We start from the raw sequence: 72,089 nt of genomic DNA, 5'->3' as shown, positions 1-72,089 counted from the left end.
TTTCCTCATAATCCTCTAAGGATTCATCATGCCCCAAGGTAATTCTAAAAATTTCCTCTTTGGTGTCTTTGGACCTACAATAGTTTCTATACTTGTTGTTGAAATCTTGCTGCATTTGAACCCAGGTGGTCATACTATCCCTAGGAAAACCCATGAACCAGCGCAAAGTTACATCCTTGAGAGTGGATGGGAATAATTTCAACTTCTGATCATCAGTGATGTAATCATAAGTTCTACATATGAAAACAAATTCAAACAAGAAAGTATCTTGATCTTCTGAGGTCACGCCATGGAAGTGAGGAAGAGAAGAGGGGCTTATGTTTTTCATCTTGGCATCCCCATTGGTTTCTATGATGGGAAAAGAAACCTCAATTATTTCTTTATCTCCCCTTTCATTTCTATTTTCAATCATTATGTCAGTTGGAATGGGTTCTTCTTCTTCCCCTATAGGCTCTTCAAAAATATCTAGTTGTTCGCCTAAGGGGTCCTCTATATCACAGCCACCGAAGAAGAGGGAAGGTTGGTTGTTTGAAGTGGTGGGGGTATTTGGTAGAAATTTTCAGAAGTTATTCCTATTCCTATGAGGCATGAAATAAGTGGTTTGTTTTCTCTTTTCAAGCTTTAACACTAATTGCAGAATAAAAAAGACAAACTGAATTGAAACTAACTGTTGAATGAAATCACTTGCAGAATGGAAAGGAAGGCAAACCAACTTACAACTATCTTGCAAAAATGAAACTGATAGCATAATGAAAGAGATAAGAAATGGAAGAAAGAAATCAGAAATCACTTCTACTCAGACACCTCTACGGTAACGGCACCAAAAAGTGATGAGGACCAGTATTGCAACAAGAATGTTGCAACTCCTGGGGCTACCAACTTTACTTGATCAACCCGAGGTTCGTACAAACTTGGAGGTGACAGCGTTGTCTACAAAAATAGATGCAATGGGTCCACTCTTTGGCACTACTGAGCTGGGCGATAGAACACTAAGGTTTCTCAAACCAGCCTTATATTGATTTAGAATAGGTTTGATTACCAATTGAGAAAGGATAATTTTACCCTAATTGAGAGGATTGAAATGCTACCTAATGTAGTAATGAAAGACTCAAATAGATGCCTAGAACACACAACTCATCTATCTATTTGTTAAGATACCTTGCTTCAGAAGAATTCTAATTTAACACATGTGAAATCCTAACTAACCTAAGCATGAAATTTGATCTAATCAAACACTTTATTGTTGTGCACATGAATAAGAATAACGACCTTTTTATTTTTGTTATTTTTGTGAAAACATGAAGGCTAATCCTTCTTGATTGTATGGGAGGTGGGTTAGGTGTGGAGAGAGATGTTTGTGAAGGGTCAGATGGCTTGGGAGGCAAGCAGCGGTATTCTCCTATCTTTCGTGATGCATTTCTCAGAAATCGGGCTCAAAATAGGCCACTATAGGTCGTCCTACAAGATGTCTACAAGATGTTTATAGGATGTCCTAATTCACCTATAGGATCCCTTGTTTTCCTACAGGAACACGTTGAAAGCATAAGGAGTGATTTGGACAGTGGTACGTAGATTAGGCAAGGTGAGTGATGGAAGGAATAAGGCAAGGAAGTGGTTGGGACTCACTCAAAACACAAACCGAAGGTGTATGATGGTTGGATTTGATCAACAAGCATGGCAAGTGTCCTTGTGAAATGATAATTTAGATTGTGAACTTAGTGGACTTTGGCGATCATGGGTGAGTATGGTTTGGCTGAGGCTGATGATATGAGGTCTTCTTGCATTATTGAAACTCCTGCAATATACACATCATTTTTGGCATTTATCCATAAATCATTTCAAAAGAATAAAGGTTTACAACAACATAGGAAAACAAAATTTCCACATTTATTTGCCTAGTTCATGCATGGAAATGCTTGAAGCCTATTATGAAAGCACCATGAAACCTAATACAAAGCTTAAGATATCAAAAATGACAATTGCAAACTATCTTCTGAATCTGAAAGATGTTGACTTAATTAGCAGAAAAACCCTAAATTTCATAAGAAACCAGAATTTTGACTTTTTGGGCTGAATGGGAGTTTTTCCTCAAACCATGGTCCCTAGAGGGAGGAATGAGGTAAGATCCACCTATTATCAACCTTTTTTGATATTCCCTTAACTCTCTAATGCTACTGTTAAAGATATGCGCAAATGGAAGCAAACTAATCAAATTCACCAATACTTGCAAAATAACAATGCCACAATCAATTCAACAAGTAATCTATGAAATAACCTAAGCCTACAAGTATAGTAAGAGGAACCTCTACTGCTAGGGTTGTTCCCTAACCCAAGAGCTTCATCCCTCTGAGTCAACTCAGTGTTGGATCAAGGGGATGGTCATTTTCATTAACATATCAAAAAAATACATAACAATGTTTTGTCACAATCCTTTAACTGGAAAGTACTTAGCTATGTTGCATAAAAAATACGAATCCTAATCAGGTTGTAGGCGTCCTTATTTATACAACTGAAGTTGCCAACAACTTCCTTAAATCTAGGGAGGCTTAGCTCCCAGTCTCAATATTAATTGTTACTTAACTATCATTGGCTCGGCTGCCAATGATCCTCATGACTCAGCTGCCTGCAACTCCGAGTTGGTGTGATTTGATTGAGGGATCCTCGAATTAGTGAGGATTTAATGAGGAAGATCCATCTCCTATAATCTCTCCTTCTTGTCTCATTCGAGTTCCTACACCTTAATTAGCCATAATTTTCTCCCAAAAACCTACAATCAATGCACACTAGACCACTAGACATAACATCTTAATTTTACTCATCTCATTAAGGAAAATATAATTAAAACGTGTAAGGAATTATGAGAATAGTTGATTTTAGTAAGCTTGGAGGTGTATTAAAATCCATATATTTTACCCAATGGTGAGCCTCATTGTCACCCCCTACTGAAAGTGTTGCTCATCCTCTGAGCAAATCAGTCTATGTCTGTGACCTTCATTTATTTGGTGGCTTCCCTCACATCCCATGCTTCTGTTGTAGCCTCATCCTCCTGCGAATAAAACCCTGCCTTCTTCTCTATCTCTTCCCACTACTTTCTTTCTTCTTCTTATTTTCTTCCTTCCAACATTCCCAAAAGCAATTTTGGACTAAGCCTCAAGCCAATCCAATTGACTTTGAGTCTTTGTAGTGCATGCTTATACATTGGGGTTCTATTTAGTGCCTCTCTCATTCTGTTAGGAGAATGATATTCGTTGATTTTTAGGTTGTAAGGCAAGGTGTTCCTTTGGCAGGCTTGTTGGCTGTCATCTCCTAGCAATCTTAGCACGTCTTCAAAGTGTGTGACTACTTGTTCTTGTATAGAAAAGTACCTTGGTGCAAGCTTGGGATCATTTGCAATGAGGTTGTGGGTTCTGATGACAGCCATTGGGTTAGATTTTTCTGCCCTGATCATAAGGGGTTTTGCCTCTTCTTTTGCCATTACTTTTTTCACCTCTGTAGCTCTTGCCTCTTCATGATTCATCCATGATTCTAAGGCCATCAATTGCAAGTCCCCTAGCTTTGGATTTGTGTCCCACACATTTAAATCTATCAAGGCCAAAATGTGTAGGTAAAACCCATATATTTTTGCTCTATCTTCCAAGGTGCTTTGATCATAGAGATCAATGAATTGTATGTAGTCTCTGAAGGGCATAGTTCCTATTTGTGCTAGGGTATTTATTTGGAATTGTAACCATTATTCATTGAGGTACGAGGCATAAGACTTTGATGGCATCCTGAAGTGGATTGCCTCGATGGAAAAACTGGCCACAATTGCCAATTGGCTTTCCCCTTCTTGTAGTTGCTTCCTTAGCCATGTGTTCTCAGCCTCTAAATCAGATTTCATCATTGCTTCTTTGTCTCTTATGCTGCTCATGTCTCTGCCCATCTCTTACAATTTCTCCTCCATGTGGCCTACATCCTCTACCCCTTTTGATTTAGCAATTTTCATCCACCTGTGTGTCCTTTCCCTCTATTTTTCAAGTTCAAAGAATAGGAGAATGGAAAACTTCTATGGTATCACCCTACCTCCTTCAATGAACCAGTAGTAGGAGCTAAGGTTTGGATGTGGGCTAGGTTCTCTGAGTTCTTGGCCTTCTTCCTTTGTTTCTTGTTGACTAATTCCTTCCTGGTATATTTTCTGGGTTTCTTGTAGGTTTGACAAAGTTTCCTGTAGGATGGCCTCAGCTTCCTGTAGGTATGCCTTTGTCTCCTATAGGATACATTTTCCTTTGATGAGGTTGACCTTGTGATAGGCCTCCTAACATAGGTTATTGTAGACTTGGGAGAAGCTTATTTTGATGTTCCTTCTCCTTCATTTTTGTTTAGAGGGGTTTCCTTCTCTTATTTCTTTGGTGAATCCTCAATGACAATTGGAATTTTGGTGGGGGTTTGAGGTCTTCCTTGTCTAATACTAGTGTTCTTTCTTGTCTTGAAGTACAGTGGGGTTTTCCTTTGCCTCTTCCCCTTTGATTTGACGGGTGTACTTAGGGCAGTAAGATTAGTTTTTGGCTCTTTCTCTTAGTAGGCTATGGAGATACCCTTCGTGATTCTTCTTCCTCTCTGTCTTGAGCTACAACCCTCTATTCATCCTTCTGTCCTTTTTACTCTTTTCCATTTTCTTTCTCATCCTCTTCCTTGTCTCTTCCTTCCTCTTCTTTTTCTTCCTCTATTTCTTCACTATGCTCATATGTTTCTTCTTTTGTTGCCTCCTCTCTCTCTTCTTCATTTTCCTCCTCTATTTCTTGTTCATTTTCCTCCTCTGTTTCTTCTCCTTTTTCCTCCTATGTTTCTTCTTCTCCCTCACTAGTAGTAGGGCTTCTATCATATTCAATATCTTGAATTTCTCCTTCTGCCTACATGCCTGTAAATGTTTTCCATGCAATAGGGAATATTAAGTTTTGTAGAGCATCTTCAAGGATGGGTTTGATTAACCCATTATGGGCTAGTCGGTGATGTTTTTCCTCCTGCACTTTGATGCTCATATCTATCATGGATTGTAGAAGGAAGTAGGGTATACTCAATATGTTATGAGGAGGTGTGTTCTCTCCAAATCTCAGTTCTTGGAGGAGTCTGAAGTGGTATCCATACACTACACTGTATCTCCCTTCACATGAAATATATTTGATGAGGTGGTAACTGACTTCATTCCAAGGGTATGGAATGCTCTCCCTTCTAACCCCATTTTTGTCCTCTATTGGTTCTTCTCCTTCCAAAAAGAAGCTTTTCTTTGCAAGGGTGTTGTTACCCTTGTCTTATTTTCTCCATGGTAACCCTAGGGGGAGTGTAGTGATTCTACTTATAACCTCAGGGGTAATTGCTATTGATAAACCCTTCACCACAGCAATGGCATTGGTCCTAGTGAGGGGTATGAGTGAGAGGGAAAATTCTCTGGCCACATCATCATTGCATCCTATCATCCTCTCAAAGAACCCCATCCATTGATGCCTTGTCAAAATTTCCACTACAGGAGGATGCTAGTGGATCCTTGTTGTGTTTGTGGTTTCTCTCTTATTGAAACCTCCTGTCATATTTCCCTGGTAATTGTAAAGGCTTGTTTGGATATAGTTCAAGAATTCTGGTAGGTGAGGAAGTTTTTGAATTTTAACTTTTAGCGACATGCAATACAGTCCTTCTATCCTGAGATGCACTGAAAATTCCTAACCAAATTGAGGATTTCATTTTTTCAAATGGAAAATATGGGAGGTATGGCTCCTACCTTAGTTTGCTACATTCTGGTGAGGATAACCCTTGACTTGACCTCTCTTGATGCCCACTGATAGCTCTATAGGTTGATTCCTCTATATCCTGTAGGCTTCCTGTAGGTTTCATGCGTTGTAGATGCTGACTGTTTCTTACAGGTGCTATTTCAGGAAGGCCGAGAGCAACCTCTTCATTCGATGAATCCTCAAAGTTGCCTTTTCTTTCTTTGTATGGAAATCATTATTTTATTTCCATTTATGGATGATCATGTGGGGTGGTATGCTCGCTGGCTAAGTACGAGCACCTCCTTTTGGACTATTGGTCCCACCATCAGTCCATCATTCCACCTCACCTTGTAATTATCTCCCGCTCCTATCCTTTGTAACTCAACCATTTTTGGCTTTATTCCCTTTTTCTTTTGACTTGACTTTTCCACGTGTGGAGTGGTCTAACTCTTTTCTTCTCGTTGACTAGCCGAAGGTGGCCAAGTTAACTGGCCACCTTTACTTATAAAATCAACTCTCTTATAATCCTACAGTTTTGATCATATCTTACTAACGAGAGAGCATGAGTAAGATGGCATACCTGTGTGTAAAGTGCTTCGTTGATGATGCATGTTAGGGAGTGGTGCCTCTTTGCTATTCTTTTCAATCTGCATAGTTTCACTGTGTATTTGCCTCTTTTGATGCTTTGTTCCTTTATATGTGCAGGTGTTGGACCTTGTTGCTGGTGATATTCTTGTTGTTGCTTAGCTATGGAGGAGCTTCTTCATCCTTGTAGTTCATGTTCTGAAGATGGTTGCAATCTCTGTGGTTTCCTTTGTGGGATAGATTGCTACATGATTTCCTACAAGATGTCTACAAGATGTCCTATAGCTACCTCTCCCTTAAAATTTCATATATTTCCTCAACTCTGAAGAATAAGGGGTGTTGAAATGAGTGGAGAAGGGTGGTATGGAATGGTAGGTGAGGGATGTTGCCTTTGGGTATGGTTCCTCTTTCCCTCTTTTGTCTCTCTTCTATTTTTTTTTTGTTTTTGTAATCTATATTTTTTGAATTGATTTCTTTGATGGATGTAGGGGTGACATGGTGATGAAAGGAATGGCTATGGTGTGGTGAGGTAAATGGTTTTTCATCTGGACACATGCTTGTGTCATCACCTTGCTTCGGACTACCCTTCTTTTGGTTTTCAACGTCATTGTCATTCTAATTTGGATTTAAACAAGAACGCAACAAATTATAGAGATAACCATAAACACAGAGATGCAGTGGAAATAATACTTCATTTCATTAATGTAAAATACTGAAATATGATTATAGACAGAAATGGAAATAAACCAGCTAGGGCGATGGTAGCTTATCTCTGAGAAGAGATGTGGTGGCTACATGCCTCTGAACTGTGTTACAATGAGGCTTGAAGGCCTATTTATTGTTGAGAAATAATGGAAAACCCTTAACATCCCAAAACCTAACCCTAGAAGATGAAACACCAAATTGTGGGCCTCGTTTTGGGTAAGTTGGTACATCAACTTCCCAGGGTCATAACTTTGGCACCCGCTCTTCGTTTGATGAGTACAATAGCTTGTTAAAAGATCTATCTAAGCACTACAACTTAGGGTAGAGAAACATCAATCCATGGACCCATGTTGCTCCTATATTTCCCAAAAAACGTCTTTTAGGGCCTCAAAATGGCTCCAGAAGTTCAGGACCCGAATAACTGCTAAAAATAGTAAATTGTGCTACAATTACAGAAACTAAAAAACTGAAAGAGATAGTTGTGGGGGTCCAAGGGGTATAGGTGGGTGGCCACCAACATCCACCTGGATCATTCCTCCCCCCTTAGGAAGCAATGGTCCCCGTTGCATTGAGTTCCTCCATCTGCTGAGCTTGGTCCCTGGTGAGCTGTTTTGTAATCTCTGATGTGTCTAGTAATGGTGGGAAGCATGGTCGAGGGCATTCCACATTGAACACTCGATGCAAGAAAAGGAATGGAGGAATGTTGTGCTCCAATGCATTATTTCCCACAACCTTGGTAATGCTGTAAGGACCATGTCAGAATGGTCTGAGCTTCTGATGGCTCTTGTCAAGCATTCTTTCTGCAGATACAACCAGACTTTTTCGCCCACGTGAAACTTGTGTAGTACCCCTGTGGGTGAGGAGAAGTTGTTCCTGTGTTCTATCATGACCGTATCCCTTTGCTGCTGCTGCTGCTGCGTAGAGGAACCCTTCATGGGGGTCATGGATTTCCCCTTACTTTGGGAGCGAACTAGACAAAAAATGAATTTCCTAGTCTGGGAGACGATCTTGCTGCATTTCTTAGTAGAGATCAAAGAGGTGGCAGTAGGTGGGGATACCTTCGGTATCCTATATAATGAATTACCCAAAGTAATAATAACATCACAAGGCCTTGACTCATACACAACATGTCGCTTGCATAAGTATGGCTAGCCAAATAGTACATCACAAACATCCAGAGGTGCAACATCACACAATACCTCATCTGTGAAGGGCTTGATGCTATAGGGAAGGTGGCACTGCTGGCGAACTCGGAGATCTCGTCCTTGGTGAAGCCACTCGATACTGTACGGTTGCAGGTGTGGTGTAGTCAGTAGGCCCAACCACTTCACGACCTCTACTGAAATGAGGTTCTTTTGGCTGTCACTGTCGACAATGAATTGCAGCGACGAACCCTTCACCCACATATGCGAGTGGAAAAGATGCTCCCCCAACTCTGGATCTTTAGGCTCATTCTTCTGGATCTTGGCGGTGGCAACAATGATGTTGGGCTCTGCATCAATGATCTGCTTCCCTTTGCCATTCCCCTTGTTGGGTTCTAACTCAGGGTCGAAACATGCATCTGATTTGGAAGCCTTCAACTCGGCCACTAGCGATTTCTTGGTCCAACACTCACTTATGTTGTGAGTGGCGCTCTTATGGAAATCACACCACTTTCTTGTGTCCTTATTCAACTTCATGGTATTGTTCTTTTCTTTTAGCTTCGACGGGTTGTCTTGGGTCACCCCACCTTGGCTTTGTCCTTTGGTCTTCAGATTCGTAGATCCAAAGACTCGCTTCTTATGTTTAAACTTCTGCTCGATTTTGACAGCGTATCGGTACGTCGTGCCGAGCGAAGAGATGTTCAGGAACTCCATCTCTTCCTAGATGTATCTATGTAAGCAACCATGATATTTGAGTACCAGATGCAACTCAGAATCTTTGATACCCAACTGTGTGCGAAGGGTATGAAAAATGTTTGTGAACTCCGACACATCTTGGTCCCTTCCCTGCCGCAGCGTGGTCCAGTTTATGTATTTGTCCTTGTAGCTTTTGACAGGGTAGTACTACTCCTTGATGGCATCCCGGAAGGAATTCCAAGTGGGTGTGGCTGAAAATAGTGAGCCCGTACTTTCATCCTTCTGCTCACAGTAGGTTTCCCACCAATCCTTGACGTGGGGGGCTGCTTTGAGAAGAGCGAAAATAATCTTTTCTCGACTGGAAAAATCATGAACAGAAAAATACCCTTCTAGCATATTTAACCATTTATCTATGGCATCTGCATCTATTTGGCCCTCGAAGATGGGGATTTCAAGATTAACTTGTACCTTAAAGGGCATGGCATTTCCAGAGTAGCTGTTGGAAGCCGATGCCTCGCCAAGGGTAGCCGCTGAAGGATCTGGGCAAAGTTGTCCATCATCGCGTTCCTTTGTCACTTGAGGGCTTCTTCAAGAAAGATTTTGATAGGATCTCCTGTCCCCTTGTCTTTCTTTTCATCCACCATGGGAGGCCGTCAGGATTTGCGAGGTTGGTCTTGCAAAGTTTCGACCAGTTCATGCCCTAACTCCTTATATCCCGACCTCGTTGGGGACATGCAAAGAAAAATAGAGAAAAAGCAAACCGCTCTGATACCAATGATCTAGATTTAAACAGGAATGCAACAAATTATAGAGATAACCATAAACACAGAGATGCAGTGGAAATAATACTTCATTTCATTAATGTAAAACACTGAAATATGCTTACAGATAGAAATGGAAATAAACCAACTAGGGCGATGGTAGCTTATCTCTAAGAAGATATGTGGCGGCTACATGCCTCTGAACTGTGTTGCAATGAGGCTCGAAGGCCTATTTATTGTTGAGAAACAACAAAAAACCCTTAACATCCCAAAACATATCCCTAGAAGATGAAATGCCAAATTGTGGGCCTCGTTTTGGGTAAGTTGGTACATCAACTTCCTCGGGTCATAACTTTGGCACCCGATCTTCATTTGATGCATACAATAGCTCGTTAGAAAGATCTATCTGAGCACTACAAATTTGGGAAGAGAAACATCCGTCCATGGACCCATGTTGCTTCTAGATTTCCCAAAAAACGTCATTTAGGGCCTCAAAATGGCTCCGAAAGTTTAGGACCCCAAAAACTACTAAAAATAGTAAATTGTGCTACAATTACGGAAACTAAAAAACTGAAAGAGATAGTTGTGGGGGTCCAAGGGGCATAGGTGGGTGGCCACCAACATCCACCTAGATCATTCCTCCCCCCTTAGGAAGCAATGGTCCCCATTGCGTTGAGTTCCTCCATCTGCTAAGCTTGGTACCTAGTGAGCTGTTCTGCAATCTTTGATAAGTCTAGTAATTGTGGGAAGCATGGTCGAGGGCATTCCACATTGAACACTTGATGCAAGCGAAGGAATGGAGTAATGTTGTGCTCCAAAGCATTGTTTCCCACAACCTTGGTAATGCTGTAAGGACCATGTCAGAGTGGTCTGAGCTTCTGATGGGCTCTTGTCAGGCGTTCTTTCTGCAAATGCAACCAGACTTTGTCACCCACCTAAAACTTGTGTAGTACCCTTGCGAGTGAGGAGAAGTTGTTCCTGTGTTCTATCATGACCGTATCCCTTTGCTACTGCTACTACGTGGAGAAACCCTTCGCGGGGGTCATGGATGTGGCTACGATCTTCCCCTTCCTTTCGGAGCGAACCAGACAAAAAATGAATTTCCTAGTCTAGGAGATGATCTCGCTGCATCTCTTAGCAGAGATCAAAGAGGTAGCAGTAGGTGGGGCTACCTCCGGTATCCTATATAATGAATTACCCAAAGTAATAATAACATTGCGAGGCCTTGACTCATACACAACATGTCGCCTCCATAAGTATGGCTAGCCAAATAGTACATCAAAAACATCCAGAGGTGCAACATCACACAATACCTCGTGTGTGAAGGGCTTGATGCTATAGGGAAGGTGGCACTGCTGGCGAACTCGAAGATCTCGTCCTTGGTGAAGCCACCCGATACTGTACAGTTACGGGTGTGGTGTAGTCAGTAGGCCCAACCGCTTCACGACCTCTGCTGAAATGAGGTTCTTTTGGCTACCACTATGGACAATGAATTGTAGCGACGAATGCTTCACCCACATTTGTGAGTGGAAAAGACGCTCTCCCAACTCTGGATCTTTAGGCTCATTCTTTTGGATCTTAGCGGTGGCAACAGTGACATTAGGCTCTGCATCAATGATTTGCTTCCCTTTGCCATTCCCCTTGTTTGGTTCTGACTCAGGGTCGGAACATGCATCTGATTTGGAAGCCTTCAACTCGGCCACCAGTGACTGCTTGGTCCGACACTCACTTATGTTGTGATTGGGGCTCTTATGGAAATCACACCAATTTCTTGTGTCCTTCTTCGACTTCATGGTATTGTTCTTTTCTTGCAGCTTCAAGGGGTTGGCTTGGGTCACCCTGACTTGGCTTTGTCCTTTGGTCTTTAGATTCGTAGATCCAAAGTCTCGCTTCTTATGTTTAAAATTCTTCTCAATTTTGACAGCATATCGGTATGCCATGCCGAGTGAGGAGATGTTTAGGAACTCCATCTCTTCCTAGATGTATTTGTGTAGGTAGCCATGATATTTGAGTACCAGATGCAACTCAGAATCTTTGATACCCAACTGTGTGCGAAGGGTATAAAAAATGTTTGTGAACTCTGGCACATCTTGGTCCCTTCCCTGCCGCAGCGTGGTCCAGTTTATGTATTTGTCCTTGTAGCTTTTGACAGGGTAGTACTGCTCCTTGATGGCATCCTGGAAGGAATTCCAAGTGGGTGCAGATGAAAATAGTGAGCTCGTACTTTCATCCTTCTACTCACAGTAGGTTTCCCACCAGTGCTTGACGTGGGGGCCTGCTTTGAAAAGAGCGAAAATAATCTTTCCCCCACTGGAAAAATCATGAACAGAAAAATACCCTTCTAGCAAATTTAACCATTTATCTATGGCATCTGCATCTATTTGACCCTCGAAGATGGGGATTTAAAAATTAACTTGTACCTCAAAGTTCATGGCGTTTCCAGAGTAGCTTTTGGAAGCCGATGCGTCACCCTTGGGTAGCCACTGAAGGATCTAGGCAAAGCTATCCATCATCGCGTTCCTTTGTCGCTTGAGGGCTTCTTCGAGCAAGATTTTGATAGGATATCCTACCCCCTCATCTTTCTTTTCATCCGCCATGGGAGCCCATTGGGATCTGCGAGGCTGGTCTTGCAAAGTTTCGACCAGTTCAATCCCTAACTCCTTATATCCTGACCTCATTGGGGACATGCAAAGAAAAATAGAGAAAAAGCAGACCGCTCTGATACCACTGATCTAGATTTAAACAAGAACGCAACAAATTACAGAGATAACCATAAACACAGAGATGCAGCGGAAATAATACTTCATTTCATTAATGTAAAATACTGAAATATGCTTACAGATAAAAATGGAAATAAATTAGCTACATGCCTCTAAACTCTGTTACAATGAGGCTCGAAGGCCTATTTATTTTTGAGAAACAATGGAAAACCCTTAACATCCCAAAACCTAACCCTAGAAGATGAAATGCCAAATTGTGGGCCTCGTTTTGGGTAAGTTGGTACATCAACTTCCCAGGGTCGTAACTTTGGCACCCGATCTTTGTTTGACGCGTACAATAGCTCGTTAGAAAGATCTATCTGAGCACTACAACTTTGGGAAGAGAAAATCAGTCCATGGACCCATGTTACTCCCATATTTCCCAAAAAACTTCATTTAGGGCCTCAAAACAGCTCCGGAAGTTCAAGACATGAAAAACTGCTAAAAATAGTAAATTGTGCTACAATTACGAAAATTGAAAAACTGTAAGAGGCAGTTGTGGGGGTCCAACGGGGATAGGTGGGTGGCCACCAACATCCACGTAGATCACATTCCTAGAGGAAACTCCTGTATGATTACAGGGAATCCTGTAAAAAACACAGAGTTTGTGTGAAATGAGTTGGAGGGGTTTATAAATGGAAGACTAGGTGAATAGTGGAAGATATGAGATGGGTGGATTAAAACATGGCTGTTGTAGGTCTTGTTTCCCTTCTCATTCTTTTCTTATCCTCCTCTTGCAAACCTGCAAAACACAATTTCCATATTTTGTATCTTTTCTCTTCTTTTTTTTTCTCTTTTTTTTTATAATTTTTTTTTGTAAAACAACTAGTCTACTTCCAAGGAGGTTTTCATCCTAGTTGCCTATGTTGGGTGCCTCAAAAGATGTTTTCACCCTGATGTCTTTTTTTTTCTCCCCTTTTCTTAACACCCTTGGGCTTCCTCAAGAGGTTTTCAACCCAATAGTGGGACTCAGGTACCTCATGGAGGTTTTCACCTGAGTCTCTTTATTTTTTTTTTCTCTTTTTTTTTTTCTTCAGGGACTTAGTGGGGTGCAAGCTGAGACTTTCTCTACCACCATCACTGTCTTTCTGATGCTATTGATGAATTCTTGTCTTGACAAGGGATTCTTGAAGATCTTTAATCTATACCCATTGAAAAAGCAAAGGGATAGCCTTTGCATCAATGGTTCTTATCTGCACAACACCATTTTCATGACACTTTTCTATGACATAAGGCCCTAACCATATAGTCCTTAACTTTCCTTTAAAATCCTTGTACTAGGAATCATACAACAAAGCCCAATCACCTTCGTGAAAATATTTGCCTTTTATATTCTTATCATGCCAAATTTTCCTTTGAACTTGAGTTACCTCTGTGTGTAGGAGGGCTTGCATCCTAAATTCATCTAACCCATTCAACTAGAGAAATATTTCTTGTTGTGCCTTGGTGATATCCAGATCCAGTTGTGCTACCATCCTTAAGGTGTTTTATTCAAATTCAATGGACAATAGGGCTTTCTTGCCATAGACCAGCTCATAAGGATTGAAGCCAGTGGTGGTCTTCCAGGTGGTGTTGTAGGCCCAGGTGGCCTTAACTAATCTATCTACCCAATCCTTTCTCTTATTGCTAATCACCTTGGTCAGAATGCCTTCCAATGCTCTGTTGGTTACCTTCACTAGCCCATTAGCCTGTGGGTGGTAAGGAGTGGATGTTTTGTGCTTGATCTTGTGTTGGCTTAACAAATTTTCAATCATGTGAGATGTAAATTGACTAACTTGATCAATGACCAATTATCTAAGGTACCCAAACTTAGAAAACACATTTTTCCTTAAGAATTCAACCAATTTTTCTTCTGTTGTTGCTTTGATGGCTTTGGCTTCAGCCCACTTGGTTAAGTAGTTAGTGCACACAATGATGTACTTCTTTTGCTTGGATGGAGGGTCAATGGGCCCAATGAAATCCATGCCCCACTTATCAAATGGCTCGAAAGTCACTTGAGGTTGCAGAGGCATCTCATCCCCTAGGGTAGGTTTCCCCATCCTTTGGCATTGATCACACTGGCTGGTATACCTCCTCACATCTTGGTGAAGAGTGGGCCAGTAATAGCCAGCTTGTAGTACTTTGAAATTTGTTCTTTTAGCTACAAAGTGACCTCCACAAGGCCCATCATGGCAGGCCAGAAGGATGTCGAAGACTTCCTCCTCTCTGACACATCTTCTTAGAATTTGATTCAAACCTAGCTTGAAGAGATTGCCCACAATCCAAGTGAATGGGGCGCTCTTTCTTATGATATTACTCTTTTCCTTGGAGGACAAGTTTGGTGGAAACTGTGAAAACACCAAGTAGTTCACTATGTTAGCAAACCATGGAGAGAGAACTAAAATGGAAAATAAGTGTTCATCTGGTAACTAATCATCAACCATTCCTTCCTTCCCTACAGGAAAAGTCAATCTGGATAAAAAAAAATATGTAAAAACATTCTCCTTGCCAAGCTTATCAATAATAGTTCAATCAAATTGCTGTAATAAAAGTAACCATCTAATGATCTAGGCATTTACACCAGGTTTATTCATCAAGTATTTTATTCCAGCATATTCAATATGTACAAATGTTTGGTAACCAGTAATGTAATACATAAATTTATTCAATGAATTCAAAATAGCTAGGAGCTCTTTTTTAGTCACTGTGTAGTTCACCTTGAATTTCGACAGATTCTTACTGATGAAGTAAATGGCATAAGGTATCTTTTCATCTATTTGGCCTAGAGCTTATCCTATGGCTTTGTGAGAGGCATTAGCATGTATATGAAAAGGAAGAGCCCAATTTGGGCCTCGTAGAATAGGTGCAGTAGTCAACTTGTCCTTTAGGGTGTCCAAGGCTTCTTAACAACTTTCTGACCATAAAGATTCAGAGTCTTTGGCCAATAACCCAAATAAAGGAGAAGTTAATTTGCTGAAATATTTTATAAATATCCTATAGTATCTGTCTAAACCTAAAAAACTTATGGCATCCCTCTGTTTTTGTGGAGTTGGGACCCTTTTAATGATGGATATCGTATTTGGGTCTACATGCAGTCCGTCCTAGGATATTGAGTGACCTAGAACAATCCCTGCAGTCATCAAGAACTCACATTTTTCGGGACTAAGGGATAAGTTCATTTCAATGCATTTATTCAACACCTTACCCAAGTTATTGAGAGCCTCCTGGAAATCACACCCATAGGGTGTAAAGTCATCCATATAAATTTCTACTGCATCATGGACTAGCTCTGCAAAGATACTAAGGATTTCCTTATGGAAAGTGGCAAGGGCATTGCATAGACCAAAAGGAAGGACCTTATAAGTGAAAGTACCCCAAGGACAGGTGAAGGTTGTTTTATCCTGGTCCTCTAAGCTAATCTGGATTTCATTGTACCCGCTGAACCCATCTAAGAAAGAGAAAAACTTTTTCCCTGCCAGGCCATCTAACACTTGGTCAATGAAAGGTAGGGGAAATGGTCCTTCTTTGTTTCTTTTTTTAACTCTTTGTAATCAACACAAATCCTCCACTTTCCATTTTTATTTGGAACGAGTACCAAAGGAGACACCCACTCATTGTCTGAGATAGGGTAAATGAATCATGCATCCAACATCTTTTCCAACTCTTCTTTGACTATATCCTTGAGCGCTGGATTCATTCTCCTTTGGGGTTGTCAAAATGGTTTGCAACCTTCTTTGATGTAAATGTGGTGAGTACACACTGAGGGGTGAACTCCTTTTATTTCTTTGTAATTCCAAGAAAAGGCATCCAAATGCTCTCTTAGCATATTACATAACTCTTCTTCGTATTGTGCAGAAAGATAGGGGTTGATTTTCAGTGTTCTTTCAAGGCCAAATTCTATTGTCTTGACATGATTAGGGTTTGACTCATCTAAGCATAGATCAATCCAATGGTTGTTCTTGGTTTCCTTCACTACTTCCTCCAGAGACATGGTGTTCGGATTTGGATTTTGGAGGGTGTGTTCAATCAAATCATCTTCATCAATCTATCCTCCTCCCATGGCAGTTTTAGGGTATAGAGTTGGGCGGAGTAGACTTCATTTTATTCCTCCTTGTCTAGCCATAAAGGTAAGTCATGTTCTAAATATGGCTAAGCAGGAGGGTACAGGACCAACTGCTTGGATAGATGCCCATTTTTTATAGTCATGTTTCCAACCCTGCAACTGATGTAGGCATTGGCACTAGCTAACCAATGCCTCCCAAGTATGAGAAGATAATCATTAAATTTGGTCTTAGGCTGGAGAACTAAGAATTTTGTAGGGTACTGCAAGGAGTCAATGGAGACCATCACATCCTCAACAATCCCCTTAGGGGCTATGGTGGATCAGCTTGCAAGCTGCAAGACTATCATGGTCTTTCTTAATGAACCCTGGAGATTCAGCTTGAGAATGGTGTCCTTAGTCATTACATTAATGGCATTCCTAATATCAATCACGGTAATAGGGACAATGGTGTCATTGATGTATACATCTACTATAGGGCTACTAAGGTCTAAATACTTTGGGAAAATTACCTGCCCCAGCATTAAGTCGGACAATTGTCCAATGACATTAATGGTAGGGGTGTCTCTTTTTCGCCTCCCTGGATGTTTGAAACACTTCTCTTTAATTAGTTTGTTGTAAATAGGTACATCCTTAATAGCTTGGAGAAGTGGGATTTTGACACATATATTTTTCAATTCACCCAGAAGTTCATTCTCTTCTAGGGTATGTTGGATTGGATGAGTTAATCTTTCAGGAAAGGGTGGTGGATTCACTCTAGGCATACTTTCCTCTCTTTCCTCCTCACTCTCCCTAGGTGGAGATGGAGGTTGGTTATTTGGGAGCACTCTCCCAGACCTAAGGTTGATTTCCTGAATTTCCACAACATAAGCAGGGTAGGATGTCTCTCCACTGTAGACTTGTTGTGCCTATCTATTGTTCGGGTTTGGGTTTGGTTGGGTAGGCATCTGAGGTTGTTTAGGTGGAGCAAGGTGTAAAAGATGTGGTTGAGTAGGGGGTGAAGGCAATAAAGTTGAGCATTGTTGTATGGGGGCCTCCACCCCTAGGGTGGTGCATTCCACTGAGGTTGTGGAGGAGTATATGGTTGAAATGGTTGGTTCGTTGGCTGGGAATGGTACTGAGGTGCAGAGACCAAGGAGAAGGTGTAGACCAGGAGGGTTGAGCATGGGTGCCCCAAGAGGGAATGGATGTGTTTTGGTTAGGATTGTAATATGCATAGGATGACCCTTTCATGCACTGTTGGTATGGTCAAGCTCCATGAGGCCTCCTTTCATTTATGTAGCAAAGTTGTTCAGTCACCCCTTCAATTCCATGATATACAGCTTTTAACCTAGGTAGAGAAGGGCACTTGTATGTAGAGTGGTTTTCTTAATAGACTGAGCAGATTTCTATAAGGTTTAATGGACATTCATTCCTAGGGTGCCTCCTTGTGCATCTAGGGCAGAAGATGGCTAATGCTCTCTCTGCTTCCTCCTGGTTCCTCTTGATTTGCATAGTGTCCATCTGTATGCAAGGGTTTGCATCATTTCACTCTTAAAATCTTCCAACATTCGAATTTCACTTTTTATAGATGTGTTGGAAGAGGATGAGTTGGCCACTATTTGACTAACCCTACCCTTTTTTCTTAAAAATGGTCTTTATATCCTCATAGGGTAGTTGGTAGATGTCCCCTCCTGATAGCAGGTTTATGGTATCTAGGAGATCTTCCCTGACCCCCCTAAGTAGGACTAGCTTAATTGACTCAGGATCAAGTTTGCACCTGGCCCTTTTATAGTTGAGCTGGAATCTTTCCTCATAATCCTCTAAGGATTCATCATGGCCCAAGGTCATTATAAAAATTTCCTCTTTGTTCTCTTTGGACATGCAGTAGTCCGTATACTTGTTGTTGAAAGCTTCTTGCATCTGAGCCTAGGTGGTGATACTATCCCCAGGTAAACCCATGAACTAGCATAGAATTGCATCCTTGAGAGTGGATGGGAATAATTTCAACTTCTGATCATCAGTGGTGTAATCATAAGTTTTGCATATGATAGAAAATTCAAATAAGAAAGCATCTGGATCTTTTGAGGTCAGGCCATTGAAGTGAGGAAGAGCATAGGGGCTTATGTTTTTCATCTTGGCATCCCCATTAGTTTCTCTAATGGGAAAAGCACCCTCAATTCTTTCTCTATCTCCCCTTTCATTTCTATTTTTAGTCATTATGTCAGTTGGAATGGGTTCTTCTTCTTCCCCTATAGGCTCTTCAAAAATCTCTGGTTGTTCGCCTAAGGGGTGCTCTAATTCACAACCACCGAAGAAGAGGGAAGGTTGGTTGTTTGAAGTGGTGGGGGTATTTGGTAGAAATTTTCCTAAGTTATCCCTATTCCTACGAGGCATAAGGGAAGTGGTTTGTTTTGTTTTTTCAAGATTTAACATTAATTGCATAATTGAAAAGACAAACTGAATTTAAACTAATTGTTGAATGAAATCACTTGCAGAATGGAAAGGAAAGCAAACCAACTTACAACTATCTTGGAAAAATGAAACTAATAGCAAAATGAAAGAGATAAGAAATGGAAGAAAGAAAGAAGAAATCACATCTACTCAGACACCTCCCCAGCAACAGCGCAAAAAAGTGATGAGCACCAGTATTACAGCAAGAATACTACAGCTCCTGGGGCTACCAACTTTACTTCATCAACCCAGGGTTCATACAAACTTGGAGGTGACAGTGCTATATACACAAATAGATGCAATGGGTCCACTCTTTGTCACTGTTGAGATGGGCGATAGACCACTAAGGTTTCTCAAACTATCCTTGTATTGATTTAGAAGAAGTTTGATTACCAATTGAGAAAGGATAATTTTACCCTAATTGAGAGGATTGAAATGCTACCTACTGCAGTAATGAAAGACTCAAATAGATGCCTAAAACACACAACTCATCTAACTATTTGTTAATATACCTTGCTTCAGAAGAATTATAATTTAACAAATGTGAAATCCTAACTAACCTAAGCATGAAACGTGATCTAATCAAACACTTAATTGTTGTGCACATGAATAAGCATGACAACATTTTTCTCTTTTGTCATTTTTGTAAAAACATGAAGGCTAATCCTTCTTGATTATATGGCAGGTGGGTTAGGTGTGGAGAGAGATGGTTGTGATGGGTCATATGGCTTGAGAGGAAAGCAAGGGTCTTCTCCTAGATTTCGTGATGCATTTCTAACAAATCAGGCTCAAAACAGGCCACTTCAAGTCGTCCTAAAGAATGTCTACAGGATGTCCTAATTCACATTCAGGATTCCCTGTTTTCCTATAGGAACAGGACAAAAGCATAAGGAGTGATTTGGACATTGGTATGGGGCTTAGGGAAGGTTAGTGATGGAAGGAATAAGGCAAGCAAGTGGTTGGGACTTACTCATAACTCAAACCGAAGGTGTATGATGGTTGGATTTGCTCAACAAGCATGGCAAGTGTTCTTGTGACATGATAACTCAGATTGTGAAGTTAGTGGCCTTTAGTGATCATGGGTGGGTATGGCTTGGCTAAGGATGACGATATGAGGTCTTCCTGCACTATTGAAACTCCTGCAATATTCACATCATTGTTGGCATTTATCCATAAATCATTTGAAAACAAGAAAGGTTTACAACAACATAGGAAAACAGAATTTCATCATTTATTTGCCTAGTTCATGCATCGAAATGTTTGAGTGTTGTTCTTGACGGAAACTCACTCACAGGTCAGTTCAGTTTTGATGAAAGGAAACTCACAGTGTAACAGGTATATTCAGATATAACAGGGCATTGGTACAGAGGAATAGGTAGATGGAACTAAGGTCTAATGATCAGAATAAAGAAGTTGAAGGAAAAGGATGGTGTAAAGCAGTCTTAAGATGTGTACATTGGTCCACTTAGTAAAAACAATCAATATACGCTAGTTCACTGAACAAAAAGAGCATATACGTATACATGCACTTCCAAAGGAAGAAAAATGCGTATATGTTTGAAAATCAAGGAAATTCAAGAGTAAACAATACTAGGGGTCAATACTATGGTATTAGCCCACAATATTGAGAGGAGTAATGACTATTTGATCCTGTCCAAGAATACCACAGGTCCTAAGTGGTTTTGGTCCGAGGTATTGAAAAAGGCCTAAAACTATATAAGGAGGAGAAGATAATAAGGCCAGAGTGTGCAAGTAAAAGGGTTTTCTTAGGAATACTTCTATCTGAAGAATATTTTATGTAGTAGGGCCTGTGTTTGTGATTTGATCTAAAATATTATGTGCATCTTGAATTCAATGTTGGATCAGGATCATGAAACCTGAAATTAGTTATCATTGAATGATCTAATATTGGTTGGGATATATCTAATTGTGTACACCTGTTTTATTCTTTAAATGTCTTTATCTGGGTTTGTCAAAAGTTTGGAATAGAAGTGAAGTTATGAGTTAATATTTGCAGATCTATATGATGGTTCGTCTTGGTAAAAGCGTGTATACTGCAGGTTCTACTCTTCCAAGTAGCATATACAAAAGAAAAGCGTATTCTTCATATCTGACTGATCTATCTAATCAGTTCTGTTGTTTTATTGTTATCTGTCAATGAAGTCTTCTTAGATCTGAATGTAAAATTGAATGCATAAGGAGTTTGGTGTCTAGTTGATTGATTATCTAAGTAAGAAGGGTTATCTCTCCTACTGCCTGTCTAAAGCTCTATAAATTGATAGTAGATGTTTAGCATATTGTTGGTTGGTACAAACTTGATTCATAAGTTTTATGTTTCAGTAGTTTTGAGGGTATATGCAGGTTTGGTTAAAGTAGTGTATACATGTAGGTTGGGTTCAGTAAAGTAGCGTATACATTTTGATGCATGATTTTTGAGGTTATAACTGGTTCTAAATGATGATGTAGGTTTTTGGGTTTAGCACAGTGTTTTGGTGACAATGATCTGATTGTTTAGATTAACTGATTGTTGGTTGATGCAATTTGAGTTTCAAATTTTATGATGGGTCCAGTATGAAATTTGATGAAACAAGGCCTTCATTTGTATTGTTGTGTACTAGGAGCATCCAGTCTGAAAATTTATGAAACATGGTCCCTGGAGGAAGAGAGAAGGTCATAGCCTTCTGTAGGCCAACGCCTACATACTAGTAAACACATTGGCTAGTACAAGAATTAGGGGGTTGTAGCTCCCTTCCAGTAGAAGCTGGAAAACGAGAGAAGGTTGTAGCCTTTTGTAGGTGGGTGCCTACGTACTGGTATGAGTTTGCACTAGTACAAGATTGTAAACATATTTTCTTAATATTAAAAGAAGGCAGAGACAACAACAACAGGTGGATTTTCTCCTGCATTGGGTTTCCACCTTAAATATTGGTGTTTGTGTGTGTTGCTTATGTGTGATGGTTTATTATGTTTTTATTGCATTTTTTAACAAGTTACTGATGCACCGATTAAGGTTCAAAACATGATAAATTAACTAAATCATAAGTTCTCTAGGTATACGATGGTTTCTCTAATCACAATAGCGTGTACACGCAAGTTCACTTCACATAAGTAGCATATATAAATCTTTTTGGGAAATGAAAAAGTATTGAACTTGAAATATTGATTCACCCCACCTCTCAGTATTATTCCAACAATTGGTATCAGAGCAGGTCCTTCAGAAGAAGTTTGATCACTTGAAGGAATATCTTTCAAGATGAATAATAACGAAGGCGTGGAATCTATCAGACCACCAATCTTCAATGGGAGCAACTTTGCATATTGGAAAATAAGAACCAGAGCCTATGTTCAATCGCTTGGAGCTGATGTTTGGGAAATTGTGGAAGGAGGATATCAATTTCCAGCAGAAATACCTACAAACTCTGTAGGTAAGAAGTTATACGAAACCAATGCCAAAGATGTCAACACTTTATTGGGAAGTCTGTCAGAATCAGAATTTGTCAAAGTCGTGCAGCTCAAGATAGCCAAAGAGATATGGGACAAAATCATTCAGAGCTATGAAGGAGACTCCCAGATAAAACGTGTTAAGCTTCAAACTCTCAGAATTCAGTATGAAACTCTTAAGATGCATAGTGATGAGAGTATTGCTAGTTACTTTTTACGTGTAGATGATATTGTTAATTGTATGAAGAATCTGGGTGAAGAGATAAAGGAAGCTACTTTAGTTGAGAAAATTTTGAGATATTTGTCTTCTAAATTTGAGTCAAAAGTATCTTCCATAGAAGAAAAATAGGATCTTCAAACTATTATTGTGACTCAACTCCATGGAATCCTAACTGCCTTTGAAATGAGGAAAGGAGGTCCATCAGATATGAGAGAAGCCACTTTTAAAGCTTCAGCAAAGGGAAAAGAAAAGGAAGAGCACAATGAACCAGGATACATTTTAGAAGAAGAAGATGAGGTAAATTTTGTCAAGAAGCTTCAATGGGGTTCCGGAAGATTCAGAGGTAAGCTACCATTCAAATGATTTTCTTGTGGTAGAGTCAGCCATTATGCTGCCAAATGTCCTCATAAAGATAAATATGAAAAGGGAAAGGAATATTCAAAGGAAATAGAAAATAGGTTGTCAATAGAAGGAGTTACTATATGCATGAAGATAGTGATGGTTTATCTAATAGTGATGAAGATGAAACTGAACAAGATTATAGACTTCTCATGGCCTATGCCAATGATGATTTTCTGGACGCCTTAGAAAAGGAATACTTTCTTGAAGAAATCGAAAAACTCAAATTATGTTAGAAGAAAAGAATATGATCATAGATATGTTGACACATCAACTCACTGAAAGAGAAAAACAAAATGAAAATATAGAATGTGAAATTATGGGTCTAATAAAAGAAATTGAGAAGACAAAATCTTTTAATCTTAGATTTGCTAAAGGATCAGAAAATTTAAATGAAATCATCAAATTTCACCGTTCTCCTCTTATAAAGATAGTTCTTGGATATATTGAAGAATCATCTCAATCACAGAAGTCGTTAGCCTCCACCAGAAGCTATCTTGATGGAGCAAAGACCAGTGAACAATATGTCAATTGTCAGCAAAGGCCTAAAAGTACTCATCAGGTAAATCATACTCAATTTACTCCAAGGATGAATATCAGTAGAAGCTTCAACCAACAGGTAAACAATGCCAAAAGATTCTATGATTGCAGAAACTTCTTTAATGGGCAATGTTTTTCATGCCATAACTTTGGGCATAAGGCTGCTCAATGTGTTGCTTACAAAACCATCATGACTAGAGAAGCATGAAATAAAAGGAGTGTAATTGAAATCAAGAAAAGTTCCTATAATAACTTTTCTCTTCTTGAAGATGAAATAGAATGTTCGATTTGTAACAACTTTGGTCATGAAGAATTCGAATGCAAGAGAAAATTTTCGCCAACACCTCAAAAAGAGTAATCATCATTAAATTCCAAGATATGGAGAAAGAAGGAATCTCAATCAGAAAGATGTGGCATAGCTCTGTATTGTTGATGCCTCTAAAATCTCTACATCAACATAAGGGAAAACCACCCAGTCCAGAACTTAGTGCAGCTCCTTTTCTGTTTGGTGTGGTGGCTCCGATTGGATGTAATGGGACCAATTTCCCAGTGATATATGAGTTGATGGGTGATTGGTTTGTAATGTATAACGAAATGTGATAAGTGTTCTATTATACAATGCAAAAATATACAAAGATAACTAATCTATCCCGGGTATTCTTTTAACAACACAATTTTTTATTGTTTCTATTAAACAAATAACCATAAAGATGAATTATTCATAAAATAGAAATATGCATTCATATGATAATTACTTTGTATAATTAGTCTAAAAAGTAATAATAAAAACATTATCACATTGATCATAATATATATCACTGACATATATATTCAAATGATAACAATTCTAAAACATTCAGAAATGACAAGCTAAAGAATTGCTTAATATATATATATATATATATATATATATATATATATATATATATATATATATATATATATATATATATATATATATATATATATATATATATATATATATATATATATATATATATATATATAGATATAGATATATATATATATATATATATATATATATATATACATATATATATATATATATATATATATATATATATATATATATATATATATATATAATAGAAATGTTGAAAAATGTTCATTCACATAGATAAATTAGACAAAAACAGAGATAATAGTACCGTATGCATTTGAATTCTCCCGATGTAAATAACATTTAGATTCTGCCTTTCTATTTGGGAATACCTTCAAAAGATGCAATAGTGAAAATCTTATAAAAGTCTCTTTGACAAAAATGTAGAACTTTAGTCCAATTTTTAATCAAAAAATATTGGAAGTATAGTATTGCAACTCCCAAGTCAAGTCTTAATACAAATTTCGGACCCTTTCTAAATACATGAAAGGGTATTTAAATACTAAAAATAACAACAAACTATTAATAAAAATTGCTATGAGCTAGTAATGATAATCTAGACACTTCAATGCTGGCTATGATGCTCAAGATTACTAACTCCATTAGACGATGGGAGTCTTCCTAAATTATGATTGGACATATGCAAACTGTTATTTATCAATTCGATCAGAATATTCGTTTTAGCTCTACATCTAGACGTTGCTCTTTCAGTTTTCATTAATTGGGACTCCCATTCGGAAAACATGATTTCCTTATGCGATTCTTGTATTCTTGGTAGATTGGCAGCCATTCCTTCTTTGGAATCTTACCAGGACAGAAAATTGGTTAACCTTTCGTCTGCCTTATATAATTCAAGTCTGGCGTCTACTGCCTTTTCAATCATTGATGTAGAGATATCGCATAAGGGGTTGGCTAATGATATATTGTGGCAAAGAATATCCAACTATCAGGACAAGGCTTTGGTTATTTCTAAAGCTTCTGTTCTGAATTCACTTACATGTGGATAACCTTTATACCTTTCTATATGTTTTTTCATTTGTGCGATTTGTTCCTCCTTTGCCTTCTTTTCTTGTTCTCTTAACATCTGAAGTTTGCTCAATTCTTGAGACAACTCCTTTTGTTTATGGAGAGTTTGCTCATCAATCCTCTGCTTTTCTAGCTTCAATTTCTCTTTTAATTTTTCATTTAGTTGCCTTTGTTCTATTAACTGTTGTTCAAATTTATTTATCTTTTATTGTTTCTCTATTGATTGCACCTCAAGTTGGGTAATCGTCTCATCCTTTTCCCTCATCAAATGGCTAACCTTTGTGACTTTATCCATTGTCGCCACTGTGTAGGCTCCTGCGAACTGAGATAGCTTTGTTAAGTCCTTGGAGGGATTGACTTCTGCTTTCCATACCACGTTCATCATCTCTGCCCGAGGGGTTAAAAGAGGAAATTGATCAATTTTCCTCTTCTTACTCTGTCTTTTAACTACAGGTCTGTGCTTCAGACTATAGAATACATCAAGTGGTGGTATTTCTTCAATTTACAGTACAATATCCTCAGTGGGATTCTTGGGAATAATCTCCATGTCCTGCTGAATTCTAGGTAGGCCGCTTGTTCCTTCAATCGGAACTATGATAACTTCTAGCTTTTACAATGTTGGAATTTCTGGTGTAGTGAGCCCTTGGGATTTATTCTGGTTATTGATGATTGAGTCAAATTTCTCCCATTCCTTGATTAACTTAGGATCAATATGAATATTTGTATCAAGGGGCTCACTAGTTCCTTCCTATGTCTGCTCCCTTTCTGGGGTCCCTTCCTTCTCAGGAGTCTTTTCACTAATTTTCTCTTCAAAATGGCCTTGTGGTTGAACCACAAAGGTAGTATTTAACAAGTCCAAAGGTAGCGTTTCCAATCTCTGTGTCCTGAACTTGTAAAATTCCTCTAGTCCCTCTGCTCCCAATTTGATTTTTGCCAGTTGTTTCACTTGAGAAAATACCTCAGTTGAAGCAAACAAATCATCATAAATATCCTTCTCATGATCAAACTTGGTGATTTTGGCTTGAGAAGTGACATTGTAGGCAACTGATTTGGGATCATACTGCCTTTTTGGGATGATTGCTAACTTTAACATTTTTATTTTCTCAGCTTCTTTCTCTGCATGTTTGAAATCATGCAACGTGAAAGCACCACATTGGAGGGGGAATGAAGGCCAAATATGCTTTTTAGACTCCTTTAGGTTCCTTGATGTCCCTTCTACTGTTATCTGATATGCCAACTCTCTGACAAGTAACTTATCCAGGATATATAAGGGGAGGACATGAGGGTTAGCAGTGTTGTCAAAAATTCTAATGTAGATGAATTTTTCTTCACCAAACCAACTACCAATTGCAGTTAGGTCGACAGAGGCTTCCTCGGACAACCTAGGAGCGGGTTTATTGAATATGGCATAATACATAGGGAGGATGAAACCTTGATAGATTTTATACAGATGATTTTTGTAATGGGCTTTCCACAGTTCCTTATGATAGATATGAATGGGGTTCAGGTCCTGTGGAGTCCATTTCCCTACTAGAATGGGATATTCGGAATTGAAACAGATAGTGTCCATAATATAAGCACTCATGTAAAATGGGGGTATCACCCGAGTAGTCACAAACCTGTTTTTCCTATAGACAAGTATTTGGTTGGACATTTTATCAGACAAAATAGTCGCCCAATCCATGATATAGGAATTAATTACAGCCTCCATTAATGGTACCATATCTATAGAAAATTTAGCAGAACCATGGACTTCAAAGAGTTTGCAAATCATTGCACCATCACAACAATAAGGAGATGCCAACAAATCTACAGAGTACATACCCGATGATTCATGCTTGTGTTTGGTTGGAAAATGCCTCCATTGTCTCATAGGGTCCGATTCGATGGCGTTTTCTTTGGAGAAAGCCTCCAAGAATGCTTTGTTATATCGCTTATCCGATTCGGGCAAATGGTACATTGCTTTGATATCTTCTGCTCTAAATGACGCAAACATTCTTCCATCAGTTGTAAAGAAAGTTTTGTCTGTGATATTGATTCTCTCAATAACCCATCTGACCACATCATTATAGGGTAAAACTTTGGTGCAGGCTACTATTCTATGAAGATAGGAGCAGGCCAAACCTTTAAGAGTATTCTCTGACTTGTATGTGGCATCTGTTTTCGCTTCTTCTTCGATTTCTTCCAGATCCTCAGCTTCCAGCAAATTGTAGATAATCTCCCATGAAGCTTGGCCTAAACCGAGGCAGGTAGTATCCAATATCAAGACTTTCTTCACTAGTTCTTCTTTAGCTACGACGGGGGCCTTTGGTTTCTTTGATTTCTTTGTCATTTTAGCGAGATTCATCAACTCAGACTTGCTCTGCAAAGGAAACAGATGAATGTAACAGAGAAAAAAAAAAACGTTCAAAGCCAACACATAATACAAAGCTTAATGGTAATTCAAGCGTGATAAATAATGCGAAATGAGATATTACCACGGATGAAATCCTTGAAGGATTCAACCTTAACTGTTGTATTAATGACTTCTGTAACTGCCAATCATGGTAATTTAAATGTAATAATGATATGTCGTATCGCACATATTACTAACAATCTCTTAAAGCGGATCTCTTGGCTTTCTCGATCAGCGATTAGCAAAAATCGCATATCGCAGATCGGGAGGTTCAAAGGTCAAGCTTAAGCTATTACCATAAGTAGCTTCAATTGCAATAAAGGTGAGAGGTATCGTGAGGAGGCGGGATAATCAACAAATCATTTTTTTTTCGTTTATTATTGATTTAAGGCTTAAACCCGCTAATATACGTTTAAGAGTATTTTATCGAAAAGCGCACTTTTTCCTTTATGAAATCGCATCAGTGAGTTCAAAGGGAGCTTTTGTTATGTGTTTCATGGTATTTGCGATGGCCGATTGCGATTGCATTATCGCATCGGGAGCTTGGCATAGACCTTTGGACTGTTTCATTTTTCAACTTACGATTTGCGATTTTTGATAGCATTATCACATCGAAGATTTGCCAATGAGAGCCTTTTAAGCCTATCCTTTAAATAAAGGATGCGACATATTATTTTACATTTGTTTTACAAAAAGGTCTTGGATAATATTTATATCGGATCAGACCTTTTCATAAGGACTTGCATGTGTTATGTGATTAAATCCAAGCTTGCGATTATTATTGAATTATTGATTTTAACTAAAAAAGGGCCCCATTTCATGTTAAAGTTTTGGATAAAAAATTTGAAATGGGGAGGGTTGTTGTATAGCACAAAATTGACGATTCACTGGGAGAAACAGTTATCTATGAGAAAGTAATGCAACATCTATAACTTTCTAAAGTTTGAAACCATTTAGGATAAAGAAAACAATCTAAGAATAATTAGATAAAAATTAACTCTGAATATAATAAAAAATTCTTTTGTAATTCCTTTTCCAATCCTAAAAATAAAAACATTCTGAGTTTATTCAAGCTTTGATTGGTTGGGATAGATAAAGTAGGGGCCTTCTCCAACTTAGATTTTAGGTTTACTCTATTGTCACAGGTAGTGCCTCTACTGCCAGCAGACGTTTATAGTCTCGACAGGGTTACCTTTTAACCATTTAATCATTCATTGTTCCATCCATCTAAGAGTATGAATTTTGAAAGATAAATTCAAAAAGATATGTTCACACATATTTTTTTATATTTTTGTGTTTTTTTTATTCTTTCAAATTCTTTAAAAGATAAAAATCAATTGTCTTGGTTTGGTGGTCAACTATTGACAATGCCATTCACTAGTTGTAATTAAACTGAACAAGCTGGCTCGTGATGAGACCCCTTGTCTTATGATTATAAGCCATTACCCTATTTTGATATGTAGTATTGTTAATGTTAGTTTAATTAGTTTCCTATGATCATGGTAAGTAGGCTCATGATGAGACCTCTTATCTTTTATATCTGACATATTTTAGAATTACACTCTAAAAATCATAAACTTAGTGGATGGGGTGAATGATTTTCTCCTTAAGAGTATATGGATGACAATTTTAGAGTTGTAGATGCTATGTATGGAAAATTCTTTACTTTTGACGAATAAACTCTCTTGGCTCTTTAAAAATTTGAATGATTTACAGTATTTTCAAGGCCTGTGAAGGTTTTACAAATCTAAAAGAGGTTCTTAGAGTTTTATTTTTGACTAATTTTCTAGAACTGCAGTCTACTCCTTAAAGGTTTCCATCTATCGAAAGTAAGTGTTTACAATACTTCCTTTAATAACTTTCCAATAGTAAAAGGTCAATGGAAAACTATTTATAACCTTATTTCCTAACAATAAAAATTCAAAAAAACAAAACTACGTAATGAATATTTATAAGTAAGAAGGGGTTACCTCCTTAAGTAAAGAATTTTTTCAAGATAAACCCATTGACAGGAAGAGAATCTCTCTTTCTTGATAGATCTTGCAATATGAATATTGATGAGCCTATCTTCTCAATGATTTGAAATGATCCTAAACACATCTTTTGAAATTTAGTGTGTTTGCCTTTATCTTCATGTGCTTTGTCCCATTTCAAAACAAGATCACCAATTTGTAAAAATTTTGGGCCAGTAGAATTTGCATCAAAAGAAGATTTAATAACCTGTTGATGTTTTGCATGTGTAATTCTGGCTTTTTCCCTTTCTTCTTCTAATTTAAGGATTTGATCATATCTCAATTGAATAGAAGATGAGGGATTTTCTTCAATAAATTACACTAAGGCTAGAGATGGGAGTGCTAAGTTTGTTGGTATCACAGCTTCTTTCCCATATACTAAGTTGAATGGAGAAGTGTCTATTGAGGCACGGTCAACCCATAATGCAAATATCAAAGACTTGTGCCAATTCTTTTGACTTTGGTCCACAGTTCTCTTAATAATTTTGATAAGATTTTGTTGATTGATTCTGCTAAACCATTACCCTGAGGATAGTAGTTTGCAAAATATTTCAATTTAAATCCTCTCTTGAGAGCAAATTCAAGTATGGTATTTCCAGAAAAATAAGATGCATTATAAAAAATGAGAGCATTGGGTACGCCAAACCTCGTAATGATGAATTGATCGATGAATTCAATGATTGCATCAGGGTTGGCTACCTTCAAAGGAATTGCTTCCAACCACTTTGTAAAGTAATCTGTGGCTATAAGGATATATCTGTGCTGCTTGGAAGAATGTGGAACAATCTCTCCTATGATGTCCAGTTCTCATTGTTCAAATGGTTTTTCAATGTTGATTGGTTGTAAAGGAAAGGATGGTTTCCTTTGTCTTCCACTGGCCATTTGGCAAATTTTACATTTCCTTACATAGTCATGGGTATCTTTGAATAAAGTGGGCCAATAATATCCAGCATGTATTATCTTGTGAGCTGTTGTATCACCTCCAAAATTTCCACCTGCTGGACCTGTTAGCTCTGTTATACAAAAGGATCAAAAATGGATTCAAAATATTCTCAAAGTCTACAAACATTAAAATCATGCCAAAGGATCCATTGTTGCTGTTGAAATATTCAAATTTTGATTAAAAGCCTTCCACCGATCGAAATGGTTGCAAAGGAGAAGCCCTTGGGAAAGCAGAAATACACTATCGGGAGGCAAAAAACACTCCAAAACAGTCAAAAAATCAAAATCGCAGGCTTAAAAGTCTGTGTTCATATCATTCGTTGGATCTAGCCGATCAACGGTCCAAATCGTGTCGGCAGATCGCAATCGGCGCAAATAGGCAGTTGCAGTGATGCAAGACCCCGCCGATCAGCGATCTCCGATGATCGGATCGGCGGGTCGCAAAGGAGGACTTACAATAGGCACGGGACAATGCTGATATGCGATAGCGATCGCATCGCATCGGCGTGTCGCATCGGCGCTTTCAAAGGGGCGGGGCCTTTTGCATGGATATGTTTGCAATGCGATAAGCCGGACCCGACAGTTGTATACGCTCTATCGCAAAATATTTCAGTTCTGCCAGCGGCCAATTTTCCCGTGTTTGCAATGTTTTTCAAGTGTAAGCCAAAATCTATCGCATCGGTGGATATCGCATCGGCGGGTTGCAAGTCGGCATTTTGCTATTGGAAAAATCAAAGGGGCGAGGCTTTTGTATAAGGCATGCATGCGACCCGATGGGTCGGACCAGTGTTAGCTCTGCTATACAAAAGGATCAAAAATGGATTCAAAACACTCTCAAAGTCTGCAAACACACTTAAAATCATGCCAAAGGATCCATTGTTGCTGTTGAAATCTTTAAATTTTGATTAAAAGCCTTCCACCGATCGAAATGGTTGCAAAGGAGAAGCCCTTGGGAAAGCAGAAATACACTATCGGGAGGCAAAAAACACTCCAAAACAGTCAAAAAATCAAAATCGCAGGCTTAAAAGTTCGTATTCATATCAGCCGTTGGATCTGGCCGATCAACAGTCCAGATTGCATCAGCAAATCGCAATCGGCGCAAACAGGCAGTGGCAGTGATGCAAGACCCCACGGATCAGTGATTGTCGATGATCGGATCGGCGGGTCGCAAAGGAGGACTTACAATAGGCACAGGACAATGTCAATATGCGATTGCGATCGCATCGCATCGACGTGTCGCATTGGTGCTTTCAAAGGGGCGGGGCCTTTCACACGGATATGTTTGCGATGCGATAAGCTGGACCCGACAGTTGTATACGCTCTATCGCATAATATTTCAGTTCCGCCAGCGGCCAATTTTCCCGTGTTTGCAATGTTTTTCAAGTGTAAGCCAAAATCCATCGCATCGGTGGATATCGCATCGGCGGGTTGCAAGTCGGCATTTCGCTATCGGCAAAATCAAAGGGGCAGGGCTTTTGTATAAGGCATGCATGCGACCCGATGGGTCAGACCCGATGGCATTATAAATGATTTTTCATAAAATTTCAAGTCCGCGCGGGGGCCATTTTCAATGTATTTTGTGTGTTTTCATTGTATAAATGAAATACAAAGGAAACCTTGGCGAGTGCCGATAGCGATGAAGCCCAGACCCGAAAGGGTCCGGGAAGTGAAATACATTTATTTTCAGGTCCACCAAAGGCGAATTTCTCATGTTTTGCAGCATTTTTCAATGTATTTTCAAATATAAGGAAACAGAGGATCGGTCGGCTATCATGTGCGATTGTGACCCAAAACAGACACAATAACAGAAAAGAAACATTCGCAGCTATTGTCTGAAAGGGGCCGGTGCAGGGATTTCATAGGAATGATCGCCACTCCATTGCAGGTTCAGGAGGCAAGCCATCCTTAAAGGAATCATGCAGTTATGTTACATACCAAAAAAAGGATTCGGTGGAGAGACAGCGGCCGGAAAACAGAGCCCAGAAAGGGAAGGAGAAGGGCCACTACATGCCTCAACCCAAGTCGAATCAAATCACGAAGCATTAACAGTCCGACCATCACAGCAGTCATCCTAACAAACATGATGGAGCATCTTTGGCACGAGGGAGCTCCCATGCATCGCAACAGGCCGCCCTAAACATCTAAATATGGTTATTCCTCTGTCAGAAGAGGAAAACCTCCGAGCCATGCCTACCTATTGAGGGAATCAAACGGTTATGGGACAGATCAGACAAGTCTAAGACTCCGAGCCTTCTAGAGAGCTCAGGAGCATTGTAAAGGGCCTATAAAGGGCAGAAAACTAAATGTAACAAGGGTTCAACTTTTGGAGATTATTCCTCCCCTGTTTTCTCAAGCTTCTCATCTGCAGTCTTTAGTAATACAAGCTTCTTTTGCTGCTACATGTTTAATGTCCATTTCTCTTCTGTTCTATGCTTGCACTTGAACAGTTTGTTTAGATTTTCTGTGTGTTTAAGGCTAGATAACTGTCATCTTATCTCTGCTTTGATATACTAGATTTGCAAGCTTCTTTCTTGCCTATGGCTAGCCATTTATATGTGTGATTATATGTGCATCTGCCAGTATAGTCAGTGAGTTATTTTACTGCCTGTAACTAGCCATTCATATAGGTCCATGTATGCTATCTGCCAGCATATTCAGTGTTCTCCATCTATCCATTAATCTACAAACTATTGAGCATTAGCAGTCTAAAGCCTTGTGTTGTTGGGGGTGTTCATGCATGTCTTGAGTGTGAATAGAGCTGGAATGGTTATCCGACTTGATCCAAACCATCTTTCATTCCAATAGTTTAGAGAACAATATTGAAGATTATATGTTACCAGGCATCTCTGATTTACAACCTCAGAGAGTTTCCTGGAGTGATAACATAATTGGCGCCGTTGCCGGGGAGAGGAGAATCAAAGCTCAGCTTCCCTGGGAGACGACACAGCTTCAAGATTTGATGACAGACAAGGTTTGAACACAGAATTTGGTTGTAATCATCTGTTTGGTGACTCCACTGGAGGAACGCCATCCTTTGGCGACTCCACATTGAAGTTCTGGTCTAGTTCGTGAAGCATGCTCGGAGAAATCTTCAGAAATCACTAGCTAGCCAGTGCCTGATCCTGAGAGGATCGATAAGCAGAAAAAACTTTGTGGAAGGGAGCATCAGGATCAGGTAAGCCTTAAATAATTTTTATGTGTCTCTGTTAGTGAAGTTCACCTTCAGAGATTCATACCGCTCCCGGTTATTCATTTCCCTTTTGGATATCAGTCCAATAAAAGCAGCCCGTGTTGTCCATCATTTTCCTCTGTCTCTCCTATCCTCTTCATTGATTCATATCCCTCTGCCTACCAGTACCCTTTCATTTAGGCTCAGTCATGGCAGGCCAGCAAGCTCTCACAAAGATAGAACGAATAGTTGCTGCCAGGTATGGACCTTTGGTCTTGCCTTCTCCTTTAAATGCCATGCCTGCAGGAGATTATCGAGAATACATGCCTAAGTTTACTGGTGCAGAGGGAATATCAGCTGAAGAACATTTAGAGTCCTTTTATAGCTATGATGATAACCTGGATATCTATGAAGAGGATGTATGGATGAGGGTTTTTGTTCAAAGCCTAGATGGGGAGGCTAGAAATTGGTTCAGACAAATACCCCCTAGGTCTATTGCACACATTGAGGCCCTAGATGATGTGTTCCTAAAGCACTGGGGGAATAACTCAGTGATCAGTAAGGGAGAGGAAAGCTCTCCATCATCTTTTGTTTCTTTGTATGCTCAGATGACAAGCCCTCATGGTTGCCCACTAAGCCCTGAGGCAGGCTATAACTCAATGCCCAAGGCTGAGATTGATCACCTCAGTCTTAATATTCTGATGCCTGCTCAGGAGGTCTCCACACAGATCGAAGGGGCAGCCTGCCAGATGACAAAGGAAGAGGATGCACAGTTTTGGGATTCCTCCTTGGATGAGGACTGTTCTATGAAAGATGCTGGAGCAGATGATGTCTTTGTGTCCCCTGCAGAAGAACATTGTGGTTCACCATTCATATTAGTTGTGCAGACCACAGATAACACAGACAAGTATACACCAGAAACGAGTATTCAGCTGGTATACAAAGGCTCCCATGAAGAACATCCAAGGAGGAAAATACACAGAAAGGGAGTGAAATTTGATCCCTACCTACCTGTCAAGCTCAAATGTCCTAAACTCTTTGAGGTAGAGGATCAAATCAATCCAGTCCTGCTGATCTATGATGAACCGGGCTGAGAGCAGGAGAAACAGGTTTGGTTGCCCTGAAAATGGGCAAATTTTGAAGTTTAAGTTTTCAGGCTTTTATGTTTGTAATTAAGTTCTTTTACAGTTTTATGTTGTATGCTTAGTTGACTCCATGCCCAATGGACACTAGGCAAGTGTTTTTATAGCTGTTTTTGTATGAAGGCATTGGTCTGCAGGTTCTTGAGACCTCACAGGGAGGATCTCATCCCCAGAAGGAGCCAGTGTTAGCTCTGCTATACAAAAGGATCAAAAATGGATTCAAAACACTCTCAAAGTCTACAAACACACTTAAAATCATGCCAAAGGATCCATTGTTGCTGTTGAAATCTTCAAATTTTGATTAAAAGCCTTCCACCGATCGAAATGGTTGCAAAGGAGAAGCCCTTGGGAAAGCAGAAATACACTATCGGGAGGCAAAAAACACTCCAAAACAGTCAAAAAATCAAAATCGCAGGCTTAAAAGTCCGTATTCATATCAGCCGTTGGATCTGGCCGATCAACGGTCCAGATCGCGTCGGCAGATCGCAATCGGCGCAAACAGGCAGTGGCAGCGATGCAAGACCCCGCCAATCAGCGATCGCCGATGATCGGATCGGCAGGTCGCAAAGGAGGACTTACAATAGGCATGGGACAATGCCGATATGCGATTGCGATTGCATCGCATCGGCGTGTCATATCGGCGCTTTCAAAGGGGTGGGGCCTTTCGCACGGATATGTTTGCAATGCGATAAGCCGGACCCAACAGTTGTATACACTCTATCGCATAATATTTCAGTTCTGCCAGCGACCAATTTTCTCGTGTTTGCAATGTTTTTCAAGTGTAAGCCAAAATCGATCACATCGGTGGATATCACATCGGCAGGTTGCAAGTCGGCATTTCACTATCGGCAAAATCAAAGGGGCAAGGCTTTTGTATAAGGCATGCATGCGACCCGATGGCATTATAAATGATTTTTCATAAAATTTCAAGTCCGCACGGGGGCCATTTTCAATGTATTTTGTGTGTTTTCATTGTATAAATGAAATACAAAGGAAACCTTGGTGAGTGCCGATAGCGATGAATCTCAGACCTGAAAGGGTCCGGGAAGTGAAATACATTTATTTTCAGGTCCGCCAAAGGCGAATTTCTCATGTTTTGCAACATTTTTCAATGTATTTTCAAATATAAGGAAACAGAGGATCGGCCAGCTATCATGTGCGATTGTGACCCAAAACAGACACAATAACAGAAAAGAAACATTCACAGCTATTGTCTGAAAGGGGACGGTGCAGGGATTTCATAGGAATGATCGCCACTCCATTGCAGGTTCAGGCGGCAAGCCATCCTTAAAGGAATCATGCAGTTATGTTACATACCAGAAAAAGGATTCGTCGGAGAGACAACAGCCGACAAACAGAGCCCGGAAAGGGAAGGAGAAGGGCCACTACACGCCTCAACCCAAGTCAAATCAAATCACGAAGCATTAATAGTCCAACAATCACAGCAGTCATCCTAACAAACATGATGGAGCATCTTTGGCACAAGGGAGCTCCCATGCATCGCAACAGGCCGCCCTAAACATCTGAATATGGTTATTCCTCTGTCAGAAGAGGAAAACCTCTGAGCCATGCCTGCTTATTGAGGGAATCAAATGATTATGGGACAGATCAGACAAGTCTAAGACTTCGAGCCTTCTAGAGAGCTCAGGAGCATTGTAAAGGGCCTATAAAGGGCAGAAAACTAAATGTAACAAGGGTTCAACTTTTGGAGATTATTCCTCCCCTGTTTTCTCAAGCTTCTCATCTGCAGTCTTTAGTAATACAAGCTTCTTTTGCTGCTACATGTTTAATTTCCATTTCTCTTCTGTTCTATGCTTGCACTTGAACAGTTTGTTCAGGTTTTCTGTGTGTTTAAGGCCAGATAACTGTCATCTTATCTCTGCTTTGATATACTAGATTTGTAAGCTTCTTTGCTGCCTATGGCTAGCCATTTATATGTGTGATTATATGTGCATCTGCTAGTATAGTCAGTGAGTTCTTTTACTGCCTGTAACTAGCCATTCATATAGGTTCATGTATGCTATCTGCTGGCATAGTCAGTGTTCTCCATCTATCCATTAATCTACAAACTATTGAGCATTAGCAGTCTAAATCCTTGTGTTGTTGGGGGTGTTCATGCATGTCTTGAGTGTGAATAGAGCTTGAATGGTTATCCGACTTGATCCAAACCATCTTTCATTCCAATAGTTCAGAGAACAATATTGAAGATTATATGTTACCAGGAATCTCTGATTTACAACCTCAGAGAGTTTCCTGGAGTGATAACAGGACCATCATGTAATTCCTGCAACATCTTTTGTGCTTCAATTTTTTCAAGGCATCTTAACAAAATCAAATCATAATTCCTTCTAAATAACACATCATCAATGATTTCGAAGTATTTTGCTTTCAATCTCAAGGCACGTTTGTTTTTGTAAGAGAGATTAGGAGGAGCATTTCCATTTTTTAAGTAAAAGACCATATCTTCATATTGAGATTCAGAGTTTATAATACTTATCTCGTTTATCTGAAAAGCATTGTCTGAACCTTCATGTTCTGGGATGTTTGAAGCTCCTGCTAACAATCTGCAAACACCTTGACCTCTAACAATTTTCACTGGTTTAATATCTAAGTCATATTCTTGCAATGTTGTAACCCAGTTGGCTCTCTTCTCTTCCACTTCTCTTTGGACTAGTAATTGTCTCACTGCTAAGAATGGGAGTATTACTTTTGTATGAGTCTTTAGGGGGAATGGCCTAAAGTGTTTAATAGATTTGAACACAGCGAAATCTTGCTTTTCTACTTCAAAATAATTAAGTTCAGCACCTTTTAGATTAGAACTAAAAAAGGATATGGGTGCTTCAACTTGTTGATCATTGATTTGTGTTAACACAGCTGCATAGGAAGTTTCGGATGCTAAAGTATACAAAATAAAATGATTAGAAAAATTTGGAGTGTTCAATGCAGGAGCATTAATGATCACCTGTTTGATTGAATCAAAAGCTTCCTTCTCATTATGCCCCCATTTGAAGACTGAGTTTTTCTTAATCATGGTCTGTAAAGGTAAAACAATTTGGGAAAAATCAGGAACAAACCTTTTTACAAAATTTATTTGACCTAAAAATGATTGCATTGATTTTTTATTGTGTGGAAGAGGAATGTTAGAAATCTCCTTGATTCTTTCTGGATCAATATAAATACCATCTTTAGATACAATAAACCCTAAAAGCTTCCCTTGATCAAGAGCGAAGAATGATTTCTTGGGATTCAATGAAATCCCATACCTCTTACAGCGTTCAAAGATTTGCTTCAAATCATGTAAATGATTTTCTATTTTCTTGGAGAAGATAGTTATCTCATCTAAATAGACAACAACTAACTTATTAATTAAACCCTTGAATGTTATATCCATTGCTCTCTAGAAGGTAGCTCCAACATTAATCAAACCGAAAGGCATTTTCTGATAGACATATGTTCCCCATTTGGTTTTGAAAGTAGTCTTTAGTTTGTCATCTAGGTGCACCAATATTTGGTTATGTCAAGAAAAACCATCCAAAAAGGACATTAATTTGGAACCAGCAACTGAATGAAGAGTCTGTTCCATAGTTGGCAGTGGGAAATTATCCTTTTGGCTTGCCTTATTTAAATTTCTAAAATCAATGCAGATCCTAATGTTACCGTTTTTCTTTCTAACAGGTACTAAGTTAAAAACCCATTTCAAATGTCTAACTGGGAAAATTATCTTAGCTTTCAAGAGTTTATTCAACTCTACTTTAACCTGACTCTCTAGATTCAGATGTATTTTCCTCAATTTTTGCTGCACAGGTTTCTCCTCAGGAATCATTGAAATTGTGTGTTGTATGATAGAAGTATCATACGTTTTTAGATCATCATAATTCCAAGCGAAAACATTTCTATATTTATTCAACAATTTTATAAAGGCACATCTTTCTTCTGGAGTGAGCCCTAGTCCCAGATTAATATTTTGTGGTTTGCCCTCAGTGCCAAGATTTATTAATTCAAACCTCAAAGTAGAACTTTGGAGTTTTGAATTAGTGACTTGCTTAAACCTATCCTTGATATCATAAAGATCTTCAAGTTTGACCATGGATTTAGGTATGGAGTTTTCCTCTGGTCTTTGTTTTATTTGAAGATCATGATTATTCTCCTCAATAATCTAGTCGTCATAGGATTTCTCAGAAGTTAAGAAATTCAAAATGTCTTTGTCATGATTAAATACCCTCCAATTGGTGACATTGTCCGGAACAGATGGTCTAAAAATCAATTCGACTGAAAACCTATCAGGGTTGTAATCTTCCAATGGAAAGAGCTTAGAAGCAACATTGGCTAATAAATTAGCTGCTGCATTCTGAGATCTAGGAATGGGAGAAATATTAAATGCTAGAAAATGAGATGTGAGGTTTTGAACCAAGAACTAATAATGCTTGAGGTGTCTTGAAAGGCAATGGATAGTATTCCTTACCTGTTTAATGACAATCTCAGAATCACCAAATACTTTTAGATATTGAACCTTCAGGCCTATTACTTTGTAAAGTCCCTGAATCAATGCCTCATATTCAACAGTATTATTTGTACACTAATATTCTAGTCTGCATGAGAACATAGTTTTTCCCCCTCAGGACTAACTAAAATACATCCTGCTCCTGCACCATCATTAGATTTTGAATCATTGAAATATAAAGACCAAAATACATGCTTATCTACAGTTTTATCTATAGTTTCTTCAACAATAGTAACACACCTTGATGTATCTGTATAAGAAAAAATTTCTATCTACGATGTGAAACTATTAACAGAGAAAGGTGACGATTGAGAATTAAAATTACCAAAGAATGGTTCGGCTGAGTAATTTCCGAGAATGTTATTATTGAAAGCTATGGGCTGATTATCCTGCTCAAACTCTATTACAGTATGGGTCATGTTCTTCTCCCGATCGATCTTAATTTGATTTGGTTTCCCTTTATAGGGAAGCCACATATGAGACCAATCAGTAGAAATGTAACCTTGGAGTTTCTTAGACCAAACCCTACTTAAAATTAACCCATAAAACTCAAGGATGTCAGCAATCAATATATCAATTCTCTGAACTACTCTAGGATTAGTTGATAACCTAATGGTGACTGAATTAATCTCTCCTAATACTTGAACCTTGGTTCGATCCAACTGAGCAATATGCACTGCAGATTTTTGAGGCTCAATGTTCAATTTTGAGCAAACTGAGGCTGGCATTATGTTTGATGAAGCCCCTAAATCTATTAAGCAATTGTGTAGATTTCTGTTGTAGATTTCATAGGTCAAGAGGAAAGGAGGAGTATCAGAATTAGATCTATCTTCGATTAACACAACGTCAGTAGCATCTAGTCTATCTGATGGTGGCTTACCTGTTCCCTTAGCCGCCTTAGACAGTACAACATTTGGAAGAGGAGAATAAGGTATTACATTTAACTCTTTGAGTAGCAATTTCTATTGATGTTTGAGCTTGCTAAGCTCAAACAAAGAGATATTCGCTCTAGTCTTCTTCATGTCTTCTATAATGTTGTAATCCATAGAGTCAGAGACTACCAATGTCTTGGATGATGAGGGTAGATTGGAAGATGATGGCTGATTTTGAGTAGGCAACACAGTAGATTTCTTCATGGGAGCCTTATCTTTGGCAGTAGGGCTTGCATTTTTCTTCTTTTGAGTTGGTTGAATAGGCTCTGCAGTGACTTTACTCCTGGTACTTACTGGGAGAGCTTCCTGTTCACTTTCAGTATCAGAATTGGGAAAAATGAAGTCCCACATACCGTGACATTCAACAACCTCATCTTCTTATGTTACCTTGGATGACAAGACTGCGTCTTCATCTTCATCATTATCTAGATCTAATTCTGCATTAGATATGGCAATAGGTGGTTTTGATTCAACTCTTTTGAAGTTCTAAATGGATTTTTGTGGAGGTTTCAGCTACCTGTTTCTTTATTTCTACCATTTCATTAGACATAGTCTTTAAAACTTTTTGAAAACCCTCCATATCGTATGGATCTTTAGCCACTTTCTTCTTTGAATCATCTTTAAAAGTAACTTTTTTGGACTTTCTCTCCTCAAGAGTGGTTTTCTTTTCTAAAGTGATAATACATTTCTCAACGGTGATTGCTTCTTTCATATTCTCTGCTAAGGTAGGCTTTGTAGCTCTATCAACGAAGATTGCTATATTCGAAGGTAAGGTAGAAATATACCATTCACTTCGAACCTCTTCACTGGGCTTAGACGTAGCAGGAATTTTATTTAAAAGCTTATTAAATTGCAAGTTGAAATCTTTAATAGGTTCTCTCGATTCAGTTTTAAGATTGGAGAGATCATTTATTAATGTTGTTGTGGACCTATCATCTCTGAACTTAGTCAAAAACTACTACTGGAAAGCATTCCAACTAGTAATGGATCCTGCTGGTAATGAAAAATACCATGATCCAGCTGATCCTTGCAAGGTGTATGGGAAAAGCCTCACAACAGTATCTTATTCCGTCACTCCATTTAAGTTTATTGACAACATAAAGTTGTTTATGTGTTCTTCTACCAATATGCCGATATCTGGATTAAACTTTAGCAACCATTTTTCGGGATGAGCTGGTAATTGACTTAAGGGTGTAGGCATTGTGACTACCCCTGGATTTGTCCATGGCCTTGGTTGGGGTTGATTGTGTTCCATTGTGCTAATAGCAGAAGAAAGTGAGGATGTAGTTACAAGTGGTTGGGAAGAGGATGTCGAATTACATGTACCCTGTTGGACAATGATATGAAGTTTGGGAGTGGATGGTTGACTTTGCAATGGATTAGATGAAATGGATGATGATGATGAAAGAGTTTCACTATTAGACTCTTTAGGTGTCTTCCTAGCTCTTTTCCTTTTAGGCAGAGGAAATTCTGTTGGTTCAATACCAAGCTTTTCACTCTGTAATCTTGTAAGAGGATGAGAAGGAATGTATTGCGAAGTCACACTGCCTTGGGATAATTCAGACTTTTCTTGAGATATTGAAAACCCTTGAAGTTTGTGAATTAAAGACTGAACTTCAGGGGGTTCAAGAGTGGATTTGTCCAATATGTTCAAGTCTTCAGTAGTGGTTGTTGTCTTTTCAACTTCTCGCTTGGGAATTGGAGATTTAGAATGCAAGGGAGAAGTTAGAGAAGATAGTGAGAGAGATTTACTCTCAGAATGGGCTATGGATTTGGATTTTCTCGCCATTCGCAGTTAATGCCCTCCTTCTAGTGCCAAAAATGTTGATGCCTCTAAAATCGCTGCATCAACATCAGGGAAAACCACCCGGTCCGGAACTTAGTGCAACTCCTTTTTTGTTTGGTGTGGTGGCTCCGACTGGATGTAATGGGACCAGTTTCCCAATGATATATGAGTTGATGGGTGATTGGTTTCTAATGTATAATGAAATGTGATAAGTGTTCTATTCTACAATGAAAAAATATACAAAGATAACTAATCTATCCTGGGTATTCTTTTAACAACACGATTTTTTATTGTTTCTATTAAACAAATAACCATAAAGATGAATTATTCATAAAATAGAAATATGCATTCATATGATAATTACTTTGTTTAAGTAGTTAAACAGAGTAATAATAAAAACATTATCACATTGATCATAATATATATCACTGACATATATATATTCAAATGATAACAATTCTAAAACATGCAGAAATGACAAACTAAAGAATTGCTTAAAAAAACATATATTTATATCAATAATAACAATGTTGAAAAATGATCATTCACATAAAGAAATAAGAAAAAAATAGAGCTAATAGTACCGTATGCATTTGAATTCTCCCGATGTAAACAACATTCAGATTCTCCCTTCTTATTTGGGAAGACCTTCAAAAGATGCAATAGTGCAAATCTTATAAAAGCCTCTTTGACAAAATGCAGAACTTTGGTCCAATTTTTGATCAAAAAATATAGGAAGTACAATAGTGCAACTCCCAAGTCAAGTCTTAATACAAATTGAAGACCCTTTCTAAATACATGAAAGGGTCTTTAAACACTAAAACTAACAACAAGCTATCAATAAAAATCGCTATGCACTGGTTTAACGATAGACATATAAATCTGGGATTTATCCTGAAAATAACTGTGTTGTGGCGGTTGAAATGAATTCATTGTATCAGCTTCTTTTTCTGTGATTGTAGCTGACAACTTGCGAGCATAGGCTGGATTTCTGGAGGATGACTCATCCTGGAGTGTAGATGAGCTGTATGGGTGGCATTGGAGAGTTCAAAGATCATGTAGTTGATTGCATATGAAAGCCACTTCATGGCCATCTGCTGGCTATGTGGCTTGACAAGGAAAAACTAGAACATTTCCCATGTCAAGCTTTGGATTCCTCCAATTTTCTTTTCCCTGTGTGCCAGCTCTTGTTTCCATTGTTGTTCCAACGATTTTGCTTTTGGGAGTATTCCTGGAGAGCAATCAGTGATCAAATTGGAAATATGCAAACTGTTATTTATCAATTCGATCAGACTATTCGTTGCAGCTCTACATCTAAACGTTTCTCTTTCAGCTTTCATTAACTGGGACTCCCATTCAAAAAACAGGATTTCCTTATGCGATTCTTGTATTCTTAGTAGATTGGTAGCCATTCCTTCTTTGAAATCTTGCCAGGATAGAAAATTGGTTAACCTTTCGTCTGCCTTATCTAATTCAAGTCTGGCGTCTACTGACTTTTCAATCATTGATGTAGAGATATCGCATAAGGGGTTAGCTAATGATATATTGTGGCAAAGAATATCCAACTGTTGGGACAAGGCTTTGATTATTTCCAAAGCTTTTGTTCTGAATCTGCTTACCTATGGATAACCTTTATACCTTTTTATCTGTTCTTTCATTTCTGTGATTTGTTCTTCCTTTGCCTTCTTTTCTTGTTCTCTTAACATCTGAAGTTTGCTAAATTCTTGAGACAATTCCTTTTGTTTATGGAGATTCTACTCATCAACCCTCTACTTTTCCAGCTTCAATTGCTCTTTTAATTGTTCATTTAGTTGCCTCTGTTCTATTAACTGCGATTCAAGTTGATTTATCTTTTGTTGTTGCTTTGCCGATTGCACCTCAAGTTGGGTAATCGTCTGATCCTTTTCCATCATCAGATGGCTAACCTCTATGGCTTTATCCATTGTCGCCGATGTGTAGGCTCCTGCGAACTAAGATAGCTTTGTTAAGTCCTCGGAGGGATTGACTTCTGCTTTCCATACCACATTCATCATCTCTGCCTGAGGGGTTAAAAGAGGACTTTGATCAATTTTCCTCTTCTTCCTCTATCTTTTAACTATAGCCCTGTGCTTGAGACTGTAGAAGACATCAAGTGGTGGTATTTCTTCAGTTTGCAGTACAATCTTCTCAGTGGGATTCTCAGGAATAATCTCTATGTCCTGCTGAATTCTGGGTAGGTCGTGTGTTCCTTCAATTGGAACTTTGATAACTTTTGGCTTTTGCACTGTAGGCATTTCTGGTGTAGTAAGCCCTTGGGATGTATTCGGGTTATTGATGATTGAGTCGAATTGCACTCACTCCTTGATTAACTTAGGATCAATATGAATATTTGTGTCAAGGGGCTCACTGGTTGCTTCCTGTGTCTACTCCCTTTCTGGGGTCCTTTCCTTCTCAGGAGTCTTTTCACTAATTTTCTCTTCAAAATTGCCTTGTGGTTGAACCACAAAGGTAGTATTTAACAAGTCCAGAGGTAGCGTTTCCAATCTCTATGTCCTGAACTTGTAAAATTCCTCTAGTCCCTCTGCTCCCAATTTGATTTTTGCTAGTTGTTTCACCTGAGAAAATACCTTGGCTGAAGCAAACAAATCATCATAAATATCCTTCTCATGATCAAACTTGGCGATTTTGGCTTGAGAAGTGACATTGTAGGCAACTGATTTGGGATCATACTGCCTTTTTGGGATGATTGCAAACCTTAACATTTTTATTTTCTCAACTTCTTTCTCTGTATGTTTGAAATCATGCAGCGTAAAAGCACCACTTCGGAGGGGGAATGAAGGCCACATATGCTTTTTAGACTCCTTTAGGTTCCTTGATGTCCCTTCTATTGTTATCTAATATGCCAACTCTATGGCAAGTAACTTATCCAGGATATATAAGGGGAGGACATGAGGGTTAACAATGCTGCCGAAAAGTCTAATTTAGGTGAATTTTTCTTCACCAAACCAACTACCAATTGCAATTAGGTCGACAGAGGCTTCCTCGGATAGCCTAGGAGCGGGTTTATTGAATATGCCATAATACACAAGGATGATGAAACCTTGACAGATTCTATACAGATGATTTTTGTAATGGGTTTTCCACAGTTCCTTATGATAGATATGAATGGGATACGAGTCCTGTGGAGTCCATTTCCATCCTAGAATGGGATATTCAGAATTGAAACAGATAGTGTCCATAATATAAGCACTCATGTAAAATGGGGGTATCACCCGGGTAGTCACAAACCTGTTTTTCATATAATCAAGTATTTGGTTGGCCATTTTATCAAACAAAATGGTCGCCCAATCCATGATATAGGAATTAATTGCAGCCTCCATTAATGGTACCATCTCTATAGAAAATTTAGCAGAATCAAGGACTTCGAAGAGTCTGCACATCATTGCTCCAAAATAACAATAAGGAGATGCCAACAAATCTACAAAGTACATACCCTATGATTCATGTTTGTGTTTGGTCGGAAAATGCCTCCATTGTCTCATAGGGTCCGATTTGATGGTGTTTTCTTTGGAGAAAGTGTCCAAGAATACTTTGTTATATCGCTTCTTTGGTTCGGGAAAATGGTACATTGCTTTGATAACTTCTTCTATGAACAACTCGAACATTCTTCCATCAGTCGTAAAGAAAGTTCTATTTGTGATACTGATGCTCTCAATAACCCATCTGACCACGTCATTATAGGGTAAAACTTTGGGGCGGGCTGCTATTCTATGAAGATAGGAGCAGGCCAAATGTTCAAGAGTATTCTCTGACTTGTCTGTGGCATCTGTTGTTGCTTCTTCTTCGATTTCTTCCAGGTCCTCAGCTTCCAGCAAATTGTAGATACTCTCCCATGAAGCTTGGCCTAGACCAAGGCAGGTAGTATCCAATATCAAGACTTTCTTCATTGGTTCTTCTTTAGCTATGGCGAGGGCCTTTGGTTTCTTTGATTTATTTGTCATTTTAGCTAGATTCATCAACTCAGACTTGCTCTGCAAAGGAAACAGAGGAACGTAACAGAGAAAAAAAACGTTCAGAGCCAACACATAATACAAAGCTTAATGGTAATTCAAGTGTGACAAGTAATGCGAAATGAGATATTACCATGGATGAAATCATCGAAGGATTCAACCTTAATTGTTGTATTAATGACTTCCGTAAATGCTAATCATGATAATTTAAATGTAATAATGATATGTCGCATCGCACATATTACTAACAATCTCTTAAAGCAGATCCCTTGGATTTCCTGATCAGTTATTAGCGAAAATCGCATATCACAGATCGGGAGGTTCAAAGGTCAAGCTTAAACTATTATCATAAGTAGCTCCGATTGTAGTAAAGGTGAGAGATATCGTGAGGATGCGGGATAATCAACAAATCATTTGTTTTTCATTTATTATGGATTTAAGGCTTAAACCCACTAATATACGTTTAACAACCTTTTATCGAAAAGCGCACTTTTCCTTTATGAAATTACATCGACGAGTTCCAAGGGAGATTTTGTTATGTGTTTCATGGTATGTGCGATGGCTGATTGTGATTGCATTATCACATCGGGAGATTGGCATAGACCTTTGGATTGTTTCATTGTTCAACTTGCAATTTGCGATTTCCGATAGCATTATCGCATTGGAGATTTGCCAATGAGAGCCTTTTAAGCCTATCCTTTAAATAAAGGATGCAACATATTATTTTACATTTGTTTTAAAAAAAGGTCTTGGATAATATTTATATCGGATCAGACCTTTTCATAAGGACTTGCATGTGTTATGTGATTAAATCCAAGCTTGTGATTATTATTGAATTATTGATTTTAACTAGAAAGGGGCCCCATTTCATGTTAAAGTTTTGGATAAAAATTTTGAAATGGGGAGGGTTGTTGTATAGCACAACATGTATGCAGAAGGACAAGAGAATCAGTGGTGCATCGACAGTGGATGCTCCAAACACATGACAGATGATAAAGAGAAACTTCATTCTTATAATGCTTTAGAAAAGGAAAAGAATGTCTTATTTGGAAATGACACACCAGCTGTCATTAAAGGTAAAGGTTTTGTTTTCTTAAAAGAAAAGGTTAAAGCTGTAAATGTCATGTATGTATATGGTTTAAAACATAACTTGTTGAGTGTCAATCAAATGTGTGATCAAGGAAATGAAGTTTTTTTCAATCAAACGGATGTGTGGTTCGTGTGCTTGATACAGGAAAGACCATGATAAAAATTACAAGAACTCCAAATAACTTATACATACTCAAAGGAGGACAACAACAATGCTATCTAAGAAAAACAGATGAAAATTAGCTATGGCATAGAAGATTGGGACATCTAAGATTTTCTCAAATAAGAAAAGCATGCAGGCTCAAGGCAGTTCGTGATCTTCTAGATATCAACATCCTAGAAAATGCCATATGCAAAACATGTCAAGTCGGTAAGAAAACCAGAGTTCACTTTAGTGAAATGCAAGGATCAGCAAGTAAGCCTCTTGAACTCATCCGTACTGATTTATGTGGACCAACAAGGAAAAAGTCACCTCGTGGAGAAGAATACTTTATTTTTTTATTGATGATTTTTCTAGGATGTGTTGGATAGGTTTACTAAAGCATAAAGATGAAGCATTTGAAAATTTTAAAGCCTTCAAAAATTTAGTTGAAAATGAATCAAATCGAAAAATAAAATGTCTCAGATCTGATCGTGGGAGAGAATTCATATAAGATGAATTCTTTGACTTTTGTGAACAACATGGAATAAAAAGGCAATTCTCTGTCGCAAAAAATCCACAGCAAAATGGCATAGTGGAAAGAATGAACATAAAAATTCAACAAATGGATGAGCTATGCTTGATGAATTTGGAATTCCTACAACCTTCTGGGGTGAAGTTGCATTTGTTGTTGTGAATATTCTCAACAAAGCGAATGTTCAGGTAAATATCAATCAAACTCCATATGAACTTTGGTATGGTAAGCCTGCTACTGTAAAACACTTTAGAGTTTTTGGAAGCAAATGTTTCATCAAAAGGACTGATGAAAAACTTGGTAAGTTTGAACCCAGAGCAGACGAAGGAATTCTTCTTGGTTATTCATCCAGAAGTAAAAGATACAAATTTTATAACAAAAGACCTCATAAATTTTTTGAAAGCATTGATGTTGTAATTGATGAAGTATGCAGAAATCCAGAACAAATGAAATCATCAGAGGAATATGTCAATGAGGAATATGGGGAATGCTTTCCTTCATCAAGTAAAAAAGATATACAAGAAGAAACCAATGAAGAACTAGAAGAAGATACAACAGATAGGGAAAAGACTCCATCCGGGTATGTTCAGAAGAATCATCCAAAATCCCAAATTCTAGGAGAAAAAGGATCTGGAGTACAGAAAAAAAGAACTCTTACAGGGACCTCAAGTTATCTAGCATTACTATCCTCCACAGAACCTCAGAATGTAAATGAAGCCTGCAAATATGAATGTTGGGTCAAGGTCCTGGATGAAGAACTTGACCAAATTGAAAAGAATTATACTTGGGAATTAGTTCCTAGACCTCATGATAAAAATGTTATAGGAACAAAATGGATATTTAAGAATATGTTGAATGAAAATGGAGAAGTTATTAAAAATAAGGCAAGACTTATTTGTAAAGGGTATGCTCAACAAGAAGGTATAGATTTTGAAGAAACTTTTGCACCTGTTACCAGACTTGAAGCCATAAGGATGTTTCTTGCTCTTTCTAGTTTTTGAAAATTCAAAGTATATCAAATGGATGTAAAATCAGCTTTTCTTAATGGAGATCTAGAAGAAGAAGTTTATATTGAACAACCAGAAGGATTAATTCTTGGAAATGATGCAAAACTCATGTGCAAGCTCAAAAAGGCTCTCTATGGTCTGAAATAGGATCCAAGGGCTTGGTATTATTGCCTTGACAAATATCTACAACAAAAAGGTTTCATAAAAGGTTTTGCAGATAGCAATTCATACACAAAGATTGAAAAAGATAAACTGCTAATTATTGTTGTTTATGTTGATGATATCATCTTTGGTAGCAATGAAGAATCCATGAGTCGGAATTTTTCTTCAGTAATGCAAAAAGAATTTGAAATGTCCTTACTTGGTGAATATTTTCTTGGTCTACAAGTACAACAAACAAAAGATGGTATTTTCCTTTCACAAACAAAATATCTCAAGCAGATCTTGAAGAAGTATGGAATGGAAGAGTCTAAACCAGTATGTACTCTAATGGTAACAGGATGTAGTCTCAGTTCTAATGGTGAATCGCCAACAGTAAACCAACCAACATACAGATCTATGATCAGAAGTCTACTCTATCTAACATGTACCAGACCTGATATCATGCATGCAGTAGGAATTGTTGGAAGGTTCCAATAAAATCTAAAGGAATCACATCTTCAGGAAGTTAAGAGAATTTTCAAATATCTTCAAGGAACTCAGGACTTTGGAATATGGTATCCTAAAGATACAGATCTTACTCTTCATGCATATACAGATGTAGATTGGGCAGGAAATGTCGATGATCGAAAGAGCACTAGTGGAGGTGCATTCTATATGGGTTCACGGCTAGTGTCTTGGTTTAGAAAGAAACAAAGTTCGATTGCCTTATCTACTGTTGAAGCAGAATATGTGGCTACTACATCTTGCTGCACACAACTACTTTGGATGATCCAAACATTGAAAGACATTCAAATCACATGTACTCCACCTATTTCCATTCTATGTGATAATACAAGTGCCATCAGTATTTTGAAAAATCCTGTCATGCACTCCAAGACCAAGCACATACCCATTAAGTACCATTTTCTACGAGAACAAGTGCTTGAATAAAAGGTTAAGTTGGAGTATGTTCCCTCCAAAGAACAAGTTGCTAATATATTGACCAAACTGCTTCCCAGAGAAACTTTTGAATATCTCAAACAAAAGTTGGGAGTAGTTGCTGCATCATCCTATTGTTATATCTAGTTTTTAGAGGAACGTTATTATACATGGATTTCATGAAGTATAGTCGCATATACATGTGGGTTTCTGTGGTTGAAGTAGCGTATATTTTTTTCTAACAGAAAAACAGTGGGCCAGACTCTGGTAAGAGTGCTTTGTCTGATATTGATGATTACAGTCTGACGATATGATTTGTTCATTGATTTTTATCTAACTGACAAAGAAGCCTTGATGAATGACTTGTTGACTATGCACAGTGTTGGCTGCTATGGGCCTAACCCAAGTTTGGAAGAAGTATTTAGCCAAACAAATCCTGCAGCTACCGGCCCTTTCGGCAACAGCCCGTGGAGCATGGACTGAGGTCTCACCTGAGGTAGCAGGGGAGGGTGCTTGAACTAGGTTTCTGCACCCTAGGGATGTCTTGGTGTGGTCTGGGAGGTTCACACACTGGTTTACAACTCCGCATTGTTCGCACCGATCCAGAGTGATTATATTTTTCTTATTACTACGCTGTTCTATTCTTATGATTCAGAGTTATTCAATAGGGTCTTTAAGCAAACATTTAACCAACATAATCGATTCATGCATAAAATGAACCCAGATTCGCATACACTTATCACATTTACATTAACCAGATATAGAAAGGTAAACCATACAGATAGATGAGAGATAACACAAAATTTATAGAAACAAACTTATCTTTTTATTATTCTCCACCAATACATCCAGATCTACCCTACGCACTCAACTACAGGGGTCTGTGCACACAGCTGCGGACTTTCCAGGCCTCTGCGCACACAGCTGCAGAGCCTCTACCTACTACCCAACCCTCGACTCGAACTTACAGACTCTTTCAGATTGTCATCTTTAAGAACCCATTACATTTCATCCCTCAAAAGAATTGCCTTTCCATCGTAGGGTCGTGCTCTATTTATACCCTTCCCTGGCCCATGATCCTTGCGCGGGCTGACTCTATTTACATTACTTTTTATTATTTTTAGGCAGACTACCCTTTGACTCAATCTATTACTCTTCGTGCTTTGCATATTCAGAGTTTTTACAATATTTTAATCCTACTTCTTGGGATTTCTGCCCCAAAATCGTTACGCGGGACCTCTGTTACCCAACAGTCCCCCAACATAATTATTGTGACTCGTCCCGAGTCACTCGTCGGTACAGCTAGATGCTCTGCCTTGGCTTTGCGGTTTGCCTCCATCTAAGTGGTGCTCATCATCCTATTGCTCCTTCCTTGTCTTCTGCAATGCTTTCATCGTCTTCTGCTTCAGTGTTTCTACCACATGCCACAACCGATAATGCTCATTCTATTATGCTCGATTAACCCAGTACACCCCCTCTAAGGATTCTAGCGTGAGCAGGGGAGCTGCCTCCTGGTATCACTGCAGCTCCTTCTGACCTTCGTACCTGCCCTTCGCACCGTCTATTGCAGCTTGTTTTGCAATTTTGCAAGACCCTGGCTGTTGTCTACAATATCCTAATCTTCGAGGGACATCAAAGATGAATTATTAACTGCATATCTACCCATGGTTGCAATTTGTTCATCCTTTCGTTTTTTTGTTGTAGTTAGTCGACTTGCCCTGGGGCGAGGTGATAGCCTCTGAACCAATTCCGCTTCGTGTTCCCTTGTTTCCAGTACATCTCCTACTAGTGATGTTGCAGCCTGCGGGATGCCTGTAGCTATCACCTACATACTCCTTAGAGAGACCTACCTCTCTATCGGCCAGGTTACTACCCTCGGGCGCATACCTTGTGCATAGATAATGAACAGCTCCATCTGTGTTTTTGAAACGTAGGCCACCCAGTGGACTCCCCTCGGTACTTTATAAGTCATGGGAAATTCAAATGCAATGATTGTCACTCATTCCCATTCGTGTAGCCTTCCCATGTGGAATCTGTAGCCATTCATTCCATATCTGACTCGTACTATTTCACTTAATTTCTCGCCGCCCGCTCCCTTTTGCCATGATGCAACCATCTTGTCATATCTAATGGTCATCCTTCCTTTTATCTACGCATCCATGTGAGCCTTCTCATGCGACTGCGACCCTTGCATATGGTCAAATGTATGCATACTGTAGTACTCGCACATCCGTCCCCCAGGCTGTGTTATTGTCCCTCTCTCTCTTCCAACGGGGTGGAGTGGTGAGACTATCTTCTGAACGTTTAGTCAAGCAGTCAGCCTGCCCATGTAGAGCTTGAGATGACTGCCATTCACTCTTCCTAGGAAGGGGTCTCCATTGAGTTTAGCCAACTGAACTGCGCCCCCATCGGTGACTTCTTTGACGACATAGGGTCCCAACCAGTGCATGCAGAGTTTTCCTGGGAATTTTTCGAACTTACTGTCATAAAGCAATACTAGATCATTCTCTTTGAAGGTGTGCACCTTGATATGGTGATCGTGCCATGCTTTCTCGTGCTGTTTCTGGACCTGCTGATGGAATCCAGCCAAAAATCATTCCTCCTCCAATTCTTCTAGTTGTGCGAGCCTCTCTTCCAGGGCCCCGCAGTCTAACATACCTGTGATTTCTGCGATCCGTAGACTAGGCACAATATATTCCATAGGCATAACAACCTCCTTGCCATAAACTAACTGAAATGGTGTCTGGTCTGTCAGCTTCTTGCATGTAGTTTTATATGCCCATAGAACGGCAGAAATGCGCAAATCCCAATCATTTTGTCACACATTGCAGACCTTTGTTAGCGCAGTCTCTAGAATTTTGTTGAATGTCTCCACGGTCCCATTCGCTTGCTGATGGTAGGGCATGCTCTATTGGTGATAGATCTGGAATTCCTCAGTGACTGCGCTGATCGTTTAATTCAAAAAATGTGTTCCCCGATCACTCATGAGAATTTTGGGGCAGCTGAACTTGGTTAGTACATTCTCGAACAAGAATTTTGCTGCCGTCGCAGCCGTGCAATCTTTAACCGGCCGTGCCTCGACCAATCGGGTCAAATATTTAGTCGCAGTGATGATATAGTGTGAGCCCATCTTTCCTCGTGGTTTGATAGGCTCGACGAAGTCCATCACCCATTTCTCAAATGGCTGTAGCGTTATCTGTGGCTGAAGTGGCATTTCATCCCTTCGCAACGGGTTGCCCATCCATTGACATGCATCACAGACCCGATAGTATGCTTTCGAATCTTGATGTAGAGTAGGCCACCATAATCTAGCGTGGAGAATCTTCTGGGTTGTAGCTCAGCCCGCATAATGTCTGCCACCAACGCCTCCATGTGCTTCAGCCAGGATCTATTCACGCTCGAATTCCGGTACATATCGATGCAATATTTCATCGTTGCCCATCTTGTAAAGGTGACCTGCAATGACAGTAAAATCTGCTGCGCGTATTACTAATTCCTTCTTTTGCTAGATAGAATACCCTTACAGCGTAGTGCCCGTAGTTAAAAAGTGGATAATATCTTCAAAGTGGCCATCTGCAATGTGCATGACATATAACTGGGTGTATGGGAGTCTCTCTTCTAGATTTGTTGGTTCTTCGCCAGTCTCAATTCGGGACAAATGATCGGGCCCTAAATTCAGGCGTCTTGGCTTTACAACAACCTCAAAATCATATTCTTGAAATAATAGTAACCATCGACAAATGTGCCCCCCCAACACAGGCTTATTCACTAAGTACTTGAGTGTAGAGTGATCCATGTACATCTTAAAATGTCCTCCGAGCAAATAGTGACGGAACTTTTGGAGCGCGTATACCATCAGTAATCCCTCTCGCTCAGTAGTAGAGTAATTCTTCTCTCCTTTGGACAACCTGCGACTTGTGAATGCAATCGGATGGTCCAATCCCTCTGCTCCTGGTTGAGTGAGTATCGCTCCCAGCGCGATACAAGACGCGTCCACATGCACATGAAACTTGACATCCCATTTTGGAAAGACCAATATAGGGGTTGAAGCCATTTTCTCCTTAAGCATCTCTAGGCTTCTGTTGCACTCCTCGTTCCAGCAATAAGTAGCATCCTTTTTCAACAATTGCTCCATCGGAGCTGTAATCTGGGCGTAGCTTTTGATGAACTTCCAATAGTAGCCCGTGTGTCCCAACGTAGCACGTAGCTGCTTTACACTGCGCGGTGCTTGCAGATTCAATATGACAGCGATCTTTGCTAGATCCACCATGAGTCCTTGCTTACAAACCACATGGCCCAGCAAGTTCCCAAAAGGGACGAGGAAAGTACACTTTTTTAAGTTGAGCGCAATCTGGTGTCGTTGGTTGGTATCTAGCATCAATCGTAAGCTCGCGACATGTTTATTAACTAGGGCAAACATGGTCTAGTCATCCAGGTAGACTTCTAAGAATTTGTGGATAAATTCCTTGAATGTGACTACCACAATATGCATTCTTCAATCCAAAGGGCATTACCGTATACTGGAAACAACCCCATTCGGTAGCGAACATTGTCTTGCTCTGATCCTCTGGTGCGATCTTGATTTGATGGTACCCGGAGAACCCGTTTGTGAAGGAGTATGCTTCTTGCCCGACCACCTTTTCGAGTACCTCATCTGTAAAGGGTGTTGGAAATGGATCATTAAAACAAGCATCATTGAGCTTTCGAAAATCCATGCAGATGCGGATCTCCCCCTTCTATTTCTTCTCTTGTATGACCATAGGGCTCACCCAATCAGACTCCTCGACTGGTTCAATAATTCCTGCTGCCAACATCTTATCCAATTCTTTGCGGACCTTTGCTTTGTATTTTGGATTCAATTGATAGGGTCGCTGCTTCACTGGCTTCGCATCTGGCTTCAAAGTTATCTTCATCATCCCTAGGTCTCCTAGAATCCCCTTCAGCTCCATCATTTTCATAGGGAATAAATCCTGTTATTCTCGGAGCAGCTCGACGACCTTTTCCACCGTGGTGTCAGCCCAATAGTCCCCAAGCGTAGCATACTTTGGCTCTTCCTCTGTTCCGATTTTCACTTGATTTTTTTCAGCAATGCCGTGATATATGGATCTTTTATCTCAGGGCCGTGCACCTCACGACTCCCTTCGGTTTCCAGTATACTGATGTTACGCAAGTCATCCTCATCATCTTCTACTTGTACATTGTAACATGCTAAGGCTTGGCTCAACTGTCATGACCAGTCTAATGGCGCGACTTCTTCTGGCTCTGGTGGTGTTCTGAATATGGCAGCCTTTACTAGTTGTAATGCGTTGTCCACAGTATCCATCCATTGGTCTTCAAAGAGAAATGTTGACAAAAACCCTTCACGCAGAATATCCCACTCACCAGTGCCATGTTGGAGTTCCATTTCCGTATACCAATTCCTTGGAATGACATCCAAGGTATGATAAAATAAGTGCACCCATTCTGGTTGAGGTTCCATACCATAAGCTTTGGTCCATTTGCTCAGATGTATTCTCCCGTCCATCATATTTCTCTGTTATTCGTAGCTCGGGCTTCCCAAATCTTATCTACATCATGCGCCTACAGCTTCGCCAATCTTCGAAGGTTCGTTCATGGGTATCCCACCATCGCGCCGATGTCACATGCAATTCCCATTTGAGTGCATCGAACCGTTGGTGCTCTGGTACCACAATTTCAAATTTAACCAGGAAATCCTCTACTACTGTCAGCCCATCATACATCAGCAGTTCGCGGTTTTGAACTTTAACGCAATATAGGGATTTCGTCATCATATTTCAGTGCAACATGGTAGCCTCGCTCACCCTGTTACGCCATCTCTCATCTTCCTCATCTGAATCACTGGTGTAGCCCTGTGAGAATCTCTGCTCCTCCTGTGCAGCAATTTTGTAGATACTATCCAATACATCGCCCCTCTCTTCGCTACGCGCCAGTTCTGTGTAGCACAGTTCGTCTGTTGGATCCATCGGAACAATGACCCAGAGCGACTTCTTCTCGAATATCATCTTCCTCTATTTGAGGTTAATAACCCCATTCATATCAATGGCCTAGTCTATCCCTAGCGACGTAGGGTACGAACTAGTTTCATCCATGATTTCAATAACTTCGAAATATGTTCAGGTACTTACGCCATCAATATCTACTGTAATGATGTGCAATTGTCCCGTAGGTAGGATCTTCTACTGGTTGGCCATCCGCAAATGGATAGGAGACCATTGTAGTGTAGGCTTACCCATGCGCTCCCAAGTCTATTTAGGCAATACGTTTGCATCAGAACCCAGGTCCAGAATGACCTGATCCATCTCGTAGTCGCCAATCTGTGCTGTTAGCCGCATTTCCCAACCCGTTCACGATGCATGTCTTCCTATATTCCGAACTGTGCGAGGTTCACCCCAAACTGGGCATCTATTAATTATTTCCTATAACCCTCTAACTGCCCAGTTGTCACGAAGCAATTTTATGCATGTCCCTAAGAAGGTAGTCATCATCGAGGGATCCCTAGTTGGCTCAGGCAGATCCCTACTACCTCAAGTAGAGACGCCCGTGAAGCTTTCCTTAGCTTCCATATTAGTCTTCCTATCAACTTCTCCTATGGCTACGCCACATCACAATATCGTGGGTTCTTCATCGAGGGGTTCGGATCTCATCATCTGCATGTTTTGCATTGTTGTAGGAGGCGCTGCCTTATTTTTGTGAAATTGTGCTATCAACATGGGGAAATCTAGCAGCTCATGATCGAATTACTCACAATAAGGACATGATACTCAGGTTGGATTGGTACAATCCTGCGCGTAATGTCCTGGTCCTCCACAGTTGTAACAGATTAGCTGCTCGCGACCCCTTCTTGGTCCCATTCTGCCCCATCCTCGATCGCGTCCCATGAACCCACTGCACGCAAACGCCATGGCTGGATCCTAACCTCGCATCTCAGTCTACATTCTATAGGTCAGTATCTAGTCCATCAAAATTCTATAGCTACGACAATCTCTTTCTTCATGACCCACCGATCTACAAAAGTTTCAAAAGAGCTGCTGGGGGGTCTGGTTATATTTTGGCAATAGATGACAATTATCTGTGTTGTGCTTTCCTCCTACTTGACAGATTGCGCACTAGAGCAAGGCAATCGTGCTCGACCCTATCTATGCCTCTGGTTGCACTAGTTTCGGTCCCCCTGTGACCACAAAATTCACCGAGACCGGACAATGATATTTATCATGTCCCTGTCCCCTGACTTTATACACCATACTTCCTCCCAAATTTCTGAACGCGACGTCTGATCTTGCTTTAACTTCTGTATCTCCAAACACAAAGTTTAGACCTGTGCTTGGATTTGCTGAACTCCCAACCCTAGGTCCTGTACCGGGGTTTCGTACAACCACATTGTTGCTTCCAGTGCTTCCACTTGGGTTGAGATCTTCTGTTGTGACAAAGATGACTTCAGATATGGCGTTAATGATGCGACGAACCAAGCACAGTGTTGTGCATCTGTCAGGGTCATGTTGGCCTCGTAAATGGTGCTTTTCAACCTCTAATCCAGATCCCATGGGGTCTCGCCAGGCATCATTGTGATCTCTTTGAATCCTACAACTGACTGCGCTTCTATCTTTGGGCAGCTAAACTCCTTTTTCAATTCAATATGGATGTCTGCTATCCCCGATGTTGGGTTAATGCTTGAATACTTCATGTATCATGTTAGCGCTCAGCCCTATAGTGCGTTGACTAAGATGGCTTTCTTGATGTTATCATCCACGACCTACTGCGCATTCCATATTGATGTTAGTACAAACCAAAATTGTTCTGGGTCTTTGCCTTCGGCTCCCTTAAATACTAGTAACTGAATTGTGTTTGCCATCGTTACCCTTGATCTATTACCGTCCCTGATCCTCTTGAACTTTCAACATTCTTTCTCTATAGGGTCCTTGCATCCCACACCTAAACACCCCTTAGGCAGATCCTGATCCTGGCAACAGAACCATTTGTTGGCTGCTATGGGCCTGACCCAGGTTTGGAAGAGTTATTTAGCGAAACAAATCCCGCAGCTACCAGCCCTTTCGGCAACAGCCTGTGGAGCGCAGACTGAGGTCTCACCCGAGGTAGCAGGGGAGGGTGCTAGAACCAAGTCTCCGCACCCTAGGGATGTCTTGGTGTGGTCTGGGAGGTTTGCACCGATCCAGAGTGATTATATTTTTCTTATTACTGTTCTATTCTATTCTTATGATTCAGATTTATTCAACAGGGTCTTTAAGCAAACATTTAACCAACATAATCGATTCACGCACAAAATGAACCCAGATTCGCATACACTTATCACATTTACATTAACTATATATAGAAAGGTAAACCATAAAGACAGATGAGCGATAACACATAATTTATAGAAAAAAACTTATCCTTTTTATTATTTTCCACCAATACATCCAGATCTACCCTACGCACTCAGTTTTAGGGGTCCGCACACTCAGCTGCGGACTTTCCAGGCCTCTGCTCACACAATAGTAGAGCCTCTACCTACTACCCAACCCTCGACTCAGACTTACAGACGCTTTCAGACTATCTTCTTTAAGAACCCATTACATTTCATTCCTCAAAAGAACTACCTTTCCCTCATAGAGTCGCGCTCTATTTATACCCTTCCCTAGCCCGCGATACTTGCACGGGACGACTCTATTTACATTACTTTTTATTATTTTCGGGCAGAATACCCTTTGAATCAATCTATTACGATTCGCGCTCTGCATACTTCAGAGTTTTTATAATATTTTAATCCTACTTCTTGGGCTTTCTGCCCCAAAACCATTACGCAGGACCTCCACTACCCAACACACAGGTAGCACAGGTTTAGGGGGAGCATTAGCTTTCACATGCATTCTGCATTGTTGGCATTATGTTTGTTGAGTTCAACTATGGTTTCAGATATTTATATCATTTGTTGCATAAGTCATGTAATGATCTAGGGGGTGATATGACTCCTTCAGTCATAGTCTATATTTGAATGAGTCCTATTGGACATATGATGTAATTTGTTTCCCCACTATGCTTGGGATGGATGATGTAATAATTGTTGTATTTCTATCATGTATAAACAATTGGTATATCCACACTTGGTTGGGTGGATCAAATGTGGTGTATCCCCACTTGGTTGGGTGATTGATGTATGTATGAGTCATTGGTCTTAGGGAGGTCATACTCACTTAGTTGAGTTCTAGAGTCATGTTATCTCTAACAGTTTCTACAGCTTGTAGTAATCAACACCATCATGGTTGCCATCCAGTCCAAAGGGGGAGATTGTTGGAATTATGATACAAGTGTTGTTCTTGATGGCAACTCACTCACAGGTCAGTTCATTTTTTATGAAAGGAAACTCACAGTGTAACAGGTCTATTTAGATGTAACAGGGCATTGGTATAAAAGAAAAGGTAGATAGAACTAAGGTCTAATGATTAGAATAAAGAAGTTGAAGGAAAAGGATGGTGTAAAGTAGTTTAAGATGTGTACTAAGGAAAAGGATGGTGTAAAGTAGTTTAAGATGTGTACGCTAGTCCACTTAGTCAAAACAATGTATACACGCTGGTTCACAGAACAAAAAGAGTGTATACGTATACATGCACTTTCACAAGAAGAAAAGCGCGTATATGTTGGAAAATCAAGGAAATTCAAGAGTAAACAATACCAGGGGTCAATACCATGGTATTAACCCACAATATTGAGCGGAGTAATGATTATTTGATCCTGTCCAAGAATACCATGGGTCCTAAGTGGTTTTGGTCCGAGGTATTGAGAAAGGCCTAAAACTATATAAGGAGGAGAAGATCATAAGGCCAAAGTGTGCAAGTAAAAGGGTTTTCTCAGAAATACTTCTATCTGAAGTATATTTTATGTAGCAGCGGTTGTGTTTGTGATTTGATTTGAAATATTATGTGCACCTTGAATTCAATTTTGGATCCGGATCATGAAACCTGAAATGACTTATCATTGAATGATCTGATATTGGTTGGGCTAGATCTAATTGTGTACACCTATTTTATTCTTTAAATGCCATGATCTGGGTTTGTCTGAAGTCTGGAATATCATCGAAGTTATGAGTTAATATTTGCAAATCTATATGCTGGTTCGTCTCAGTAAATGCACGTATACACACAGGTTCTATTCTTCCAAGTAGTGTATACAAATGAAAATCCTATTCTTCATATTTGACTGATCTATCTGATTAGTTTTGTTGTTTTATTATTTTCTATCAATGAAGCCTTCTTAGATCTGAATGTAAAAATGAATGCATAAGGAGTTTGGTGTCTGGTTGATTGATTGTCTAAGTAAGAAGGATTATCTCTGCTACTGCCTGCCTAAAGCTCTGTAAATTGATAGTATGTTTAGTATATTGTTGTTTGGTAAAAACTTGATTCAGAAGTTTTATGTTTAAGTAGTTTTGAGGGTATACACAGGTTTAGTTAAAGGAAGCACCGTATACATGCAGGTTGGGTTCAGTAAAGTAGTTGTTACACTAAAAAATGTCACCATGGCTATTTACAGTTAGTATGGCTCTATCAACAGTCATGCTATCCTCCTGGGCAAGTCTTATGCCTCTGCTCTCCATGTCAAACTCCAAAAAGAGAGAAAGTCTTTGTAAATGTGTTTATCTCTGGGTACGCAGATTCTCTCGGCCTTACCTGCGTGTACGCACCTAATGTTCACAAAAACTGCGTACTTGTACACTCTGTATGTAAAGGGGCAGGTGCGTACCCCTGTAAAGGTCAAAAGGTGCGAGTTTCATCTTTAAAAAGTTACTTGTGGTCATTTCTAGAGCATTCTAGAAGGTTGTTCGACGTGTATTGAGCGCCTCCAGATGGTTCATGTACCCCTATGAAAGAGGAACTTATCCCATCAAAAGAGGAGCTATCCCATCCAAAGAGGGGATTATCCCATTGATGGTGGACCTGATTAACTTCCTCTTGAGCACTATAAATACAGGCATTGGGCCAGAAGGAGGGGAGGTTGAAAGCTGAATATTCCTAAGGGTAGATGCTGCTGGAATTAGGACTTCCTTGTAGAAGCTTGTGAGGAGAGATTACCATCTTTGCTTGTTTCCATTGGGAGGTGGGTGAGCTGATCAGAGTAAGGGAGAACTCTTGTGGACCCTGGGAGGAGCTTGCACAACACCAAGGCTCAGGTTGTAATGGTTCCTTTTGTTACCTTTAAATACAAATTAGTCCATTCTTCTCAACAATTTGTTATTTATGAGTTGTTTCATATACTCCTTGGTCTATATGTTAAATATGTTTTATTTTATGTGATATTCAGGTGCTATTTAATCGTTTGATTGTTAGTGAATGCAGGTTTCGAAGAGAAGGAGGAGCTCATCCGGATCAACGAAGCTGGACTACTACAACAGCGTTGGATTACAGGTAGGATCTAAACACTTGATTTCTCATATTGTAAAAGCATATTTAGGGAAGGATTGCTCTTATTTGTCTTGTTTGTCATTAGAAAGTCTTAGGCTTCTAGGAAGGTCGGTTGTGTCCGCACTAACGACTCTTTCCGTGTGACAAAATGGTGACCATACTGGGGAATCCATTGATGTGAATGTTTTTTCCTTTGTATGAACTTTTGGTCTGAGAAAAGTTATTTGTTTTCTGGTTTTTGGCTGTCTGACTGTGTGTTTGGGTGGGCTAGCTTAGGGTTAAATTAGATTTTAGTTTTTCTTTGTTTTGCTAGAAGTACGCAGTCTCTGAGTGGAGCACAATGCGTACCTGTACACACTGTCGCTTTGTGCACAGAGCGTACCTGCACCTGTGCAAACAGGTCGCCTGCGTACCCCTGTCAAAACTAAGAAAATTTCATTTTTCTTCTTTTTTGCCTTTTAGATTTTTCTTTTAAGTTGTTTTTACCACCCAGATCCACTGGTTACCTGCCAGAGATCTTCATCTAAACTTGTTTCATTAGCATTCCTGCTTTAAGCTTTCATCAATTGGGTGTTTTGAGTCTCTTTTTTGAGAAATTCTTAATTTGATTTCCTTTGGTCATTACTTGGAGGTTTCTCTCAGTCTTTTCACAATTTTGCATCTTTTTGCTTTTGTTTTTGCAAAAAAATTTCCCCCTCATTCACCGGGGGGGGGGGGCTAAATTGTGTATGAGTGTTAATCGCCTTTGAGTGTTTTTATTTTTTGATCTTTGGAACTCTCACCCAATTTTCTCTACTTGCACTTGATTGGTTCTTAGATTACATTAGAATCGTCTTGTGTTTGAGAATTCTCTTGCATAGATCATATTTGCATAATTAGAATTCTCATTTTCAGAATATGAATGAAAAATGTGCATAGATTACATTTGCATACTTTTCAAGTGAATTGTGCATAGATGACAATTGCATAGTTTACATTCTGAAAAATCAATCGTAGATTTAGATCAGTTTTCTTTGATTTGAATTTACACAAAAATTAAAAAATTATTTTGGAATTGATTTGCATTAGTTTTTCTTGATAAAATTAGTGCATTAGAGAATTTGTTATATTTTCTCTTAGTGATCAATTTCTTGCATTGTTGGAAGTGAATGGAAACTCTCTCCTTACTTTAGTTAGGATTCATCGAATTGAACGGATTACATTATCATATTCGATTGCATTCAGTTGAGTCGGGTCATAACACCATTGGTTTCGTATCCATTTACCCATTTGAGTAATAACAGCCTTAATAACACAGCGCTTAATTAAAATTCATCTAGTAATTTTTACATTTCTAGGGCTCTGATACACCAACATAGCTTAGGCTAGTGTCTTGGAGTAGGAGAGTAATTAACTCTCCAAGACAGCAAAACCAAACAAGTAGCTCATCTTGTGGTAGGATAAATCCAACTGTTACATTTATGCTTTGGGAAAGCTCCTCTTAAAGGAGAAGCACGAGACCGTGTCCGAACCAGTGAGGGTATCAATCCTCCTTCATTGGGAAAGACGCCAGATACGCACGTACTACAAACGGTAAACCTCGGATTATTGTTGAGGAGCCTGGGGTCACTTGTCGCTAAACCTTGGATTATTGTCAAGGAGCCGGCAAGGGGATTGAGCTTGTTACTCTGCCCTTGCATGCTATCGGGTCATAGACTGTTCCCCCAGGTGTATTTGTTGCTGTTGGTGACCTTAGTGACCATTATCTTTAGGGTTCTACCCAAGGTGACGGTGGAGGGAAGATCCCACTGTACCTGGAGCAGACGTCGGCTAGACTCACTTGTATTTTCTGGGGGGTTCACTTCACTCGAGACGGTTAAAGTGGAGGAACTTGGTCCAGTCTATTCATTAAGCAGGTTGCCGGGGTAACTGTTCCACCCGCCATTTCTGTACTGAATTTTGCGATGTTGGAATTCATCCCCAACTAGTGTTTTCGGTCCAAAAAGTTACTGTTTGTGTGTGGTTTGACTCCTAGATTTGATAGCGCGTGTTAATTTGTTTGTTTTTACTTTTAGAGACCATAGGTGTGAATTGTGAATTTTAATTGTTAGGTGTGAATTGTGAATTGTTAATTTTAGTTTTAATTTGTTAATAAAATTCACTGAAGTTGAATATAATGGCAAATGTTATGGAATTTACCAACCTAGGAACCCCTCCTAACGAGAATCCTAGTACTTTTCCTTACTTTGGAAATGTTGGTCCTCCTTACATGGCTACTTTGTCATTACCTGGATTTACAATAGGTTTACCGATATGGTTATTTTCAACTTCGTTGGCCCCAAATACTCCAATTGTTCCACCTCAACCGAATGCTTCACCTCAACAGAGTTCACCATCTCAACATCACCAACCTTCTGTTGACCCTTTACCTTCTTCGCCTAATTTTTCTTCCTCCATTTCTTCCTCTTCGCTTGGTAAAAGCCTCGATGCTAGTAACCAGGTAGCTAAGAAGAAGAAGAAAGGGAAGAAGAAGAAGAAGAAGAAGACGCAAGATAAGAAAGAAGTCAACCAACCAACCACGACTGTAAGTGTTAGTTGTGTTGAGGAAAACTCCGACATGCATCGTAAACCTAAATACCCTTGCAGGCTTTGTAAGGGTGACCACTTCCTTGTCAATTGTCCTGGTATTCCAAAGGTCTTGGAAGTATGGTCAGAAAAATCTCATCAACTTTCCATTGATCCATCAACCAGTGATAGTCAGGTTCCTGGGAAAAAGGGTAAAGTTAGGTTTCCATGTAAGTTATGCAAAGGGAGTCATCAAACTCACATTTTCCCTCACATGGATGAAGCCTCAACATTGTTGGAAAACCTTACTGTTCCACAGCAAGAATTTCCAACTGGTTACCGTAAACTTTCTCCCAACCTATCGTCAACTGACGGAGTGGTCGATTCAATTTCACATACAGTCGATCACACTCTTCCATTGGAGAGTGAAACTCATGTCACTCAGGTTGATGATCCATTAGTTGATCAAGTGGTCGATTCAATTTCACATTCGGTCGATCACACTCTCCCTTTCGAGAGTAAATTTCATACCGCTGATGTTCTTCTTGTTACATCGGATTCTTCTATGCCGGGGGGCATTTCACCTGTTTCTACAGAACCCCCTCCAAGTACTGAGGTATTTTCCTTTGATTGGAATAGATTGACAGAACCTCGTCTTCCTTCCTCCATCCCTTTCCAAATCATTGTCAAGGCTGGTGGTAGGGACATACATCGTACTCAGGTAGATGAAGGTGATTCTGTTAGTATTTTATCCTCAACTGTTTGGAAAGCTTTGGGTTCCCCTCAGCTTGCGCCTATTACGCAGAATCTGAAAGCTTTTAACAGAACCATTAGTGAACCTTTAGGGATCCTTCCTAAGTTTTCTATTACCTTGGAAGGTAAAACTGTCTGTATTGATCTTATGGTAGTTCGAGGTCCCTTGGATTTCAATTTACTCCTTGGGCAAGACTATGTTTATGCAATGAAAGCTGTCGTATCGACACTCTTTCGCGTGATGTCTTTCCCTCACAATGGCAGTATTGTGACTGTGGATCAGCTTTCGTTCCCTAGTCCTGTCTCAACTACCAATAATATGACCGCCCTAAATGTTCCTGATTCTCAAGTGGTATCTACCCTGCCATGGGTTAATTATGTGGCAACTGGTCCCATGTTTTCAGTTACTGATGTAAGTGAGCCTCCCACTGTTTGCTCATCTTCTTTTGATTTAGATCCGGTAATTGACATGGAAAACTCTATGGGATTACTTGAACACGATGTTCTTATCCCTTTTGAGTCCCTTGACATGTGTTCCTTCCAGAGAACTATTCTTCCTTCTGATGAAGACCTCTTGGAAGCCATGATCAAGGTATGTCCATTGACATGTCTTTCTTCCAATTGGAAGCCATGATCAGTGAACGAGGATAGTTTTTTCCTGTATCAACCTCGTTAAAAAATGAAACAGGCTAGCTTGTAACTCGTTTTGCGTCATTATGCTGGGGGCATGTGAACTTATAACAAGCATAGTTTTTCGTTTCAAGCTTGCGTAAACATGAAACGGAATCCGAGCATAGTTCTTTTCCTGTGTCAAGCTCGTTAAAAAATGAAACAAATCCTCCTCTACTTGAGTCGAGAGTTTGACTAGATCTCAAATGTTAAGTTGTATATTTAGGTTAGTTATTTCCGTGTTTTTGCATAATTTTCTTACAGTTTTAGGTTGAGTCTTTCAAATGATCTCGTACATGAACCTTCATTCCATCCAGCTTGTACTTAGTTGAATGAAATGAAGCTGGGGGGGCATGCGCTCTAGCAGTTATGCTTAGGGGGCATCAAGTACAGTTTTCTCTCTGTTTCAAGCTTGTGTAAAAATGAAACTACTTTGAAGCATAGTTTTTCTCTGTTTCAAGCTTTTGTAAAAATGAAATCTATCTCGAGTCAATTTTAGTTATTTTCAAGACTCGTTAAAACTCATGAAAATCCCGAGATTATTTTGCTATCTTTCATTCTCGTAAAACAAATGAAAATGCCGAGTTCTTTCCATCTTTTCCTGCTCATAAATTAAATTGAAAGTCGGCCATATGAGTACATTTTTATCATTTTTTCGAACTCATTAAAACTTATGAAAAATGAAAACCATGAGTACATTTTTATCATTTTTTCGAACTCGTTAAAACTTACGAAAAAGTGAAACCTTGGAGTTCTCTTTTAAGCCCTTTTCAGACTCTCAAAATATGAAAATATTGCCGAGTTTTTCTTTTAGACTCGTTAAAACGGAACTAAAAGACGGTCCTCTTACAGCCCTTTTCTGACCGTAAAAACATGAAAAGATTGCCAGATTTTTGTCGTTTCAAATTCGATATTGGAAATAAAACGACGTGTCTTTGATCGCTTTTTACTTTTCAGGTCAGAGACACTAATCATGAAAGTACTCCTTGGTCGCAAGACTAAGCGGTTCTCTCAGGTATTATTTTATACTTTTTCAGGCTTGGGAGACACAAATTTACGAAAAAGTTCAACCCTGGAGTCTTCTTAAGTTTTTTCAGACTCTCTAAAATTGAAAAACGCCGAGTTTCTCCTATACTGGACTCGTTAAAATTTCACAGTAAAGGCCTGTTCAATTACAAACATGAACGAACCACTCCTTCCTAGGGTTCGAATCAAAACTAGGTTGGACTCATCCGAAGGATGAGCTTATAATCAAGCATATGTTATCCTCCTCAAGCTTGTAAAAAATAAAGAGGTACTTGCCAGAAATGGTGGGGGAAAAGAGAGAAGAATGAGCCTATTTGTTATCCTTTGTCTCAGAAGAAACCTTATTACCACTCTTGAACACGACACTTTTCATTCACCTGGGTTGGGAAATCCTTTGCCTCACAGTTGATCAAACCACATTGAAAGTCTTCAGCCGGGTTCCGGGGATTAACTTTGAGTCATTCGTTACCAAGCCATCTGTTGTGTCGTTATGTGTTCAAGAGGTCTGCAAACAAAACTTTCATCTGCAAAATACTTGTCATCCATTTTGACCATCCCTGAGTCAGTCCTTACAGCAACATTTTCTCCAACTTGAACTATGATTTCGTGTTGTGGGCTTGCCTGCAACGGGTCGCTTTCTATCGACATCAGCACATTATCTAGAGAGATGACTTAGAAATCGTCAGTACCTTGAAGTCTGCATGCATCAATGGCAGGTTTCTCGCCTTTGACGTCAGTTTACATCATTGACTTTCGATCGAAGGATTCCGTGAAATGTTTGACATCAACTCATTCATTCACATCTCATGGATTGTACTGGGTACTTTGAGAACCATTGACATTACTGGTGGTCTCTCCCACACTTGTTAACAGTTTACATCATCGACTGGTAATCAAGTGGTTTCTACCATGTTCGACATCAACTCATTTATTCGCATGGCTAGAATCGTACCAATTCGGGAAGTAGAAATGAAGACCCTGGATCTAGTTCCCACCATCCAGGCTGCGAGGAGTTTTGTATTCATTATATAGTAGACCAATTATAAACAGATGGCTGCGTCTGTTGGGTCCCTATAATACTAGTGATTACCCCATTACTATTGTAGTTATACCCCTTATTTATATTGATGTACCCATGTAGTGCCCATATTGTTACTATTGTGCCACATAGAAGCCCACTATTGTTATTGTTGTGCCCTACAATATTATTGTTATGTAGGCTTTGATTGTATTGGGACCACTTAGACTCCTATATATAGAAAGGAGGTATTTTCATTTGTATCATCCAAGAATTGTTCATTTATGTAATGTAAAGGAGGTTGCCCCCTCGAAGAGGCTGAATTCTAAGTCGTGGATCTCTCTTTTCTATCTTTTTGTGAGCTGGTTTCATAACAGCGTCCATACTGTGTCTACGCAAGTCTATGATTATGATGTACTGCAAGATCATTCCTGTATCAGAGTAGTTAGTCTGTTAGTTAAAGTTTTGATCTGAGTATGGGAATGCCTACCTCAGTGATGATATAATCTTATACATGTATTTTGTGTTGAAAATTGCAGGTTATGACCAGGCTCTCCACGAGATAATCCTTGAAATGATAAAGCGCTTCACCCTTCCTAGATAATACAAAACCCTAATCTACTATAGGCTTCGCACTTTAGGGGGCAATCTGTTACACTAAAAAATGTCACCATGGCTATTTACAGTTAGTATGGCTCTATCAACAGTCATGCTATCCTCCTGGGCAAGTCTTATGCCTCTGCTCTCCATGTCAAACTCCAAAAAGAGAGAAAGTCTTTGTAAATGTGTTTATCTCTGGGTACGCAGATTCTCTCGGCCTTACCTGCGTGTATGCACCTAATGTTCACAAAAACTGCGTACTTGTACGCTCTGTATGTAAAGGGGCAGGTGCGTACCCCTGTAAAGGTCAAAAGGCACGAGTTTCATCTTTAAAAAGTTACTTGTGGTCATTTCTAGAGCATTCTAGAAGGTTGTTCGACGTGTATTGAGCGCCTCCAGATGGTTCATGTACCCCTATGAAAGAGGAACTTATCCCATCAAGAGAGGAGCTATCCCATCCAAAGAGGGGATTATCCCATTGATGGTGGACCTGATTAACTTCCTCTTGAGCACTATAAATACAGGCATTGGGCCAGAAGGAGGGGAGGTTGAAAGCTAAATATTCCTAAGGGTAGATGCTGCTGGAATTAGGACTTCCTTGTAGAAGCTTGTGAGGAGAGATTACCATCTTTGCTTGTTTCCATTGGGAGGTGGGTGAGCTGATCAGAGTAAGGGAGAACTCTTGTGGACCCTGGGAGGAGCTTGCACAACACCAAGGCTCAGGTTGTAATGGTTCCTTTTGTTACCTTTTAATACAAATTAGTCCATTCTTCTCAACAATTTGTTATTTATGAGTTGTTTCATATACTCCTTGGTCTATATGTTAAATATGTTTTATTTTATGTGATATTCAGGTGCTATTTAATTGTTTGATTGTTAGTGAATGCAGGTTTCGAAGAGAAGGAGGAGCTGATCCGGATCAACGAAGCTGGACTACTACAACAGCGTTGGATTACAGGTAGGATCTAAACACTTGATTTCTCATATTGTAAAAGCATATTTAGGGAAGGATTGCTCTTATTTGTCTTGTTTGTCATTAGAAAGTCTTAGGCTTCTAGGAAGGTCGGTTGTGTCCGCACTAACGACTCTTTCCGCGTGACAGTAGTGTATACATTCTGATGCATTATTTTTGAGGTTATAGTTGGTTCTGAATGATGATGCAGGTTTCTGGGTTCAACACAGTGTTATGGGGACAATGATCTGATTTTTCAGATTAACAGATTATTTGTTGATGTGGTTTGAGTTTCAAAGTTTCTGATGGGTCCTGTTAGCCTTGTGGGCAAAAAGTCCAAAAATGGATCCAAGTATGCCCTTTAAAGTCTCCATAAGCCAGCATAATCATGCCAAAGGATCCAAATTTGCTCTTAAAATCTTCAAAATCTTCACTAAGATCATCCAAGAGCCCTTGGAAGGGAAAAAATGCATTATTGGGAGGATAAAACACTTCAAAAACCATGAAAAACCATTGTTGCAGGCTTAAGACACAAGAATGCACAGTTGTCGTTAGATTTGGCCGATCAACGACCTAGATCTAAGCGGCTAAATCGCAAATTGGTAGTCACGGGCAGTGGAAATCAACATTTGACACCGCCGATTAGCGATCGTTGGTGATTGGATCAACGGGTCGCAATCGATGGAGGTGAGTCGGCATTATCGACATGGACCAGCGGGAAGTTGCAACTATGATCGATGATTAAACGTGGACCATCAATCGTGTGCGCAGATCGATGGCCCATGTTACATTGCTGGATCGCTATCAGTGGAAACCAAGGAGCGCACCCTTTACACACATATGGGTGCGACTTGCGAGAGCGATTAAACCCGAACACGATGGGATTCACAATGATATTGCATAATTTTTCAAGTCCGCCCAAGGACATTTTCAATGCATTTTTAATGTATTTTCGTTGTTTCAACGAAATACAAAGGAACCTTGGCCAGTGTTGATAGCAATGAAGCCCAGACCTGAAAGGGTCTGAGAAGTGAAATATATATATTTTGAAGTCCGCTGAAGGCAATCTTTCATGTTTTCCAACGTTTTTCACGAATTGCCAAATACAAAGGGAAGCGAGGGAACCGCCGGCTGCGATATGCGACAGTAACCCCTAGGGCAGACCCGATAAAGGAATTAATCATTTTTCAGGACTGTTGAAGTCCGAAAGGACAGAGAAGGCGGGATTTAGTAGTGATGGCTGTGTTTTCTATTTAAAACAGAAATATACATTGTTTTCAACAGAGGTTCACCACAAGGGCAATGTTGTTCTGCTATAACAGAAGCATGCATTGTTAAATCATTGGAAGGGCCATAGCACGCTACAACCCGAATCAAACAAGATCAGGGAGCATCAACAGCACAGACAGCGCAACAGCCACACCAACAAATGTTATGGAGCATCTCTGGCACAGAAAAACTCCCAAACATTGCAGCAACAACCCAAAATATCTGAATGCGGTTATTCGTCTATTAGAAGAAGAAAACCTCCAAGCCATGCTTTCCCATAGAGGGAATCAAACAATTAAGGGACAGATCAGATAGATTAAGACTCCAAGCCTCTTAGAGCTCAGGAGCATTGTAAACAGGCTATAAATAGTTGTTAGTAAGATGCAATACAAGTTCAACTTTTGGAGACTAAGGAGACTTCGCTACTCAAGCTTCTCATCTTCATTCATTAGTAATACAAGCTTCTTTTGTTGTTATATGTTAAATGTTCATTTTATCTTTTGTTCTAAGCTTGCACTTGAACAGGTTGTTCATGTTTCTTCTATATCTAATGCAAGATAACTGTCATCTTATCTCTACGTTGATAAATTAGATTTGCAAGTTTCTTTTACTGCCTGTAGCTAGCCATTCATATGTGTTCCTATATGCATCTACCAGTATAGTCAGTATTCTCATTTGCTGCCTGTAGCTAGCCATTCATTTATGTTTAAGTATGCATCTGCCGGTATGGTCAGTATTCTCCATCCATTCATTGAATCTACAAACTATTGAACATTAGTGGTCTAAAGCCTTGTAAGTTGAGGGTGTTCATGCATGTCTTGAGTAAAAACATAGTTGAAATGGTTATCTGGCTTGATCCAAACCATCATTTATTCCAATAGTTCAGAGAACAATATTGAATATTACATGTTACTAGGCATCTCCGATCTACAACCTAGGAGAGTTTCTTGGAGTGTTAACTTAATTGGCACCGTTGCTAGGGAGAGGAAACTGAAGCTCAGCTTCCCTGTGAAACGACACAGATCCGGCTTTGATTATAGACAAAGTCTGGGCACATTTTTTGTTGTAATCATCTATCTGGCGACTCTACTGGAGGCTGAACCTCTTGGCGACTCCACTTCATAGTTCTGGCTTAGTTTGTGAGGCATACTCGGAGAAATCCTCAAAAGCTACATGCTGACCCAGTACCTGATCCTGAAAAAATCATCAAAGAGAGAAAGGTATTGCAGAAAGGAGCATCAGGTTCAGGTAAACCTAAACAATCTCCTATATCTCTACAAGAAAGGCTTGTAATAGAACAAATACATGTTGAGAGTATAGCATCTAATACTAGCAGTGAAGAAAAACTCTCAGAGATTCATAAATCTCCTTATTCTTTAGGTTCTCCTTTTGCTTTAAGCCCAAAGGAAACCTCACCTCCTATCCATCGTACTCCTTTAGTCCTGTCAGTCACTCCTCAGCCCTCTATCATTCAGACTGCCAATACTCTTTTAGCTACCACAGCTATGGCAGGTCCACAAGCACCTACCAAAATGGAAAGAATCATAGCTGCTAGGTATGGACCTCTAATACTCCCCACTCCTTTGAATGCCATGCCTACTGGAGAATATCAGAAACATAGGCCTAAGTTCACTGGGACTGAAGAAGTTACTGCTGAAGAACATCTTGAGTCATTCTATGGCTATGCTAATTATCTAGACATTAGTGAAGATGATGTGTGGATGAGAGTCTTTGTCCA

The sequence above is a fragment of the Pinus tabuliformis genome, chromosome X, assembly GCF_031772625.1.
Source record: "Pinus tabuliformis cultivar Carrire ecotype Pingquan chromosome X, CPIR1, whole genome shotgun sequence".
NCBI classification, from domain to species: domain Eukaryota; kingdom Viridiplantae; phylum Streptophyta; class Pinopsida; order Pinales; family Pinaceae; genus Pinus; species Pinus tabuliformis.
This window is presented reverse-complemented; position numbering follows the sequence as displayed.